This window comes from Triplophysa rosa, linkage group LG16 (assembly GCF_024868665.1).
Source record: "Triplophysa rosa linkage group LG16, Trosa_1v2, whole genome shotgun sequence".
NCBI classification, from domain to species: Eukaryota; Metazoa; Chordata; class Actinopteri; order Cypriniformes; family Nemacheilidae; genus Triplophysa; species Triplophysa rosa.
This window is the reverse complement of record NC_079905.1, coordinates 6,212,319-6,284,407: the sequence shown is the minus strand read 5'-3', so window position 1 is coordinate 6,284,407 and position 72,089 is coordinate 6,212,319. Positions and strand designations below refer to the sequence as shown.

General features: G+C 40.1%; 1 protein-coding gene across 1 annotated transcript; it reads left to right on the top strand.

Moving 5' to 3' along the window:
• Positions 1-35,662: 35,662 nt before the first annotated feature.
• tshz1 (teashirt zinc finger homeobox 1) lies at positions 35,663-69,310 on the top strand. The gene is made up of 3 exons (XM_057354456.1): positions 35,663-35,965; positions 37,767-38,327; positions 64,744-69,310. Exons 2-3 carry the CDS (start codon positions 38,288-38,290, stop codon positions 68,103-68,105), a joined length of 3,402 nt encoding a protein of 1,133 aa, XP_057210439.1. The 5' UTR covers positions 35,663-35,965; positions 37,767-38,287; the 3' UTR covers positions 68,106-69,310.
• Positions 69,311-72,089: the final 2,779 nt, after the last annotated feature.

Sequence of the window (72,089 nt, the reverse complement as noted above, 5' to 3'; positions counted from 1 at the left end):
TATATGATGCATGAAAACACACTGTCTTGTTTTAGAACTGTATGCAACCTCTGACCTTCCCAACACAGATACAATGTGACCCCTCAGTTGCCATCCATCTCTGTGGCTGAGCAGATTCTATGAATTTTTATTAACGCCTCGTCTCTTTTTTCCTTTTTTGCCGGCATCTCTTGACTCGTGACTTGAGCCTTTAAACAAATTGCTTGACTCTCCGAAAATGAAGCTACAGAAGTGGCCCAAGATAAGTATTTCTTTTTCTCGCTCTTGTACTTTCGTTTAAAACAACCACATTGTTTTAAAGTATGGAGACGATGCATACTTTGAGTATATCTTTAAGTTACAGCACATAACTAAACCGTTTGTGACACGCACGTTATAAATGAAGCCTAGTTACGGTTGATTTCATGCTCATGTCGATAATTTCTTTATGCAGCATTCCTGGGTAACATCCATGCCGAAACAAGTCAAAGCTGGAAAGCTTCACTTTTTCTTCCTTCTTTATTCACTTAAAACGAACCCCATGGTGCTTTGGAATTAGGGAACCCACGCTGTCTGTATGGCACATTTCCGCTTGTAGATTTAGATTAAAGACTTAAAATGGTGAGGCAGATATGCTGCCATCTTTAGAGCCACTGTCATCCCCCGTGTGCCGTAGCATCCCCAGGTCCCACACAGCGTTCTGAACGCATCAATTAGCACAATCAGCGGTCTCCACCCCCTCTACTTTACATACCATTTTAATATCTCATTGGGAAAGCTGCAAAGGGATACAATTAATTTTTGACACAAAAATGAAGGTGCTAATTCACTCGCGATAAGTTCTATTCTTACTACATGTTGATTAATTTTGTGTTTATTTATTTATTTTCCAGGACTTTTATCAAACTTTGGGCTGTCTGAAGCAGATTTGACAAAAAAAAGGGAATCAATTTGGGGAGTTTTTGCATGCTGTTTGTACGTTTTAGGGGTGGGGCTTCATTTTTCGAATAATTGTGCACTGTAAAACTTTGCTGTAGTTTTGCATCAGGTTTGTCAGTAACTTACTGAAGATTTAATTAACAATTTTGTTTTAAACAAAAACATACTTATTTCTTATATTTTCTTTCATGAAACAAGAAAATATCTTAGGTCACTTTTCTTGTTATGTAAATGTAATTTAAGAAGTTTTAAATATTTTTACTAGAAAACAAGACAAAAATGCTTAGGAAGAATGTCATTTTTGCAGTGTTGCTGCGCTGATGCCAGTAATGAGTATATACTCATTTTGTATCTTAAAAGTCAAAGTGTTTTCATTTTGGTTAAACATTACTCAAAGGAAAATAATTCAATCTAATCTAACATTAAATCTTTACAATGTACGGTTTTGTATAATTTACTTCATAAGAATGAACCACCTCATAAAATAGTTACGAATTCCAGTGAGAACGGGATGGTATGCACAGACAGAATAACGTATTTGTAAGTTCTTTTGGAAGCTTGTAAATAATGACTTACTTTTTCGTCTGCGCTTATGTTACCTGCGGACAGCAAGAAGCTTAATAACCAGTCTCTCGTTTGCTTAAAAAGAGTCTGAAATGGAGACGCTTGTCTTGAAAACCTGTCTTGAAAAAGTAGGACGTTCACATTTGATACGTCCCAGCATTCAAAGAGGAACCCGTGACCCACGACAGCACGGAGACCCTTCACTCCACGCCACACTACGCCAGTCACTCAACCACATATAGCCATCCGCTATTTAATTAGCCCAGTATTTATTTTCAAAATGTCATCACCTACTTCGACTTGAAATAAAGAAAAATGAAGATGGGAGAGCGAGCGGGTGGAGTGGCGTAAATCGGCGTGTTTTTTCTCTTCCGGGGCTTGGTAAAATGTTAATGCTTTGTAAATCAGCGGGAATTTACCATTGATATACCGCAGAGCAACAGGCTGGTTTTATCTCATTGTCTAATATGGTTCAAATATCTCAACATGTCAGTCAGCTGCGACCATCTCCGCTGCAAACATAGGGGAAAATGATATTAAATCACAGATGTGCGTTTGTGCTAATGACTGGGGTGCCACTGCATAATTCAGCACTAATTCATTAAGGCGGGGCCCAGGGACAGGGGGCCACTGGGAGATAGTCAGAGCCGAGCAAATCTCCAACGCCTGATTGAGGCTGTTATGGTTTATGGGAGCCATTTTTCAAAAACTGCCCGTGACAGCACTTGAGGTTATTAAAGTTGCTGGATCAAACGAAACACTGCAGAGCGATGGGGGAAAGAATAGAGGTTACGGAAGTTCAGGCGGCGAACGCCGACGTTCGGGGTGGCGGGGGCTTTGCAGCGTTGTAATTGAAGTGAGAGAACACGATTGTGTTGTGGGGCTGGATGGTCAGTGAACTTAGAACCGGGGACTTGATGTTATGTCACAGGCAATGCATCAGGTATGCCACATGCTATATACAGTATCTATAAAACCTAGTTCTAATTATAAATTCAGATCTATTCTATTCATTTCATTTTTACTCGTCTTTAAATAAATGAATTCTTAAAGTGATAGAATAAATAGAAAATTAATTCTTTATATTGAAGTTGATATGTTACTGTAAACAGCTTACAGTGAAGATAATACAAATATTATTTGGCAACAAATTCTTATTATTATTGTTGTTGTTAATACTAATAACAATGATAATCATGATCATCATAACTTGCCCATTATTATTATTATTATTGATCAAATTATTGACTTAATAAGTGATCAGTCACCAGTGCTGGGTAAGTTACTCTGAAAAAGTAATTAATTACTAGTTACTAATTACATATTCAATAGAGTAATGAGATTACTGTACAAGTTACTCTCTTCAAAAAGTATTTAATTACTTATTACTAATTACTTTCTATATCCTACATCAACCTTGATGAGTTAAGTGATTCAAGGATAGACATGAAACGGCTCTTTTAATTCATAAAAATAAATAATATAAAACTACATAAAGTATTATTATTAATTACAAATGTGAGAATTATACATTAAAGCACGGATTTTAAAGTTAGACTTTGAATTTTGATGTCAATTCCTCTTCTGCACTCACACATATTACACAAAGTATTTACTTTAATTACATCAGAAGTAACTGTAATTAAATTACAGAAAAAATAAGAGTAATCCCTTACTTTACTTTTTCAAGGGAAAAGTAATTAAATTACAGTAACTAATTACTTAGTAACTAGTTACACCCAACACTGTCAGTCACTCAAGACCAGTTCACTTCAAATCTAGGCAGTGATTTACTACTGTAAAAAGGCTTAAGAATACCTCTTGACCCCAAATCACTCTGACGCATATGCACTCTGTATTGCTTCTATAGTTTATGTATTAAATGCACAGAAAATAATTTACCCTGACAAACGGTTTAGCTCTACAAAAACACTTGCTTCAAGCAATCGCTTAAAAACATGACATATGACCGCAATACAAAATCATTTATCGAGCCTTTCAAATATTCCGCCTATTTACAATGTGATATGCATCCCTCATGTGTGTGTAAATGTGTGTGAGACAGCGAGGGAGATAGAGGCAGAGATATTGAGTGTGCCTGTGTGTTGCAGACGGTGAGGATTTTTTCTGGTGTTAGCTCTGATATCAGCTCAGGTGTGCCGAGTGGAGGAGAGCGAGGCCACATTTGACCGTTTTGACCTTGGCACACAAACCCGCAGATTACGCACACGCAAATGCGTACGCCAGTCAGAGAAACATACCACATACTCCCGAGCTTTGAACCACGCCCTTCCCCCACCAGAAAACTCTTTCATGTTCTCCAGCAAGGTTACAATCAACATATTTTACTTCACAGCGGTGTGTGTGAATAATTGGGTGGTGGAGAGCAGCTCTGTGTTCATATGTTCAGTATCATATGTAGACTGACAGGACACTCACTCAGAACTTCCTTCTCGCTGATTAAAGTAATCTTGAAAATGGCACGTTTGACTTTTCTGACATCGCCAATCCTCCCTCTCCAGCACACCAGATATGTGCAGATGTGTGCACACCAAGAAGAAATTGTATTTATTTATTTTAAAGGTTATATGTTGCTCTTTCTAAGCTCAGGTGACTTAATGGACTCAACTCTCGTCGGGTGGTCTATTAGAGATTTTCTTAAAATCTCTTTTAAGAAATGATAAAAGAAATAAGTGTGACAATTGGTTATGAGAGGACTAGTCTCACGTAGCTCAGGATCGCTCAAGATGTCGTCTGTCTGGCATGTAAAACAACTAATCACAGTTCGTTTTGTTGTGTTCATGGGTGACAATTTAAAGCCAACGTCCATACACCTCCCAGAAATCCTGTGGAATTTAACCATCAAATAACATCTTTGATACTTTGCAGTCTGTCAGCGTGACTTCGGATGCTAAAACTACACATACTACAAGAGAATCTGCGGAAAGTTGTGAAGATTTAAAACACTGTTCGTTTATTAATTATTTAGGCTGTATTAAATATTTGAATCATATTTACAATTATAAATTAAGTTTATTGTACATAGCTACTATTAAACACATTTTACAGTTGAAACATGAGAATTAAACAAAATCCTAACACAAAAGGGCCACAGATTTTTCCTAGCCTTATCAATCTATATAGAATATACATAAAATGTATTAATTTAATTTGGTATTTGGTGGAAATATTTAATGAGAAATGCATGATTTTTCTGATTTATATCTTTGCAAAATTTTTGAGATCTCTTCTAAAACGTTAGAAAAGACATGTAAGATTGCTAGCGTCTTTTTAGCGTCAGACTCTATTTGCCTAATGTAATGTCATTGCTAAGAAAAGCAGTTGAGATTTAAACGGGAACTCATTTCTGTTTTGCAGACGACGATTGCTTGCCAGTTCAGTTTCGTCTCATTTAAACGCTTCGTTCCTATGTACTGTATCAACATCGTGTGTGCACACCCTGGGACGCGCAGATGTTTGCGTGCATATGCACATAGGTGTCTAATAGCTCATACTCGTCGCTGAATCTGAGTGATCGTGCGTACGTTTGCAGCAACGTGGTACCGGCATCAGCCAAGGAGCTGTGTGTTCCCGCTTATTACTGTTCTCTCCCTGAGGAACGCATCACACATCGTCAGTGGCAGACTGGGAGAGGAAGTCCCCAGCGGGAGAGAAATATCATGGGAATCAGGATTCATTTAGCCTTTAAGAGCCTCTCCCCTGTCTATTGCGCACAAACACACGGCTGCAGATAGCGACTGATAACCATCGCGGGAGAATGTACTACCGTAGAGCTTCCCCGTGCACAAATTCCTCCCTCAGAAGGGCCACCCGCCCCTGACGCCGCGTTTGCTCGGTGGAGTGGATTACTGCTTTGAGATGAAAGCTGACAGTGAAGCCGCTCGTTCATTTTGAGCAGTGTAATGGTGGCTTGTAAGTCAAAATGGCAGACGAGTTCTTGCCGTGATGGACCGTGGCCTGTGTTCAGGGTGGAGTGCTTAAGTTCACCTTAACACAGAGAAGAAACGGGGTTCTGTTTGCCACTTGGTTTGGAGTGCATCAGACAGCCCATTCAAGGCATTTGCTGTGTGTGTGTGTGTGTGTGTTTGAATAGTGACGTCATAATTCTCCATTTACTTTTGGAGAAATAGCTTACTTAAAAATATTAATTCAGACTTTATCACGTGATGTCTGCATGGTCAGCTGAATTCATTTATTTTGATTGAGCCCGTGGGTATATGTGAGTGAACTTCGGCCACTCGGATGTGCGTCATTGTTGGCACTGCCTTCTTCTTTGGTGACGGCATCAGTCGTCGTCGTCGTCGTCGACGGCAGGTAGGGAAGTGCTGTTTGTAGCCCTGGATCTATGTATTAAGGATGGGTGTTAACTACATTTATTGCTAGCAGGGACTGTTTTGTGCCCCGTTGGCTGGGTCCTGGCTGCCTTTTTCCCTGTATGTGGCTTATTTTAAATTTATTTTCTTTATTCTAAATTTGTTTAGTGCCTTATGGTTCGTTATTGTTTTTAGTTGGGCTTATGTATCATGTTGCTGGCTGAGTGCCTGCCAGGAATGGCGTGAGCTGCGGCGTTTGGTATGCAAGATAATATAGTATATACTAATGCGTTTGTTTTTCTTAAATGTTGAATGATTTTTGTTTACGTCTGGTTACGTCTGGATAGAAGGGTTTCAATGGTCCTTTGGGGTCATACTGAATGCTGTGAAATTATTATTATTATTATTTCTGTGGGTGTGCGTGTGCGTGTGAGGAATTTGGTTTGAGTACTTTCTAGTTTTGTCATTGGTTAGCTAATCCCTGTAAAGATTGAAATGTAGGTTTTTCTCCACAGACAACTTTCTCCTTCTGTTTATAGCAGCATCAATATTTTAGTCAACCTTAAATATTGGTTTCCCCAGGACATCGTGAATTTTGAATATACCAGAATATCACCAGAACTATTTAAACATGCTCCATCTGAAAGAGAAACATAGCTCAAATGCTAAGTACTGTAGCATGTATGTTAAACACTAGACTGTTCCTGGCAGTAAAAATTAATTGTTTACTAAAAGAAATAAAAAACAAACAAATGGTGTTCTAATTCTTCTCTGTTTTGATGTTTTTATAAAGGTTTTCTAAAGGTTGGCCAATGGTCAAAAGGTCAGGCTAATGAAGCTTAACCAGCTAACCAATGTGAGATGTCTTTATATTAGCTGGTTTAGAGTTTCTAACCTCAGCTGGGTGGGTAAAATGTATTTACTGTAAATATAATTTATAACAGAATATACAGTACTGTTAACAAGTATTGAGAGTGTTTAGGTAAAATTATCATTTTATATTTTTGTCTCATTTTGTGAATGACTGAGCTCATGTCTCCCAAATTCCAAGTAAAAATATTTTTATTAGCTTTTTTGTGAAAAATAAATAAAACGATGCAGTGTTACCAGGCTTTCAATACTGCAGTAAGTAAACATCTTTTTTAAACAACACAATACTAATGTCTTTACATGTATTAAAGAAGTGTTAAGAAAAATTTGTATTTGACAGAAAAACCTTTTAATCGCAGCTTTCATGTCTTTTGGCATGCCACCACACTCAAAAATTGTTGTTATTTCCTATCTTATTTCAGGTTTCTGAATGCCTTATCTTTACAAACACCCCATATGATGCTCAGGCGAGCCTCCTCTGCATGGGAGGACTGAATAATTAAAGGTTGGTACATTTGTCACAGTTTGCTCCAAAAAGAATTTAAATAAATGGATGACATAGCTGGTGGTTTTAATCTGTGATGGCTGTGATTACGGCATGTAGATCTACATGATAACCCAGTACAGAGCTGAAAAATCTATCACCAGAATAATGAACAGATTAATAGATGTGTTCCCTTTTTGGTAACAGTTTCTTATTCAGATTATACAGCTTTTTATAGCACGTCAGTGTCTTTCTACAGTTGTTTGCGTGTGCGCTCGCTTAAGTTTGCAGCGATATGTGCAACTATATTGCGTCTGAGTGTCAGGTTTTGCCTTGCCTGAGCAAAACCACAGATGAAGGTCTATATGTCTATGCATATGCTTGTTTGTGTATGTGTGTGCAGAGAGAGAAGCCCAACAGATCATGTCCCGCCACACCACAGGAGTGATAAGAGGGAATAAGCTGTCAGTGGCACACTGGTCGGACCGTATTGTTCATATTTAGATGGGAGAACAATACAGCACTGTCAGGGTCCTATAGCTCATAATCTGCTGATGCTCATAAAGTGTCAGGTTGATCCATGAGCCACTGTCGGGATTGGCTGTGGCTCCCGCATCCCTAAGCAAAGCCCCTGCAGGAGTGTCAAGGGAAGTACAAATGGGGCTTGCATCTGCCGGACTATAGATAGATACATGCATAAAAGAGAGGGGTGGGGAGACAAAGAGAGAGAGAATGTTGGGAGGAGCCCAGAGAGGTCAAGTCGTCCAGCTGTGGAAACAAAAGGAAGAAATCATGAAAGACTAAAAAGGAGAAGATGATGAAAAAAGGGTATCTTTCAGAACATGATTTCACAGTCGACTTTGAATTAAGGTCTGATTCGGGTCTGTGTAGCAGGATGTTTTATGTCAGTGGTACATAAAAGATGTGCCAAAATGGGTCACGGCCACAAAAAGTATGCATAGAAAATAGAAATCACAAATAAGATTGTTTAATGATATTTTTTTTCAACTGTTTCTCCCTGACAGCAATGGCATTAAATAATGAGCAGATGTACACTTTTTTTTTTGTTTGTTTTAAAGTTACTTTTGGGATTCTTTTGGGAGCATGCTGCAGAGTGACAGGAAGCAGTGGGAGAGGAGGGATGGAAACAGGATTGGGAAGGGACATTAAGCCGGGAGTAAAAATCATGCTGCCCAGGGTGGTAACATACCATATGTCTAAGGTTACGCTTCTGACCAAATGTATACTTTTGCTCTCTCTTATTTTTGTCAAACCCTGAGAACTCTTAAAAGAGATCTTGTCCAGCTGTGCTCAGATACCAAACTCTGCAATAGAAAGTCAATATAAATGCAATGAAACATAATACATTTCTCATTAAGTTCCTTCAAGATCAATTCGTCAAAGCTACACGATTTTTATTAATGTTAGATCTTGATTCGGTTATTTTATGTCAACAATCGTCTAAACTGTCCATTTTTATTTTTCCTAAAGAGTTTTAGATGTGATGTCACTGTGTGTGTCAGATAAGTTTACACTTGAACAGCTATGGGAACTTAAAGTGGTAGTTCACCCAAAATGACAATTCTGTCATCATTTACTCGCCCTCTTGTCATTCTAAACTTGTATGAAGTTGTACTTGTATTTCTTCTGCAGTTATTTTGAAAAAGTTTGGTAACCGAACAACAGTGGTACTCATTGGCTTGCATTGGTTTTGTGTCCATAAAATAGAAGTGAATGGGCACCGTCGTTGTTCGGTTACCAACATTCTTCAAAATATCTAGAAGACTTTTCTAGAAAGAAAGTCTTATTGTACAGGTTTGAAAACACAAGAGGGTGAGTAAATGGTGACAATTTTATTTCTGGGTGAACTATCAATTTAATTCTTCCTTGTGTTTTATTTTAGTATCAACTTTGTCTCGGATGTTTACAAAACAAATAAAACATGAGATCTCATGTATAATGGAAATATGAGGAAAAAAAACATTTGATCATTTGAAATGTTTGAGTTTATATTGCAGAATCTGGTATTTGGGCAGTCTTGACACAGTGTTGAGATCTCTGAAATGGGAAGAAAGAGAGTAAAGTAGAAGTCTCCATTTGCTCTCCGTTAATCTCACTGCTTTCTAAGAGAAACAGATGAGATATTTAAGAGATCTCGTGTGATTTTTCTCTCCAGCGGGATTATCTTTCTGTCTGATTTCCCTAAAGGCCTCTGTTCCTGCTAAATGAATCAGCCAAGGCAAATCCTGGAGTTATTGACAGATGGCACAGAATCCTGAATCAGGCATGGAACTTTCTCAAACTGCTTTCAGAGCCCGGATACATTCATACATGATGCGTTGCAGATTTGAAGGAGGGACTATTGTTCAGGAAATTATGAGCCTTTTTGTTCTGTGAGCAGAAATGAGCTGTGATAGTCACGACTATGATAAAGAGGTTTGGGGTGGTCCATGTAGCCACTGGACTGGATTGGTCAGACGGAAAGAGAGGGGAGAAGATAAAGCGAGAGAGCAAGAGAGAGAGAGAGAAAGTAAGTTAGTGCTATATTGTTTTTTTAGTGGATAACATTGTTGCGTATGACCAGTAGTATTATTTTCATCCTAACCCTGACCAGCGAAGCCAATAGCATTGCCTATACGTTGGTCTCGAGCTCAAGAGAACATCTGGTCATTCCCCTGGTTGCTATTCCCCCTGATCTCCACCATAGCAGGCAGCCCACACAGATCAGAACTCACTCACTCTCCTTCCATCTGCAGAAATCATTAATCCTTCCAACAACACTGTAAGTCATAGAGACAGATTTCACTTTGAGCGATGCGAGTGATCAAAGCAGGCGCTTCGCACTATGACAGTGCTGCAGAAAGCACTGAGAACTCCTCTACTTAAGAACACGGTACACCTAATCATCCGCAATGTCTGTGACAATACAATTTACATATTTATATTTTCTTTGTCTCTGACAAGAGATGTGTGACAATGTTCTCCCTCTCCCACACTTCGTTCTCGTTCAGAAACGCGTACATAAATGCGAGCGCTCGGTGACGGTGGCCGGCGACGCGTGCGGGTTTGTTCGTAATGAATTCACGGTTCTGAGGACAGTGAGATGTTGCATTGTGTGTTTACAGGAAATGAGCTGTGCTGGAGGATGTTTGCTTCTCGGAAGGCATTATTACTGAGTACATGTGTGAGGAAAGGCAGGAAACCTCCTCAGCGTTCTGGTGCTATGGGCTCTATACAGTAAAAACAGAAAACGGCAGAATTCTGGTAATGAGTGCACTGTAAAGGTGAGGTACAATAGCGGCTTCCTGGAGCAGCACTTCCTGTTTGGGTTTTTAACTTTTTAAAGTGTTCTGTGAGCTGGCAATGATTTAATAAATGTGGTGTACGCAGGACCCTGTGTTGGAGTCTCGATTATCACCCAACAAACCAGATTTGACCAGTTGATGACCATAATTAATAGGCTTTAACCAACTAAAACTCATGTTAAAGTAGCCACCATCTGAAGGTAGCTGTGATTAATGGCATTAAGTGGCCACTGTTTTTGATTTTGTGCTAGCCATGTTGTTTTTGCGCTGGATAAGTTATATGATAGCAGTGTTCTGTATGTGCCTCTTGCCGTTTCTCAATATGCGTTCTCCCTCTACGTCATCAATAACCGTGAAAGTCCGGTTCCAGTACTCAAGAACACAAGAACAGAGAACGCATGGAAGTAACTGGATGTATTCTCGATATCAAGGATGCATCGTCCATCCAAGTTCGTTCTTCCGAGGCTGACTCGCAAGAACGGTCTCCACAAGAACACAAGTCCGTTCTTTGCGTTCTTGGAAATGAGAAACGGCCGTAGTTTTTCAAAAACAATTTCCTCATCCTTATAACATCCCAGAGGTTTATCGCTTTATATACATACAATATATAGGTCCCAAAATGTTGAAACTCCATATAGCACAGGCATCTATCCGCTTGTTAATTCGTGACATAAGGAATGCGGTTTCTGGGTCCAAGCCTCCATTCGTTTCAATTGAGGCTACTATTAATTTGTTATATCAAACATGAACGTGCAACTTATAAACTCACGGTCATGGAATCTCCGACATCAATGTTTTAATAAATTGTAAAAATGAACCGGACATCTGGGATTGCGTAATGGAGATGAAGGTTAGGATTGTGGTTTTTGGATAGTTTTACAGCAAACCATCAATGTATATCAGCGTTTTTGTTGTTTGCCCATGACATCTGATAGAACGCTTGGACTTGGAAACCTCTGGAAATGGTCAGTTAACAAGCGGATTCTAAAGGCAACCCAAATTACTCCATTTGGTTAATAAATGTTTTCTATGAGGAAAAATAAACGTGTGTGTGAGAAAAGAATTAATATTTTGAGTATATTTAGCTATAACCAACACACTAATAACTTTAAATATCACTGGTTTCGATGTGTCAGGTCACGACAACCAATAAGATCGCCCTATCAAAAAAATAAAAAACTTTGTGCTTAAAGGGGTCATATGACACTGTGAAAACGAATATTATCGATTGTTTTAGATGTAATGCAATGTGTATACACGATTTAAGGTTCAAAAACGCTGTATTTTCCACATAACGTGAATGTTTGTATCTCCTCTTTGCCCCGCCTCTCTGAAACGCGCAGATTTTTTACAAAGCTCATCGCTCTGAAAAGCGAGGTGTGCTATGATTGGCCAGTTAACCAGTGCGCGGTGATTGGTCGAATACTGCAAGCGTGTGGCGGAAATGTAACGCCTCTTACCGTATTTGGAACATCAGGTTCCAAAGCAATTGTACGCCCACCTTACTTGCGTATACTTTTGGGCGGTCTTAGTCAAATCATACCACGAACTGACGTAGATTTGTGGGGGTGTGGTTACACGAGGCGTTTCAGGCAGGTCTGGGTGAGCATTCGCTTTTAGATAGAATGCATCTTTTGTTCTGACACTTTATTTTTTTGCAATTTTATGTGTCTAATACATGCATGGGCAACTTATAACACCAAAGACACAGAAAAACATGCATTCGCGCCATATGACCCCTTTAAGTAATATTCATCTTGGCTGGCAAGAGGACGATTAAGTTATGAGAGAATTTTCATTTTTTTTGGTGACGTAATCCTTTAAAATGAAAAAAAAAAACCTTGTCCACCAAATCGTGCTGTCAATGTGCTGTTGAGGTAAATGTGTTCTAGTCAGTTTCTGTCTCCCTCTAAGCTAATTATTTCTGTCCTTGAGAGGTATTTGAGTACCCCCCACCTTCACATGGTTAGTCTCTAATCAAGCCATTTTTGCCATTTCTTTGAGCTCCTGTTTGTCCCTTTTCTATTCTGAGAAACAGGTGAAGGAGGGACGATTGAGAGGAAGCCGGAGAGGTGCTGTTTGTTCTTTAGGGACCTCCAGAAGGGCTCTATACTACTGCACTTACTTCCTAGCCATGAATGGCAGTGTCTGCAAGGAAGCGGCTCTCGCTAGCGATGAGGCCATAACAACCTAATTACAGCCAGATTCTTTTCTTTGTGTAATTACACCGCAAGCTCAGTTTTCATTGTTGACTAAAGGGGTTGTTTTGGCGTGAAAAAGCGCTTTCTTCTCTTCCCCACCCCTCGTTAGCCTGCTTTCTCTGTTTCTGCCTCTTTCATTCCACACAATTTATTACGCCAGCCAACAGATTCGACGGAACCCTCCCAGTATAGGCCAATCTGTCATCTCAACATTATCAGCAAGGCACACCGCCTTCCATATTGTGCTACAAGAGCTTCAGCAAATTGCTATTTTTATGAGACATGATAAAAGAAATGCTACCTTATGTTCGCATTTTTTACAGTATGATGTCAGTGGGCGAAAACGGTTGCGATTTGCCAGCAAAAGCATCGCGTTGGAGAGAGAGAGAGATTTAGATTCAAAGATGTATTTTTACTGCCATGCATCACAGCCACGCTCTTTTTGGCATTGCGACGTTTTAATTTTTAGATTTGAAGGAATAAATAGTTGAGTGGGAAACGTGGAGAGTTTGATTCAAAAAAGGTTGTAGCGTAACACTTTTGGCTGCATATGCGCAAAAATCTCCCGGATCATACGGAAGGACAGATAGAGAAAACCTGGTCGCGTTCTTAGCGTAGTCTGCATCTCTCCCTCCTTCCCTCAATCTGCCTCTCCAGCCTTGTGTCTGCTTGACAGCCTGGGCAGCACCAAACTGACAGGCCCTCAAACCCAAGCCCAGAAAGCAAGCATTAATTAAGTCATTGCCGGACTGTAATTTCCTTGAGAAGTAAAAAATTCTCACACAAGAAAAGGTTACAGAGACCTTTTCTGTGTCAAAATTACCATGCGTCATGAATATTAATGTCCTTAATGAAGACAACCTTTGCTTCATCAAGAATGTACCAGAGCAGGTGCCATGCTGATAAACTCACTCGTCTGATACACGCTCTCTCTCTCTCTCTCTCTCTCTCTCTATCTCTCCCTCTCTTTGCATCTGCTGAAAATAGACAAGCCAAGATTTACTTGTTTAAATCAGCATCTCCCTTCGGATTTGACTTGTTTTTTCCACTTCTCCCTTGTTTCTCTTTCATTTACTTTTGACTAGCTTGTCCTCTTTGGCTTTCACCTCTTTTGGATATGCTGACTTTTAAAGGGGAAGTTGTTTGGTTGGTTCGACTGTCAAGGATGTTTATTAATACATTTTTAATGTCATACTATTAAAATAATATTACTACATTGTCATGTCCGCAGCGCTAGCGATATTGCTAAATTAATTGTTTTCAATGTTTTTAAACAGAGTTCCCATATCAGTCTTCCCATTGGTTGAACAAACCTACAGTCGTGCTCAAACTGACGCTATTGGTTGAGGTAGTCGGAATGCACCAACATCCCGGTATTGGTTTAATAGTGCAACACTTTATACAGTTGTCTTTCAAAATACTAGAATATGGAAAAAATATACAGTTTGCTTTCAAAGGTTTTGGAGATATTAGAGCCTGAAGCACACGGCATCTGAGGTAAAAGCGACTGAAAACTCCAACTAGAGCAAAGTGACTTCAGAAAGTACCAGTCGAACAATTAACGGACACAAACATGCTAAAAAAAATAAACACAATCTCTGCAACCAAAAGCCAGCTTCAATCCCTGTCATCTCCTCCCTCCATCTTCTCTCTTCCATTATAACAAACGAATCCTGGCACAAACAAAGGTAAAGATCTGTTAACAAACTACGACTTTGGTCCGACTGCGACTTCGGTGGGAGGCGGCTTTTATTCTCCAGCTCACCGGCGATCCCCGGCCGTGCCTTTCATTTGACTCTCAGTGTGTGTCACATGTTAATTAGATAAACGTACACATGCGACTCGCCCATTATTCCACACGCCGACAACCAGAACAAAGTGGAGACTGGTGGGAGCACGGCTGATGAGAGAGAAGAAAAAAATAAAACGCCATTGCGAGGGATGACAACAATTACCAGTGGCTTTGAAGTTTTATTTATGAACTTCTCATAGTTCCCTCCTGTGGCTACATGTTAATGTATGATTCCGTGAACGTTTTTGGACCTTTCCACCTTGTTTTTAATACATACTGAATAGTGTTTTGTCTTTCTTGTTTTGCTTTAATATTTGCCGGGAAGTAAATTAGGAGTGTTTTTTTCTGAGCTGTGTGGGGATGTTGTACTTTGTCTTTCTGCTCAGGGTCTATAGACCTTGGTCAAACTTGATGCCTTTTTTAATGTGACATGAACTGAAATAATTTCTGTTTGATACAGTATATCATAAGGTCGTGTCTGGTTTGTATGGAATATAAAATGCATTGTATTTGTGTTGCTTACAACCAGGTTTTTCATCAAATAATTGGGCTGGATACCATGTTAACCAGCAAACACCAGCTTGGACCAACATGAAAATTCTAAATAGGGTGACATATCTGATATTTTTGAGTGTTTCAGTTCAAATAATGCTAAAGAGTTTCAATGCTAATGCAATGTTTGGGTCAAATATTAATTGGGGTTACAACTTAAAGGTTAATTTAAGGTTTGTCCATATTTGACCCAACCATGGATTAAAACAACCCAAAATGTTTCGGAGTGTAGCTTTGAGTAACATGTTTAACCTCATCAATTTGTTGTTGTAAAAAATGGATGCACTTTTTGATGCCATCTGTGTTATGAATACTCATAAAATGGCAAATCACATCCCTAAAAACGAACCTTTCCTGAAAGAGCCGTGGCATACAGGAGCAGAGATGAGCTCTGATCGAGGTCTGTCCCTCAAACGGATGGAAGAGGCCTCAGTTGTGTTTACTGTTCTGGCCTGATGAGCACACGAGCGCTGTCCTCAGCTTCAAGCTCTGAGGGGGAAAAAGTGACATTTGAGGGGCACTTTACAAAACTCGCTCTGCGAAAGATCTTCTGTATCACCTAAAGAGCCTTTGTCAGTCATTGGAAAGCTGTCACCTGGCAGGGAGATACAGGCAGGCGACCGGATGACAGGTTGGAATTAATGAGAAGAGTATGACAGCAGCTGAAGCAGAGATGGGGGGTAAAAGAGAGAGAGAGAGAGAAAGGGGTTGAACGGAAGAGAAAAGCATGGAGGTCTTTGTTTCTTATGAAGAAATGAGCTGGAGGTATCGTGGACATGCCTCACCTGTGACACGGGATCGAGGGATGAGAAAGACGGAGGCGAGAGGCTAAAAAAAGAGCGGCAGAGGGTTAGCAATAGATATTGATAATGGGTGACAGAGTTTCTAGTACAATATCAGTGTGCCGTATTCCTCTCGGGAGAAGGAATCAATGACACTTAAGTCAAAGTCAGATTTTCCAAAGTCACTTCCAGTCATACGTTTTCTCATATGAATGATTCTAAGCCCATAAGCATCAGTTTTTCTTCAGGTCTGAGATGGCAATAATTGAAATTCTGCATTAGCTGCAACGTCGTGCTGCGGGGCCGTGTTCACGGTGCCCGTCAGTCTAAAAACCAGCGCAAGCTTCTCACAAAGCCTGACAGTCTTTAAATCTAATCAATCTCAAATCATGTCTCAGCATCCACATAAATGCCTCAAACAGGTTCTCTGCTTAAAAAGCAATCAGTGGATCAGGCAGAAAGAGTGCGGCCTTCTTTTGCATGTGTGTGCGCCAGCGCGCTAGTGTGTTTGTAGCGTTGTAACAATTTGTGTTATGCAGAAGGGAACACACCTCTCCAAAACAGTAAATGAGTTCTGTCAATGTTTGCGCATCTCAATTAATCAGGGGGAACAATGGCCGGTGGGGCTGGGGGCTGTCAGGGACGGTTTGTTGGCGACACGTCAAAAAGAGTCTGCAGGCTGAGAGACGTCTCCACTCACACTGGCACACAAATTCCTCAAGTAGTTAGTTTTGTCTTTATTTGTGGTTGTTTAAAGTCAATTTGAAATTATAATGGGTCCAGTTTATTTTTATAAAGTTATAAGTTATTTGTATTCGTAAAGAAAATGGTCTCTATAGTCATTCATCAAAGTATAGAAACTTGCTTTGGTTCTGAAATGACATCACCTAGACCAAGGGTCCGTGGTGGTATTGTTGGTGGTCCTACAATTATTGTTTTAAGAGCAAAATAATTTGATATAAAAAAACTATTGAGTGGACTTTAAACAGAAATGCAATACTAAAAAATGAAAAAGAAATATATGTAAATGGAAGCGCATCAAGGTTCGATTATGCAAAGAATGATCATATCAATATCATCATAACTTGTTTTATTATTTTTACATTTTATACATAGTACAAGTTAAATCCATTTATATATTTAATATAATTCTGTGTGTATATGCGCATTATTTTTTTTTAAATTGTAAAAAATTTTGTTAACCAATACCTAAATAGCTAGGCATTATTTAAAGCAAAATTGTTGTGATTTGATGTCTTTGGATATAAATAACTGCAACAATTACAAATACAGAAACCAAAATGTCATACGGTTGACATTGTGACATCACAGAGCACCAAACAAACATGCGTCCCCTAATCTGCCAAACACAAAAACAGTGAGCATTTCTTTTAGAACCCCACTGCTCGGCGACACACAAAGGAAATTGTCAGGTGTGTAACAAGCTATCAAGACTAAACACTTTTTGTTTTCATCACATCTTGAGATTTGTCAAATCGGATCTTGTTACACTAATTAAAATACCTAGGGGATGGAGACTTAACCATGTCAGCGAGACAGGGAGGAGAAAAAAAGCGAAGAGGAGATAAAGATAAATGGCGCATCAGAAACCAATTATCACAGGAAGCAGATTAAAATGGTTTTGCATTTTCACACACAAAAGAGAATGCGAGTCACTTTTTTACTGATTACACCTTCCGTCTCTCATTCGTTAACATGTTTGTTAAATCACCTCTTGTGTTCGTTAGCTTGTTCGTTAAGTTACATCGTCTGCATTTTTCCTCTCAAGCGATGTTTGTCCAACAAGATCCGACTGGTGTAGCGGTATAAAGATAGAGAGATCCTGTTAGCAGTTGTTCGTTGCGGCTGTTGGCTTCAGCAGAGATCACACATTGGGTGACACTAGTGAAACCGATAAAGTTATCTGTCACTGGAACCTAAAAGAACCAGATTTAGCAAGTACTTACGACATGTTAAAATATTGTCATGAATAACAATTATATGCCATAATAAAACTCTCTCCCTCCCATCAACGACTTCTTTTTTCCCTGCTGGAGTAGATATCACAATTTGCACATTCTTGTGAAGTTAATAAACAATGGACCAAATGTTATGCTTCTTTATGTTATTTTAGGACACTACAGTTTGAAGTTTGGAATTACCAAATGGTGTGAGCTGGATTCTATCCTGCATCAGCCAGAGGTAAGCTAACCACAAAGCCAAGGTTCTGACGTAATAAATGTTTTTAAAAGGAATAGTTCATCTTTGAAATGAAAATCCTGTCATTATTTACATACCTTCTTGCAAAACACAAAAGAAGATATTTTGAAAAAGTTTGGTAACCAATAACTGTTGGTCCCCATTGACTTCTATTGCATGGATGCAAAACCAATGCAAGTCAATGGGGACCAACGGTTTTCTGTTACCAACATTTTTCAAAATATCTTGTTTTGCAGGAGGAAGTCATACAGATTTAAAATGACAACAGGTCAATGATGACAGAATTGTCATTTTGAAGGTGAACTATTCCTTTAAGAACCCTTCACTGGAGAATACACTGCTGTTCAAATTATTGGACACTTGACTAAATGTATGTTTCTCCTGATCTGTCTTTTGATTTATATACACAAATATAATATATTCCTACAGTCATAGATGTATGTACAAATCTATTGTTTTCAAATGTAAACAATCTTGACTGACAGTTTAAATAAAACAGAATTCTATTCCTCATGGTATTATTTGTAATTATACAAATAACCAACATGATAATGATCATTGAATACTTTAATTGAGGTTTCAATCAAATTCCCCCTAAAATCTAAATTCTGTCATGATTTACTCGTCCCTTTTATCATTTCAAACCCGTATGACTTTCTTTCTTCGTCAGAACACAAAAGAAGATATTTTGAAGAACGTTGGTAACCGAACAGCACTGGCCCCCATTCACTTCTATTGTATGGAAGTGAATGGGGTCCAGTTACCAACATTCTTCAAAATATCTTCTTTTGTGTTCTGCAGAAGAATGACAATCATACAGGTTTGAAATGACAAGAGGGTAAGTAAATTATGAAAGAATGTTTATTTTTGGGTGAACTATCCCTTAATTCCATCCCTAAAATTCATACAAACTGTGGATGTATTGAGTGTTTGAAGGCTAGCAGCATGTTCAGTTAATGCAGTCTTTAGTGTCCCCTCTGAAGCTCAGCTATACCTAGAAACATCCCAGATTAACCCCAGACTCTTTCTGGGGTGCTCACCTGAGTGGCCTGACGTTGAAGTCCTCAGCTGCTGCCGGTGTGGGGCTTTCTTTCTTTCTGTGACAGATTGACTCTATTTTCAGCTGGGATGAACTGTGAGAGAGAGAGAGTGATCAAGAAAGAGACTTTCTTATAATACATACAATATCTGTGCCTTTACGCATTGTTCTGTATCTGTTTGATTATTTTTAAAGGGATAGTTCACCCAAAAATGAAAAAATACTGTGATAAATTACTCACTCTCAAGTTGTTCTAAATCTGTATCCAAATCTTTATTTTTTGGTTGCGATCATAGAGAAATTACAGTATTTGGATGAATGCTTATAACTAAACAGTTCTTGGACCCCAATGACTACCATAGTAGGAAGAATTACAATGGTAGTTAAAAGTGCCCCAGAACTGTTTGCTGTCCTACATTCTTAAAAATATTTTCTTTCGTGTTCAACAGAACAAAAAAATATAAAGTAATTTTTCCCAGTATGGTAGTCAATGGGGTCCAAGAACTGTTTGGTTATATGCATTTTTCCAAATATCTTTCTCTGTGTTCATCAGAACAAAGAAATTTATAAATTTGGAACAACCAAAAGGTGAGTAAATGAAGACAGAATTTTCATTTTTGGGTGAACTGTCCCTTTAAGTATAATGGATGATTTTTGTGTTAAAAGAAAATCCTGCATGTCTGAACATGCCATTCTGAGCAGCTTATCACCTGTCTTCATATTTTTCTTAATTTGTTTTTTTGTTGATATCATCTCAATCTCTGGTTGTCTTTAAATCAGATGGGATGTTTGAACCACCAACTGTTGGCCTATAAGGTCTAATGAAGGTGCACCATGCAGCACAAACAAAATTATGGCATGCAACGAATGTCAAAAAATATGGGGAATCTGTTAAAAAACTGAATAGCACAATCAAAGACATTCTTTTCTGAGTGGGACTGGACTTCTCAGAGTTAGTCAAAAACAATAGATTATTGAGTTGTACAAGAAAAGGAAGATTTCATCCCTCCATTCTACATGGAAGCACGAATGGCCAAGAATAGTCAAGAATACCAGACACCTGTTAGAAATGACATAAAGTGATGGAAAAAGGGATAAAAATTAGGAAGGGTCCACCTCTTGTTCCCTTGGCCTTTCTCTGACCTGTGGATGACCTCTCATTACACTCTCACTTGTGTCCACTTCCTATCTCTCTTCACACGTTACCATGGGAAACAGGGTTTACCTCATACCACACTTACATCGCTTTCTTTCATTCTCCTTTTTTTTTTTGCTATATACAGGGGGTCCATAAAAGAAACCTCGCCTTGGGCTCCTATTGGTAAAAAATCGACCTGATCTCACGCTGTTGTGCGGTCCACAGCCTTTGATCATCCTGCTGTTTCTCGTTTCTGCTCCGTGTAGGCAAATGATTAGATACAGCTGCTCAGCTGAACTACATGGGGAGCACGAACAGTAAATGTGTTTGTTTAAGGCTGTGTTTAGCATATTGTGTGTGGAAGATATTGTTTAATGACTGAAAGAGGGTGGATCTTCTTAGAAGTCTAAAACATCTTTACAGGCGAACATGAAACTGGGCTGGGAATAATGAAACTAGTCAATTTGATTATTTGTTATTTAGCGAATGCTTTTTATCCATACTGCCAACGTTTTTTAAAAGGTATGGTCCTTAGGGTACAGTAATATACTGTATATAGTGATTTGTATACCTGTAAAGGTACTGTGGTGGCTGACACAAGATTAATATGTCTTCATGTTTTCATTTCTTTATCAAATGAGATAATGTATTTACGAAACGCACACTGTGGGGCAGTTTGTCCGTTTAGGGCATTGCGAACGGCATGCAAGAGGACCCACGGTGTATGAAGATAGAAATAGCTCATTCTAATGTAATAAACACATAACGCATAAGGTCTTTATACACCTATGAAGACAGTTATGATCTGTATATTATATTGCGTTTCCGTCAATAGATCCTCCAAAAAATGACACACTGGACCTTTATGGGTATCACCCCAGTGACAGAAACTTGGTGTCTACTAAAAACATTGTAACAATTGGCTTACATTTAAAAAACTTTTGTCTTCATGGAATAGCTAAGTAACACGTATAATGAGTGATACTCAGACTAATCTAAAAAAAGATATTTTTAAAGGTTGTGCTAAAAAGAGTGCATATAAAAAGCTAAAATATGTGGTCAGTAGTTCACACTAAGCAGAAATTAATTACATAACCTATTGAAGAGTGCTTCAAAAGTTCAGTGTGCATGAAAAAATTAATGCGTGCTACCTGCACCTTTATGGGATCGTAAAAATTATACTGTTGTACTTAAATTTTTTAATAAAGTGACAGAACATTTATTAAGACTGGCATATGTTGATAATCTAAGGAACGGGCATCGTCCTGAAATCCATTTGGAGGCTGGTCCAGTGTCACATCTCAATAAGGTCAATAATATTTTTATAATACACCTTTAATGGGTTCTCTACTCTTTAGAGACTTCCTCAGGATGCAAAGTAGTGCACAGAAATGAAAAGCAAAATCGTAAAACGAGTGTCCGAAGGAAGATACTAGTGTCCAACATCACCTAGATATAATATAGTAGGGTTTGGAGTACAGAGGGAGAGAATCTACGTAATGTACAGGTTTTATCTAACTTTTCTGAGCACAATTTTTTAAAATTCCTTTACAAAAGTAAAACATTAAAAGCCATTTTGGGACTGGAATGCAGTGAGTGGTCCTCACTGTAAAAAGGAAGTCTCGTAAATTGGCCAAATTATGTTTTGCTTTAAATCTAATGTTATTCACATTTTTGTGAGGGTTAGGTTTGACATATTCAGTATTATTAGACTGGTGTGTGTTTGTGATGATGACCAACAAAAGAATAAAGGTCTGTACTGTAGACTGATCAGAAGAGGTTCTGGGTAGATCACAGCTTGGTCTATCTCCTATGGGAGTGAAGGGTCCTGTTGCTTCTGAGGAATGAGTACAAACTACACTTGTTGTTGGGTGACTCAATAAGATGCAAGATTTAGAAATCCTGTGTACGCCATATGAGATCACAGCATCTGAATCTGTTCATTCTTTTATATTAATACAAATTGTTCCTTGGCACAACACTAGTTTTTGCAACTCTAAAAAGTGAAATAGCAGTTGTTACGCTAGGTTTTTTTTTTTAAATTAAAACTGACAATTCTTTCACCAAGTATTATTGGTAATTTTTTTGTCTTCATAACTTTATTAGAGCGGAGAGATGACAGGAAATAATAATATTGGGGAACAGGAGTCATATTGTGTAATATGTTTAAATAGACAGTTTCATCGGATGCTGACCTGAAGGTAAATAATTCCGCTCTGTATTTGGTTATAATTTATTTTATATTTAATTTATATTAATATTTTATTGAATATTTAAAAATATATATGAAATATTATTATATATCAAATTAAATTAAAACTACTCAACAGTTATTGATTCTTTGCGGAGGTCTTCCGGAAGTTAAGTTTGGGCCACATAACGTTTGTTTATGTTGTTGCAGTTGAAACCATCTATAGAGATCAACTGATGAGGGGTGTATCAGAAGTGGGTTTCAAAAAATATGATTTATTTTGACATCTTAACTTGTCTTCATATTAAGCACAGTATTTAATTTGCCAGACAATCATATCCAAAGGAAAATATACTTTTGTTTATTTTACATTTTTATACAAAGCCATTGACTCCCTGGGAATCGAACCCAAGACTTTGGTGTTGCTAGCTACGAGATAAAACACCAGAAAGTGGCCAAAATAATTAAATATACATGAAATTCTATGAGACTCACTGAATGCGTTTGAGACAATTTGATCACAGTGCTCAGAAATATTTAATAACACGGTTGGGCTGTGATTAGATTGTTATTTGTGCATGAGCCATGGCGTGTTTAGCGCTAAGCAGTTTAGATGCAGTAAAGCGCCTACAGCTGAATGAAGCCCTGCATCCACAGACATGCCTGAGTCTCCCATCAGGCCTTTTGCCTGCCTCTGACAACACTGCAGGCTGTTAAGGTCAAGACCAACAGAGTGCCAGCAAGAATGATGGTGATGTATTTTTTGACTCCCTTGTTTTTTTCTCCTGTCTACTCGACTTTATACTTTCTCCTTGTGCCAGTGTCAGAGGTCCATCTGCCCGCTGCCGACTCAAACCGTAGCGCCGGCCGAAAGGCACGGAGATCCGTCTGAACCGTGAACCCCGCACACCCCCCTCCTCCTGCTCCACCCGCCTGCCGTCAACACCCCCCAAAGCCGAGATTGCATTTACGTGTGAACACGAAAACACACAAACACACACACATATGCCACCGAACTCATGTCAGGTAAGCCACAACAATTACAATCTCACAGTCATAATGAATCAGTGACAAAATTATACCCTCCGATCCCCAGAGAGTCACGAGATTTTAATATCTGACATTTTTGCACATTGACACACGTGCGGCAGCATCTGCTGCCTGGCTGTGAAATTTGCTTGTCTACGGTTTCGGTCTGGGGGGTGTGTGTGTGCTTGTTTCGGTAAATAGAAATGTGGATTTGTGTGAATGTGGGTTGTGGCATATGTGCATATGGTCGATACAGTTGCTGTGCGTCAATACGTTTTAACAGCGTTTAAAGCATCTTTCGTTCCGAAAGATAGGCAACTTATAATATATTCAGTTTTGGGCAAATTCTAAAGCAGCAACGTGTATTTGAGAAATCCCAGAATGCATTGCAAGAAAGAAAACTACACATTTCATTCAATATTAAAGTTTTGAAAGTAAACTAGTTCAGTGTAATTAAAATGTACATTATTTTACTCAATAATCTTGTGTGCTATGTATTTAGGCCCGATTGAGTGTTTCATTTACTTGCGTTGTTGTCTACAAAGATCATTGCAAATCAATCACTTGTGAGGTTGCATGATAGTTTATACGCTGCCTATGTAGTCTATGTAGGCATCGAGGCAGCTCACCAGGTTTTGAAACAGAGCTAGCATGTGTGGGTAACATGTTTGTCTATTTGTGGTTATGTGGGTGTGAGTGCCACATATAGTATATCAGTGTGTCTACAGATAATTAGACCTCACCGACCGAACCGGCAGCCAGACTGCCAATCGCTGGGATTGAATGAGCGAGACACTGGGTTGAGCGGTGGAGTTTTATAAACACCTCTGGGTTTGAGTCTAAGTGTTTGAGACTGCTGCCTTAGGGTGACATGAGCGCGTGTGATTCTGAGTGGGAGCCCGGAGCTAAAGGCTGAGGGCGGCATGAAAGATACGCTGGCGTCTCGCTCCGCCACAGGCTGCACACTTTCCCAGTTCTCCTCACAGAGGAGCATCGCTCTTCCCCTTCGATGTTGTCAGTGCCATTTTAGGGATGTTGATCGCCTTTGTTCCAGTCAGACGAAGACGAAACAGATGAGAAGATAGACGAGATAGACTGGGGGCTCGAGAAGACGTGTCGACCGCTGTTTGGTCGTCTGCGGTTTGAAGCGTGTGGTTTCTGGTGGCGCAGAGGAAGTGCTAAATTCAATCTGCACTCCGTGTAGTGTGAAAGTGACGTATCTCATCGTCTTTACTTGACACCCCCTCTAAAACTCGACACGTCAAATATCGCCTCACCTCTTATGTTATGTAACTATATACAGCGCTGGATGAGGAAGGGCCCTATATTAACACACATTCGGAAAAGTTGATGTGGCGCACATTGGATTTCTGAGCCAAGTGCATTTTTAATGCAAAACATATATTTGTGTCATTGATCATTTAATCACATTATAATTGTAGGTAAAAGGTGTTCGTCCAAAAGACTGGAATACATTTGACACTGAAATTTACAGTGACTACAAATTTGGCCCTTGAACACAATGCATAAAAATGAGTGATGCTCACTGCTTATCCCCTAAACTATTAGAAAAATAACAGTTAGTTGTTAAAGGAACAGTTCACCCAAAAATGAAAATTCTGCCTTCATTTATACTCACACTCAAGTTGTTCCAAATCTGTGTACTCTTTGTTCTGATGAACACAGAGAAATATATTTGGAAGAATGCTTGTAACCAAACAGTTCTTGGTCACCGTTGACTACCATAGTAGAAAAACTGCTTGATAAATTTCTTTGTTCTGTTGAACACAAAAGAAGATATTTTGAAGAATGTAGGAAAGCAAACAGTTACGTACTTTTGACAACCATTGTACTTTTTCCTACTATGGTAGTCAATGGTGGCCAAGAACTGTTTGGATAGCATTCTTCCAAATATCTTTCTCTGTGTTCATCAGAACAAAGAAGTTTATTCAGATTTGGAACAACTTGAGGGTGAGTAAATGAAGACAGAATTTTATTTTTTGGGTGAACTGTTCCTTTAAAAAGTGCTTACCTGGGGCAGCAAGTAAGAGATTTACATTTTTGCTTTAGGCAGACACTTTTATTCGAAGCAGCAGTGCATCCTAAAGTTTTTTGTTGCTATAGCACCATGCTCCACCAGTTGAGGGACCGGAATATGCAGAGACAGGACTCTGTAACTGGCATACTATTACAACAAAATACTGAGATGCAACATATTTCTCTCTCTCTCTCTCTCTCTCTGAGGCATGTACGTTCTCTCTTTCCGACACGCGTGTGCATGCAAGAATGAGTCAAAATGACTTATCCAGCGGGGGATGTATTATCACTTCATATCCATAGACTGAAACCTGCAGCATGTCATGTTGAGCACATCAGTCAGACTGGAGCACCAACACAAAATATTCCAATTTCAGGACAACAATGGCTTGGAATGACCTAAAGACTATTAGAACTGCTTCATAGACTGTGTGTAGTTGTGTTTGGAATGACTTCCTTGACAGCATGTGCAACATTTCAAACGTTATACTGAATGGAAAGATTGACATTGTGTATTTTGTCTTTGCTTTGCTTTCCTTTTACATAATTTTATCACATATGGCAACGTTTTAATAAAGGTGTAGCCAAGTATTCCAAAATTGACCATGGTAACCATATATGATGTCAAAATTCCATGTCACTACAAAAAAACCACACTGTAAAATCGAATTAGTTAACTTTACTTAAAAAAGCATGCAAACTTTCCGTTGAAGTAAAGTGAAATAGTAATAGTTGTTGTACTAAAAAAGAAATAAAAGTTGAGCTAACTAATTCTTATTGGGGTGGTTTCCCACACAGGGATTAAGCCTAGTCCCAGACTAACTTCAATATTAGAGGTGTTTTAATCAAAAACAACTTGCACTGACATATCTTAAAATATATCAGTGTGATTGTTTTGTCTCGAGTTGTCCACCAATAATGTTTTTTGTAAAGTATGTTTTTAAAAACAACTTAAATATCCTAATTTAACCAAGGCCTAGTCCTGGTTTAAAATAATCCCTGTCTGGGAAACCACCCCATTAAGTATAATGAAATTAAGATAGACTTCAGGTAACTAAAAAAATTGTATTGAGGACTTGATCATTTCAATTGAATTATACTGTGTATGTTAAATAACAAGATCCATTTTTTACAATTGTTCAGTCATACAGTAACTGTAGAAACAGTGGAATCTTGGTTATAGATTAAAAATTAGAAAGTATGGTACAGTTTCTTGAGTGGATGGTGAAGTCTCTATAAGGCAGGTGATTGGAGAAAAGGGGCTGAATAATAAAAGGGCTTGGTGATGTCAGCCGAAAAAAAATCTTTTCAGAGCACAAGTTATTACATATTGATGAAATATTACAAAGTCAGTACTGACTTTGTTAATTTTTCTACAGTAATGTATACCCAAGTGATTGATCATGATAATATAGCGTTGCATTTTGAAATGTACCATTATTTTAAACCTCTTTTAATGGACTTTATGTCTGCACACTATTCAGTTTTATTGCTGCCACAATGTCTTCCCCAGCCAATAACATCTTTTCAAGCATTACCCATAATCAAAACCCTCATGCAGTCATGATTCTTCATAATCAAGCGGAATACTCTGACGTGCCGTTCGCTCTCCCAAATTTCTCTCTCTATCTCGCCATGAGCTCGGTGCAAACATCTCGGGAGTGTTTTCCACTGCTTCTGCTATTGAGGCTAAACAATTTCACTGCACTAATTGGCCAATGTCAGGCGTGACACTAGGATAAACAAACGCTGCTCAGGAAAACTGAGACAAATGTTGGCTAATTAAACTGATGGGGGAGAGAAAAAAGCTGACAAAAAATTAGAAAAGACGAAGAAAAAATCCCACCATGTGAGGCAGACTTCCTATTTCGAAACGTCTCCACTCCTCTAATTAGTCTTTATTTGGCGAACGGGAAAAAAATAAATAAATATATGCCATGGTAAATAAATAAAAGCGCTTGAGCATCAAAAGTCAAAGCGATTTTGTAGTGTTTTTCGGCGGGACCTTTGAAAGAGGACAAAACGGGCTTATTTTGTTGTTTTAGCGATGGCCTTAGATCTTCTGTGTGATCACCGCCCTTGTTTTCCCATCATCTCATTTTCCATTTAATCATTTCTGTCAATTTGTTAGTCTGTGTCTCATTTGCTGCTGAGTTCTGTTACGAACGGTCGTGGCATCGTGACAGAACTCAACCTTGTTTGTGTTGGCATGCACAAATGTATTTCTGTTACCTTCTCTCCAGTTTCTAAATCATTTCTGTCTCTCCTTCCATAATCTTTCATGCTGTCTCTCTCCCTGTCTCAATTCCTGGTTTTAACACCCCCGCCGCACCACCTCCAACTCCGAAGCGTGTGTCACTGGATGTTTATAGGCTGTTGTTTTCAACGCTGATGACCATTGTCACACAGTGTTTCTATTACCCATCTGCCCTGATGGATGGCCCCTCTCTGCGCTCATGCTGATAGGAGTGTCCTTGATCAGAGAGAGAGAGAGCGAGGGAGAGAGAGAGAGGGGGAGAGGGATGGGTGGGGGGCTGGGTGAGGTTGGGTTGGCACTACCTGTCCATCCACGGTCTCGGCAGACCACAAACTTCAGCTGTGACACGTGTAGATCAGCCCACTTACAGACGCACGGTGACACACGGGTTGTAAATTGGTCCGTTGCCAGCTGAGGTGTGTGCGGACACTGGGTTCCTTTCACTGGTTAATTGGCAACCAGCAGTCTGCTGGGGAGAGCGTCATCTTTGCCATGCAGCTGTGTTGAAGCCGTCCGTGGGACAATGGAGATATGACGGGTCGAAGGCTTAATTAAAGACATTAGTGGGGTGTCGCTATTGCGCTTCTATATTTGTGAGCACCTGCAGAGATTGTTTTTGTTTACAAAACAAATGTAGAGCGATCAAAACTATTTACTCCACGATAACAGTAAAATTGTATTAATGCTGTAATAAATTGTTAAAATGTTGTGTAGTAAAAAGTGGTAATATTAAAGTATTTAAGTAAATATTGTAATCAATTTTGTAAAAAAAAACTTTCTTATTTACTTATGTTAAGCCCATAATAAAGTGACAAGTTACAGAACTACTTCAGTTTCGATATCCGGTACGATACTGATCATAACGAAAAGCACTCATGCGGATGCTTACCGTTGCTATGGTGACCTCTTAAGTTCAACTTTTGTTCGCTAGCATCTATTAAGCGGCAGATGAAGCGATGCACTAACCTGTGGTCTAACTTTTGTGGTTAATTAAACCTTTCTTAAGATGTTTCCTATATAAAATGTAGAATTAAAACGGCTAGCATTTGAACTTTTCAAGATCCCCAACCTTTTGTTTTGACTTTTTTGTGGGAATTCAAGCCCTAGATCAGGGGTCCAGAATTCATGAATTCCCCCTCCCCCAAAATTCTTACCCTGCAATTAAGTACGCATATCAAATATTAAAAGAGAAAGTTCAAGAAAAAATCTATAGAAGCAGTTGGGTTGGGTTGAGGTCACTTAAAAAAATGAATTGTGCGCCATTTGCGGATTCGTTCTGGGTGTGTTGAGCCGTTTTATCTCTGATAAGAGTCATATTAATGATATTCTGTGTGGAAACAATGATAGCAGCCATTTGCCTCCGCATTGTCATTTACTGATTGATTATCTCGTGATTTATGTTTTAATATAAAGGGCGGTCCGCGCCAGAGAGCATAATACAATATCCACAGTTAAAACAACTTAACAAGCTGGAGGGAAAGAAAAAATATGAAATCTGTAATGGATAGAACAGCTTATCAGTTATGACCCCTCTCTGCTTTACGTGCGTATGGACGTGTACGTGTATAAGAGACAGACAAAGCCAGAGATAGAGACACCGAGTGTGTTTCCACTGTAGACAGTTGGCTGATGATGAATTTTTAAACAGATCATACTGATAATTGTATTTCATATCTGTCAGTGATGAGAAAACCGGCCACTGAGATGCTATTTATGTCAGCGCACCTCGCTCAGTACAGCCCTCAATAAAACCTCAAATCACGAGGGAGATTGTTAAGTCTTCCACAAGAATTAATAAATCGAAGCAAAATTTATGGATGGCACTTTATAACAATTAATCAGGCGATGTTGATTAATAAAGTTATTCTCCACCTCTTCGGTTACCGCCGAGCCGTCGTCACAGGTTTTGTCATTCTCCTGATTTATGCGGGCGAGGGAGACAACTCTTTTTTTTTTTTTTTTTGTGAAGCCACACCTGACTGAAGTGCTCTCGGCTTAAAGCGGCTCGTGGCCGAACGTTTTCTACCTGTTAACCTTGAGAAAATATTGCAATGAGTGACGTGAGAGATCATGTGGGACTGATTGAAAAAAAGGAAAATTAAAATGGATCTCTTGGAGAATGTCACCCAGCCAACCTTGTCGCTATGATTAGGCTACTGTGATTAATTAGTTTAGTAAGATTGAGCAATTAGGTCACAAGCGTGTGTAAGTAGCAGTGGATAGAACCAAAAATGTGTTATAGCAGGCTGATTGAAAAAACCTGTGTAGTATTTAAGAAACACAACCCCTCTCATTGAGAATAAAGTGGTACGTGTGAGAGTTTCCAGGATGGTTCGAGGTGGAGCACGTCCTTGGACGTCTGATTCGCTGATATAGCCTTGGGGCTGGCGTCATCGGTTGCTCACGGGGCCCTGGAAGCCACAGCAGTCGAGGTGTCAGAAGACCGAGGCATGTGCCAGGGTGTGGAGGGATAACGCAGGGCTGGAAAACCTGGCCTGGTTCAACAGCGAGATCAAAGTCTGTGCGAGCTGTATAGAGCCGTTTGTTTGAATCAACCTATTTCTGGCTGAGAGAATGAAGGGACATTCAGTGTGGTGCGTACGGAGCCTCCTCTGTGGTACATAAACCAAAACCCCTATATAAACACACCTTGACTACCAAATTGTGTCCTGTGGGGCGATCGTATATTCTAAAATAAACATATGGCAGGTTTGGCTAGTTAGTTTGATGTGACCGGTGGCAGCTATAGTCGAGAATCGGTTCTATATCTGTAATGATAATAATAAACTGGGGTGTAAGGTTTTAGTTAAAACTGCGTCCATTAGACAAACAAATTATGGTAACAGGTTGGTGTCATTGCAGAATATTTTTAGTTGGTCAAGGGAGGAAAGAGGAAAACCTTTTTTGTTGTTCTTATTAACGCCTTTAGATCTTTTATAAAAAACAAACACATTTCCACAGAGCGTTAGAAGCGGAGCACTCGGAGCAGCTTTAGGGGGCTTTTTTCCTCTTTGTTGCATCAGTAGAGAGCAGAGATCTTTCCTTAGCTGAAACCCTCAGGCTATGAGCTTGACTGAAGCGGAAAAAACATCCTATTTTGTTTCTTTTAAAAACCATACATTATCAAAGCCACTTCATGCATAACTTTGATCTAAAATAGTTGCATCTTAAAAATTATGGTTTGGAACTGTGAAAAAGCAGAGTGTTTCTTTTTACATTCTCGTACTGTTGGAATTTTTCACCATCTTTGCCTTTTACTGTGTAAAAATAGGACCTGGGGAGCAAACAAACGCACAAATAAATATATAAAAACTGACAGAGCCGCGCTGCTATATTATTTAATGACAACACGCGTAAAGGGGGAAAACATCCTTTTTAAAAAGCGAATATAAAACACTGGGTGTAGCTTTCGTGTCTGATCTCGATCTTTGTGCTGTATCTTTCACTTTTTATAACAATTCATCCAGTCAGTAAAGCACTGAGAGAGACGTTCCAATAATCCTATATGCTTAAATATGACTCCAGGAGTTTAAGCATGCTGTCTGGCCACTCTCTTTCCAGCTTCTGCGGAAAATGATGTTTTTACAGAACATTTCCCTCTGCAACCAATCAAAGAGGTGCAGTCAGTGGTAATGAAACAGGAAAACATTTCAGCACTCCTATCTTCCTCTTTAATGGCTGAAAAATGCTAATTGGAAGGAGACCGCATGTGTCAAAGAAAACAAAAGAGGTGGTATGGCAGGCAGCGGGACTCACATTGGAGGAGGGTATTTTGAAATGTGAAATGTGTCACTTAACTTCTGCTGAAATGCGCAGGGTTTGGAGGGGAGGATCGGGGAGCGGGAGCCCCTCCTGAACGTGGAGGTGCAGTGGAGCAGGAAGAGACGTTTATGAGGTAATAACCAGATTCAGATACACACAGACGAAATCTGGATGATGGAACCTGGATGGTCTTGATAGGCATCTACATAGTGACTCAATGGTTCCTTTGCTCATTCTATCCTAATGTCTCGGTCACTGATTTTAATTAGCAGAAGAAAAAAGAGGCAGAGAAACAGTACTTAGGTTGCTAATATTGATACCATGACTTGTTGCATAGTAAAAATACTAGTATTTAGGATTATTTTAACTTATTATGCACCTAATTAAATATAAAAACAGTACAAAACAATTCATGTTGATCATAAAAATGAACAGCATTTGAACTGGAGCGTTTAAAAATATATTCAACTGCATAACAGTGTGACTTTCAGTCTGTCATGGATTACAGAATATTTCAAGCAACAACAACAATCACATGTAAGATTTACTGATAATTAATATTTCATATTGTGTAAAAAAACACCTTTCACACAAAAATAATCTTTAACTCTAATAATAAAAAGGCAAAGAAAAAAAATTCAACCTCAAGTCATCAAGTTTTTGTGATCAGCATTTAGTGAAAGAACAAAAGTAACGAGTTATGTAAAGCTGTGATAGGCCTCCTTCCTCCAGAGAAATATGACATTTTAATTATCCTTCCTTATCTGATGGATTTCAAGATATTCCTCCCAGTAAAAGGCTTCACTTTATTATTTTTTTGTATTATATATTCTTAGTTTTCGCCTGTCAATGACTGTACAAAATTCATTTGACCCAGCCACTGATTGAAGGTAGAAGTTCTTATTTGATGAAATAGGTTTTTATCAAGAGCTTCAAATCTTTACAGTGTGAGAAGTGTCTCCTGCTTTCATGAAAAAACCTCCTTGAAGGAATAATTGTGATAAAAAAAGATTTCAAACTTGCTCACTCTTTTTGGAGCGTTCTAGCTTGCAGGTTTTTTTTCTCATTTTTATTTTAACACAATTATATTAACATTTTTTACACATTCATTTTTAACATTCAAAATGACTGGCAAAGACACCTTTGTGAACTCTCCTTTTATTATATTAGCTCATCAACAAATGATTTTTTAATGTCATAATTCTTTAATACATTAAAACGGTTATACAGTTGATACATACTAAAAACATATTTATGCATGCATAAGAATAATACAATTAAAAATCATAATAGGTATTGCCATACAGGCTCATGAATCAGTAATATCAATAACAGTATATCCAGCGACTAATAAGATAAATCTAGCAGTGGAATAAGGTTTACACCGCAGAATCAATCTGCAGTAATATTAATTATTTGGGTTGCTGTGTTTTAACTTAATGATTATAATTTTAGCAGTAATGACATGAATATCTGTGATTATCAGTTGCAATATATTTATGACTTCATGTGCAATTGTAAGAATTAAATAAATAAATAAACCTTTTAACCAAAATTTGCATTTTTTTCATTCAAATAAAACTCTTTATAATTATTTGCTGACCTCTGACCTTGGGGCTGTAATACTGTCCGTTTTAGTGAATGGCATCTTGACCTATAAAACAGGAAGAACATTTGAAAAACATAATCAATAAATCTGAATCACATGGTTAAATTACTTTTTCACACAACTTGCATGAGAAAAACTGTAACACCATGGGAGATCTATTCTGCTGAGAAAAACCTGCACTGCTGAATCTGTTACATGCTCATGATCATTAAAAATATTACATGATACACATGAGCAATAAGAGGGGTCAGTACATTGAATTTTTACGAGAATGCTATGATTCCTCGTAAATGTTTACTCCACAGAACATTTACATGAGCGACCAAATCCACAGTCCAGAATTAGTAAGCGTATGTACTTCCACCCCACACGAAAGCTGTTTGACTATGTCCCGTTGCCTATATAAATACACAGAATGTTTTTCTGTCTAAAAAAATATTGTCATTGTGACAGTCTGCAGAGTTACTCCACTCAAAAACAGCAATGACAACATGCTATGTTATTGTTTATAAACCTTCAGATCTTGCCATACGTGTCCGTGGACACATATGACGGCATCCCGCCTCGTGTAGCACGCGAGCAATTTGGATCATAATTTGTTGATACAATGTGACATGCGGCACATGAAAACAACCACTTCAAAGACTATCACCTCAAATCTTTCTCAGTTTTTCAGTTTCAGACGTGTAACGTACATCTGCAACCCTTTAAGCAGACAGAATAATACGAGGACATAATAAAAATTCTAAAACACACAATGTGCATTATAACATACCATGGTATTTTAATGCAAATATAGACTATTTTAATGCAGTAAAGAGTAGATCAGACTGAATTGCATATAAGTCTCAGGTTGTTTGTCATAACATGTGAAAAACCAGCCAAACATTTCTGAAGCCAGTCAAAACAACGTACCAACACAGCAAAAAATAAATACAAAGTCTATTTAAAATGCAAACACAATAACACTATAAAACATAAAATCTACAGTAAAATCTCATAGTTTGAAGTTAATGTTTTTAAATAAATTGAGTCAACACTTTAAAGGCCTAAATACACCGTTACTATTTTTTATCTATATAGTGGGTGAGGACATTAAGTGCTACTATATTTACTTGTCATAAGAAACACTTGCGTTACTCACTGATCCTTAAAACACTCACGTTTTCCAATCATCTCCAGTCATTAAGTTAATAAGACAGAACTGAAGAACTTGCAGGGAAGACAAACATAAATGTATGTCCTATTGTAGGAGCTTTAACCCGCAGTGTAAGACTAAAAATGGCACAGTTCAGACTGCACACAAACCTTTCAAAGCGCGTTGGCATTGCGTCTTAAGCTTTGCGCTTGTGTTTGCATGGCATACCTCCAGGCATGGCCTTTATAACAAAAGAATGAGACGTCCTACACACGATAAGATGATATACAGAAACATTTATACATTTTTTACAAATAACCTTCCAGACATATAAATGTACAAACGTGTAATCGTACACACAAGCATACAGAGACCAGTCAACATGTTTTAATGCTTGACCACAAAATTAGTGTCACGAATTTTGCAGGCAAATGTGTGGAATAATACCACAAAGTCTATAACAAGTGTTTCTTTTATATTTCATTTACCCTAAACTGGATGGTAAAATGATCATTAGTATTCACTAACATAGAAAATAAAGCTGAAAATTTCTTCTTTAAAATTATTGACGCAGACTTCATTTTAAAGTAACAGTTCAGTATATAATTAACACAGCTGTATAACACACCATGCCAGGGCACACGATCTGATTTAGGTTTAGAGACACAGACGAACAGCATGGAGGTTTTTAAGATTCATTGCTTTTTCGGTCGCACTGTATGTTTCATATTACATGTTGCACAGCAGATCCTGATCAATACTAATACACAACATCAATTTAAACACTGCTACTATATCTGCTTGTGATTATTTTAATATACGTGATCAATGTAAATTGTTATTCTTTATAGTGCATACTGACACACTGGAGGGGAACGATGCTAAAAACAAACATTATTTCTGAGGAGAACTTGTACTGCGTTTTCTGAGTGCCGCAAGATCTGCTCCAATCTATCATCCGATGAAGATGTAGAGGAGCACTTTAAAATGTATTAGAATAGGCTAAATGCTTTGTGATGTGACAAAACAACAAAAAGCGTTCATTTCGGTGGAATGCAAATTATTTTTTAGCGGGACAGCTACACAGTTTGGAGTCGAACTACTGTTGCGCAGTTTTAACGAGCGTACAGTAGCCTATTCTCAAACAACATAGCCTAGTATAAAGCTAAGAAAAATAAAATAAACCATTCGGATACATATCATATTTAGATATGTCTTTGAAGGCAATACTATAAAAAAATGCTGTTGTAGCCTATACATTTTTATTAAAATGTAGCAAAGGTTACCAGTAAGTAGACTATTAAGAAAAAATGCATTAATGCCACATAAAGGGATCAACTTTTATTTGGATTTTACAGCATCTCTCTAAAGTAACGTTACGTTCATTTGAAAAAGACAAACTACTTATCATCGAAGAACGGAGACGGAGAGAGATTTGCTGTTAACACACACACAAATCACGGGAAATCGTGGTATTTAAAATGCAGCAATACTGCTGCCCTACAGCGGGAGAAATCTCGGATTCTTTGAGCTCGATGAGTTTCTGATGGGAGATTGGTGACGTAAGTGCCATCAACAGCGACAGCCTGATCGAGGTAGTCGCGAGGATGGATAGATGGACAGATGCTGGGGCGGAACTTGGACATATTTCCACATTATTAGCCCCTACCGACAGGCGTACAGCATAAATGATCAGTTAGATTGCAACTGGCAATAGCTCAAGGATGCGCAGCGCCGTCAAAGGTAAGAAAACGATTTAAACGTTGCGTCCGATTACCATTTGTTTAGCAACATCAACGCTTTGGTAGTGATGTGTAGTGATTGGGTCTGCTTGATTTACACATTCAGTGTGTGTCCGTATACTAACAAATATGTGCACTCACCGGTATGCGATATGCAGGAGGCAGAGGCGAGAACCTTTCACGTCGGTCCAGAAGGCTGAATTATCCGCTGAAATCATAGCAGCATCCCCGCGTTTGCGCACTGAACTGACGCGCGCCGAACCGCCAAGCGAGGAAGAACCTTACAATCCGCTAGAAATACCAGGCGAGCAGAGCGAGTCAGGGCCACCCTAAAAAATCCCTCGGATTGCTCCTGTTCCCCTTCCGAGCACTTAAAAAGCACACCCACCCACTCGCCAACTTAAAGAAAGAGTGGACATTGCGTCAACGCTGGTATGAAGACAAACAAAGTTCAGATTTAAGTCAGATTTCGGGTATTGCCGGGTAAACCGGTGTCAACAAAGTAGCCCGCGAGCAGATATGCGGTGGATTTATTACGGTTCTTAAACTATAGGGTTTGAAATGTCTAACACCATGGACTCGTTATTTAATTTGTGGATGTTTTGCAATTGATGAATAAGTAATGTGTAAGCGTGGTAGAGAGGCTTGTTACGGTCATACTCAACTTGTTCCAGGAGTCCCTCCCCTTCCCGTGCAAAGTGTTCACTTCCTAGTAAGGTGTAACGAATCAATCTGTAACTTCCAACTGTCCTGTTTTCGGAGATGGAAAAAGGTCGCAAATAATTTCCTCGCAGCACACGCACGCCTGAAAGGGGTTCGATTTAGCCTACTTATTGTTTTGTTTTGTGTACGAAACAATGCTAAAGAATGCGAGAAAAAGAAATCGTTTTATGTGCATGAAACGTGCTGCATTTGAAATACTTTAGAAAATTAAAGAAAAATGATCAGGAACGTGGGTGTATGCAGTCCAAATAGTTTATAGTGTGGTTCCCCTTCTTTTATGCGTTTGACTGTTTGTGCGTGACGTCCCCAAGAGTGGGCAACTTGTTTTATTATGACGATGACGCTTAGAAAGTCATTTCCTAAAGCAATAGACTATCCGTGCATGACTGGGACAACACTAATACAATGGTTGTTTCATTTTGCACATCAGCGCAATGTTTTTTTCTTATAAAATCATATGGAAAATATTTATTTTCAATGTACAGCGCAAAAACAAGTGATGTCTTCTCCGAAAAGGCTGTTCCTTGTCTTTCAAACGCTCCTGTTTTGCGGGGAGGGAAAAAAACAGAACAATTAAAAAGATTGACAGGTGGGTTTTCACTGTCAGAGTGACGCTCCGGAGGGGTGGAGTAAAGAGAGAGAGGCAGGAAAGGCAACTCGATGTGTCTGTCTATCAGTTGAGACTGTCTGAACCGCTCACGCATCCTGAACGCGCGATACATGTTTCAGCGAAGAGCCGCGACCCCCGTTTCGCTCCCTGGAGTTTTTGTTTTCTATAGTGTAATCAGTGCACGTTGGTTTTATAACGACAGAGCGCGGTTTTTGTTTATGTATCGCTCTGTAGTAAACGCGTCACGCTTGCCTAGATCAACTGTCCACATGTTTCCCTGAGCATGGACGGACAGTGTGTTTGGTGAATATCGGGAGGAGCGCGAACAGCGAGAGACTCCGCTGCGTGCGTGTGGAATTTAGTCCGCTAAAAATGCGCACTGAACGCGAGCCGCTTCCGAGCTGTTTGTGACTGACATTAACTGTCTCCCGTCTGCCTGTCTCTTCCCTTCGTTTTGTCCCGTTTTTAGGGTTTCCACCGAGCAGGGGAGCGAGAGGACGGAAATACAGTTGGACGGGCTCTCCATAACTGTGGAAGTTTCTTCCGTTTTGTACTGTGCGTTGATGAACATCTGCTACAAACTATTGCCATAAACTGGATGGCGACAAGGGCAAGCTAAGGAAGCGGTTTTCTGTGTGTTTCTGCGCCGTAAGACTGGACGGGGAGTTATATCTCAGCTCTTGGCAATCATGCTATGACTTCTTATTAGACGTGTCGGCCAGATACACCTACACTCTACATTTTATCTTACAGGCTTTTTGGTCTGTAGAAAAATCCTCTTCCAAGACCTGCTGACCCCTCAAAGACTTTGCACTTCGGCTTTTAGAGACTTTATGTTTTAAAGAGGTGGAATAAAATAAGACTGGTTGCTTACGAAGAGAACACACCGTTACATGCTTTGCAGTACAGCTTTTACATTTATTCTTGTTTCTCCGTCACTGGCATTTTAATTCTGTATGAGAAGTAAAGAGGAGAGAGTGGGACGACAGCATGCCGCGGAGAAAGCAGCAAGCGCCGAGGCGATCTTCAGGTAAGCGGAGTATGCGTGCGATCTAGTGTTCTGTGTACAATAATCGTGATAATGTATTTTGCATGCAAAATACACATTGAAAACTTACACTTCTTTATAAGTTGTATAACTTTAAATGGTTATTCTAAATGAAGCAATCGTTGTACTGCTATGTATTTTACTTTGTTTGTTTTTTTAAGAAAAAGTGTACAAGCGAATAAATAATTTTATTTTTATGATTTTTTTTAGTAAGCACTAAATATAGTTTTAAAAGATGCGGAGAAACTTTTTTTAACTAGTGCCAAATTAAACTTCCACATTCCACAGTGGCCTGTATATATCCGGCAGAAAATGTAGTTTCAAAGTGCTCTAGTTCTTCTAGTTAGACGTGGATTGCCATCCTTGATTTGATGCTTGATTGATCGCCTGTCATGTGGCCGCCTTTGATCTATTCATTCCTGATAAACATCAGTAAATCATTCACCATGGAAACACGCATGCGCCGTGTGGCCGCAGCCACTCAAAGGACAACTTTTGCACCCGTCGTGCGGGAAAATAGAGAAGGAAAGAGAGAAGTTTTCGGCAGGGCTATAAAGTACTTTTTCGTCATTCAGATAGAGAGGGAGAGAAAGGGGACAAGGGATTGCTGGGGCGTGTCGAGAGCACAAACTGTAGCAAAGAGAACATCTCTTCCCTGATAGATGTCACCGAGGAAGGCCTCTGCTAAGACATGTATCTGTGTTGTTTGATGTTAAGAGAGAATTGATTTCTTTTTATTAATGGAAGTGAAGAGGCTTTGATTTGTGATCAACACTGTTTGGATTTTTTTAATGGCGTTACTGCACAAAAAAACAAACACTTTTGTAATAAGGGAGTTATACTTTATCCTACACTTTTTCCTCTTCCTTTTTTCCCTTCGTTCCTTTTTTTCTTTTAATCTCTGTGACTAACAGGTCCATTCTTTTCCGAATGAAGGCTCTCTTTCAAGTTCAAGCATCAGGAGAGTTTGACTAAATACCGATCTTTAGAATTGGGCCCAGATATTTGAATGATGAGAGAAAACGGGCATTCCAGACACACTGTTGTAACCAAGGTCGATTTTCCAGTTTTCACACCAAAAAGGCTAGCAAGAATAGTCTTTAGTTCAGCTTTGTTTTATTTTCATGTATTATTTATTTATATGTACGATTACTTTTCCGTTAAATGTGTGGAGTTGTATTTTTGGAGATTATTTTGTCTTTTAAACTTCCATGGAGTGACTGACATGAGGAGTTCGAAAGCTCACAGAGGTGAGATGGCGCTTGGTAATCTGACCTGGCAGCTCCTCCACAAAAACAAGTCATCAGCCCCCTCCACCTCAGCTGAATATTGATTTAATTTTCTCTATTCTGACAGGCATGTTCATCATTTGCTTTAATGGTCATTCAAACGTTGGCAAGCACGTTGTTTCCGTTCTCCTGCAGCCTGACACTTTTCTATCTCTATCAAAACAAAAGTGCTCTTTGCACACATCACAAGAATTTTTTTTAAGAAAAGCCTAATGCAATGATGTGATTCTCCCTTTTTTTAAAAAAAAAATGAATATTCCTACTTTTAATTAAAATAAAATCATACCTTTGAGAACTGATTAAAAAAAATAATTTGCGCTTTATATGAGTGTGTGCAAACAACACTTTCGACCTCGGCTTCAACGCTCCTCTCCGTTATGCTCCACCTCTTTTTAACGGACGAGTTTGCCTCGATTTGGTTGTCATCATTGCCATTGTTTGCTAAGAGTGATTTACATGCATTGGCGGTGAGCTCGGCCCATCGGTTCGGGACGTTTTGGTGCAGTGGGATCGGAGTGTCCCTCTCTCTATGTTGGGCTGCTGCAGTCATTTGTATTTATTTGCTGGCTTTTCTCTGAAACAGACACGGGCCTCCCACGTAGAGCACAGACTGTGTCTGTGAGCTTGAGCTCTAGCACGGAGTAGAAGAGCCAGGGGAGGACTCAGCGATGAATACGGTATCTCTCCGTTGCTCCAGGTTTCATTTGGTTTTATGTTTTCACAACCTCCCACGCATATAGAGACACGCTCGGTTTGCGACCATTCAACGCAACCCCGTCCCTTGAATAGCTGGGGCATGTGCGAGTTGCGTTACGATCATTTGCTTTCGTTTTATTTATTCTTTTCAGTTTTCAATATGAGATATTAAATAATCATGTTTTTACTCTTTGCTAAAATGAAGTATGGGGCTTTATTTTTTATTTCAGATTCACATTTGAGGATAGAGTCAGATTGGAAAAACACACACACAATTACACTCGACAGTAGAAAAATAAAGGGAGGAACCAGCACGGGGAGTCATTAAAATGTGTTGTGTCCTCGGCACCAGAGGCTTCTTAATTATCAGACATAAAGGTAAAGGTTTCTCTGCTGGCTTCATTAGGGAGGAACCCTAATTATCTGAGCTCCTGATGGATTTGTGACAGGCTCCAACGATTAAAGCTGACAAATTCAGCGAAGTGTCAGGTCTGCAGCTGCCTTGATGTAATCAAGTTGATATTATACAGTCCCTTTAGCCTGTAGTGCTGAATTAACTCAATTTTCTGGTGCAGGTGACAAATGGACTTTGCTACCTGACTAATCACGTCACCGTGGCAATGCTGCCTAATGACCTCAGTAATCCAGGCTCTTAACCGCACCGCTGGGCCCAGAAAGCATTTGAGGCAGCCAATCAGAACAACCCTGCGTCAGCCAATCAGATCTGTCGCTCGGCAAACACACCATCGTTCCGTCTCCATGTTGATGGACATACCACTGTTCTGTGTCATTGGTCGCACCAGAGTTCGAGCTCTCAGTGTACCGACTCTCTGCGCTCCTTCTGACAATAAACGCGCCAGCACGCTCTTGAATTCTGAAAATGCTTGAGCAGTGTTGAGAACCTTGCTTTGCTTAAGTCTCTCAGCGCTGCGTTACATGCAGAGTGAGCCTGTGTGTGAGCTTTGCATTTATAGTTTGTGTGCAGTGATGTAGTTAATTTATGATTTATATATATTTTGTAGCACGGGTCAATTTCTTGTTAAAGATGTAGAGGTTTTGTTGCACACATGTACATTCTTTGTAATCATTTGTGCACCTGCTGAGAAATGTGAAATATTTAGATTCATCAGTTGTCCAGTTGGGACATGAACTATTTTGAATAGTTGTTTGTCAGTTTGGGATGAATTAATAGAGATGGGAGGAGACCGTCACCATTTGCTGTGTATATACAAAACAAATTATGGACATAAATCACGACACATGCATATGAAAGCTGGATACATTTAGGTTTTGTATTTTAGGTTTGTCTGTGCCTTTAATACTTTTAGCAGTCAAAATAAACTTTCACTCTTGTTGAAAGACAATAACAGCAACATGCAAATGCAGCACGACGGCAACGCTCACCTTGCGCTGCCTTTACTGGAGGGTAGTCTCATCCACTTTCATGTCATTAACAGGTGACATTGACCCATTTAGTCAATATTCATGTTGAGACCCACCACTTACAACTAATAGTTTAATTTGCATTTGGGGATCAAGCCAGTGGCCTATAGGAAATCAAAGAGTATCCAGTTATTCTGAATCCTGGCCTCGCTGTTCCCCTTGTCCAAGAACGTGGAGGTTGAGTTTGAGTAATGAAGATCGATGACAGGTTTTATGGGAAGAGTGGATCAAAATGAAAATATGTTGGGACTTCGCACGAGCCAAGTGTGTGACGTTGCACGGCCCAGAGCCCTCTATGGTAAACACCGCTCTGTGGTTTAATGAGCTTACGCACGTTTAAGAGATATCTTGTTTTTACAAGTTTTGTTAAGTCTAAGAATACTTCCAGACTTATTTTATTACATGTCTGAATGTCCGTGTGTAAAGCAGCGAGTGTGGTTGCTGATATTTTCTTTAAGCCTCAGCTGAAAAACGAGTGCACGCAAGACCGAAAAGAGGCTAGCGTTTGGATTAGAGGTACTGTAGCATTATGGGAACTCAAAAGTATCTAAAGGGCCAGCTGTGTTTTTTCTGACTCTCTCTCTCGCCGTCTTGTTCTGTCTTTCTCGTCCTGCCTGTTTTGATCCCCCTTGTTTCATTTCTCAGCTAATTTAGTCCACAGTGAGTCAGAAAGATGAGAAGGAGGGGGGGGGAGACAAAAGAGAGAAAAGCTAGAGTCATGACCTAGCAACGGGAGTCTCCAAGCTTGAGGAGTACACAGAGGTCAACTCGTACCCAGGGGAGCTCACGTCTGCCTCCTCTCTTTCTTGCCCTACACTCATCTGTTGCTGCTTTCCTTTGCTTTTTTCCTGGTTCTGAGGAAGGATGGGGTGTTTCAGGCTCGCCGGAGCTTTCTCATCCCAGTATGGCGTTTTCCTCACGGTGCGTCTTATATATCCTCATCAGATAAAACACAAACGGCACAGGCAACAGATCCGCGCCAGTGTTTATAATGGGCCAGCAGGAGATTGAGCTTTGATGTTTGTGCTGTAGGATCTGAGGAGCATGTGGCGTCGTGAACAGGATGATGCTTTGCGAGCGTTTATGGCATTGTTTGGTGCACTGATTAGTGGCGCGTATTTATTTATTTATTTTGCATTTCAATTAGCCTAACTTTAAATGACAGATATTATTTTATCTGAGATTTCAGGGTGTATTAGAGATGCCAAGCCTCACGATCATGTGTTCATATTTAGCAACATTAATTTTGACAGATGGGCATGAGACGAACGGAAGCTCTTTGATGATGTTAAGTAAACAAGCATGAAGCTCAAACTCAGGGAAGGCACGTCCTGGGACTCGCCACTCCTCCTCCCCTCAACCGCTGTATTCTCTCAGAATATCCTGCCTGCACAAAAGACGAATGATGAAAGACAGAAAAAAGCACTTTGTTGTTTTGTCCGTCAGCCCCCTCGTCTTATTTCCTTAAATGTCGTAAGGCGCATTGAGGTGTGTAATCTCTTTCCTGTTAGCAAATTAAATCTCCCTCATCTAACATTGATCAGTCAAATTGACCATTTTAAAAAGCATCCAAGTGGTGACGTATTTTGCTGGGAAATTTAACCTACACGTGTCTTAAAATGATTTTGCATTTCAAACTGCCTTAATAAAAATTGTATTTTATATCTTCAGCTCGTTTCCCACAGGATGGACCATGGCAACCTGACTTCAGAAAATAGGAAGGGGTTAGTGAGGATGCGGTGATGGACAGAGATGCACAATGCGAGAATAAAGCAGGAAGTGCGAAAAAAATGAAAGGGAGAGAAAGAAAGGAGTGGTGCTCAGAAAGGTATTAGAGCTGACAGATGAACGGGAGTGGGGAGAAATTCTCCCGCAGCAGCTGGGACTGCAGTCATTACCCTGACAGGTGTCAATTAAGAATTACTGCCTGCCTCAGTCCTCTGCGCAGCCCAGCTGTCTGCGCAGCAGAGAAATAACACTTTACCCTTGTCATTTTGTTAGTTCGTAGCTATAGCCTCCGAAAATGAGTTGCCCCAACACTAATCGATAACCAGTGTATTAGCAATTATTTTGCACATTGATTTACGAGGGCCAACGACTTCTTCTGTGCTGTTATTAGCCCTTGATTAGATCTGCCCGCACACGTGAACGCGCGCGCGCACGCACGCACACACATTCATAGCATGCTGCCCTGTTGCCAGGTGGATATATGTTTCCTCCGAGGCCCCGAGGTCTAGAACAATCTTAGTGCACAGTCTTAGTGGCCCTGTTGGGCCCTCCATCACCCGTGGCCATTGCAGAGACAGGCCCCTCTTAGGTCCTCTCTCACTCACACACAAACACGTACCACACCTCTGTGGGGGTTTGAAATACAGCCCCATTTCAGGCCGGCCGTGGTTGAACGCTGATAGGGTGTGAGTGTGTGTATGTGAGAGGCTTGTAAAAGGTGAGAGTATTAGCGAGGTGTCGTGGTCTGTTTCAGCTAAATGAATGGGCCTCTGGTGTAGAAAGTGGTCCTGGTTACCGAGAGTTATGGCTGACCAGATAGGAGGCTTCTGGGTAATGTCTGCGTAAGGGAACACCAAACCTTCGCTACATTTATTTTCAGGCCTGCGGTTATTTAATACTCAACTTTTGTCAAGAGGTTTGTACGCGTCTTAATACCACCGCAACAAGTGTGACGGCACAAGATTGAATACGCATTGAGTTCAGCTGTGAAGTATTTCCGGACGTATTTGTTGTGAAAGAATAGTTCCCGCAACAGCAAAAATTCTGTCATCATTTGCTCACTCTCATGAAGTGCCAAACCTGTATGACTTTCTTTTTTCCATGGAATACAAAGGGAGAAATTTTGAGGAAATCGAAGTTTTCCGTGATCCTCTTTTTCTTTCTTCATGGAATTACAATAATAGATGACTAAACGATTTAAGCTTCAAATCGGCAAAATGAGTGTACATTTCAGTCTGTTCCCCACACAAAGCTGCTGTATTGCTTTGCATGTTTTTGGAGTATAATAATGAGATTTATGGACCTTTTTATGCCATTTTGCTTTTTAAATCATTAACTGTTCCTATTCGTTGTAGTTGCATGCTACAACGAATGTCGTTGTAACAGCATCCAGCGCAATTTTTAGAATTTCTCCCTTTGTGCCCCACAGAGGTGCACATGATGGTGAGTGAATGATTTCATTTTTGGGTGAACTGTCTCTTTAAAAACTGTGCAGTCGCACTGCAGTCATATTTTGCCGTTTGGGAACTGGGTTATTGCGTCACCTGTGTAAACAAACCTTGCGTTTGAGCTGGGGTCAAGTGACTACAACAAACTCCCTACTGAAATCGCCTCCCACCCGTACATGCTGGCGGATCATGTACTTTATGTTTGAGAGGAAGCCGTGTTTGCTCGAGTGTGACCTTTGACCTAGTGCTACTAAAATAAGAACCAAATCCCTGAGTTCCCCTGATGTGGGGACGTAAGGGCAGAGGTACCTATCGCTTCACTCTTGATCAGAGGCGTTGCGACTCTTCTCTATGAGCACTAAGCCACTGGACACACAAAGAGTGGATAAAGATAAGCCTCCAGCTTGTGTTGACACTCTCATTGAGCCCCATAATGCACTGCTCCGCATCGCTCTCATGAAGACCCGGCTTCTTATTTTTACGAGCCGCCTTTGAACAGTCGCACAAAATGGCTTGCTTTTCGGTGTTTTTACCCTGACACTTTCATTGCTCGTTTTTTTGTAAAGTGTTTAAGACCACATTTGCAGTCCATCACCCCTAAAGCTAGGTAAAGAGCGCGGTGTCACTCCGTTCCTCTGCTGAGGGTCACTTTTATTAGCGTCATTGATAAAAGCCCGCCTGCACACATAGACAGTGGCTGGTAGGTCTTCAAAGTGGCTGTATATTTTTTTTGTTCGGTTGGTGAAGTGTTTTATTTAACCGTTAGGGAGGTGGAAAGTAATGAATATCATTTTTCTTTTTTTTTGGTTCCTAGTTTTATGGTGCTGATAAGGCATCTGGGGGACTTATACAGCAAAGCGCTATCATTTCTTTTTCAGATGGACAGCAGGCGGGTCAACCCGTTGTTTTATTTTCTCTTTCTCTGTCTTGCTGTATATCATCACTGTATATACCTTCCAGCCTTTGACTTGTATATTTAATATTGCTTTAAAATAGTTTCCTAAAATACCAGTTCCTGACATTTTATATTAGTTTTAAAATAATTAATGTGACCGTAAAATAGTGCCTATTTAAAAAAAAAATTAAATCCATGTCATACTGAAATTTTTTTGATAATACATAAAATATGGTTTACTATTTATTTGTTACAACTACTTTTTGTCTCAAGTGTTTCAAGCCAAGAAAATAAATTTTAACACATTAAAACACTTTTTCCCTTCAATAATCATGTAACTTAATGACAATTGAGTTTTTGGAATTTACATACTGCACTTTGCCAGACCTTTTGACTATAAGAGTAGTCGTCATATTTCTATAATATTTTCCAACATCTGTTTTTTATTTCATTCGCATACAGAAGCCCTGAGGGATGTGAACTGTATTAGAATCCTCATATCCGTTAATAGACGAGTGAACATGTCGTGACTTGTCTCCCAGACTCAACTTTATAGGTATTTATAGTGATTTGGGCGCAATCACATTCAAATGCCACATGTTCGGAGAGGCCTAAAGCTTGTTTGGAGACAGACTCGCCCAGACAGTGTCAATCAAAGCACTAAGCCTTGCTCTGAATCTTCTGTCTGAGAACTCAGTGGGGGGGGTGTCCCCTTCAGATCTTCCTCGCCTCCCCTTCCCTTGCTGTTTTTGCCGTTCTCTGCTGGCCACCACTTTCGTGAAGCCATATGCTTCCTCGTAAGACTTCCACGCAGACACCCGTAAACGCACACAAATGTGTGGCACACATGAGGATCAGCTATTAACTTGTCCAGCTGACTGAAAGCCATACGGTTGGTGGAACTTTAACCAAGAAACGCATCATTGATCATTGACCTGTTCTGCTCGGCCCCAAAGTCTGTGAGCTTGGTAACGAAGACGTAGAAAGATGAACAGATGTGCGGTAAGGGCTAAGTCAGGTGACTCCAAAAGAGGAACACAAATATTTACTCTTCCATCAGATCTAAGAACCCCTTCAAAGCAAATTATCAAGTTAAAGTGATAGTTCATCCAAAAATGAAAAATTCTGTCAGTATTTTAACATGTATGGCTCTTAAAAGAATATATTTTAAAGAATGCTGGTAACCGAACAATGGTGGTACCCATTCACTTCTATTATATAATAAATAAAGACACAAAACCAATGCAAGTCGATGCGTACCACCATTGTTCCGTTACCAACATTCTTTAAAATATCTTCTTTTGTGTTCTGCAGATGAAAGAAAGTCATACAGGTTTGAAATGACAAGAGGGTGAGTAAATAATGACAGAATTTTTTGGGTGACATATTAGATCTTAGAGCAGATCCAAACTCTTTAATGTTATGACATGTCTGTCAACATGCAAGTTCAATGTCTCAGTTATGCCCAAACCGGTTCTAGACCAAAACATAAACATGTACATTTTGTCATAAAAAAATCACATTTTGCAAAAACATGGAATGTGCCAGTGAATTCTTCATTTAGCAACAATAGAAAATATCCAGTTTTAGTGTTCAGCATTGAAGTATGTGTGTGTTGCTGCGGTTTTGTGCGTGTACACGTGTGTATCCATTCCTCTACCCCACCGTCTCCATGTTAAATTGGTTATGGCAGTGCAATCCAGCCCTACTTAGAAGCGTCAGAGCAGCCGCTGCGTGACGAGACTCAGCGAGGACGTGTCATAAATACTCAGGTGTCGTTTCTTTCATGTAAATATACCTCTGTTTCAAGTATTGTCCGTCAATACTGCACATGGGGTGAGATATCTAGCTGCCGCGGGAAGTGTGCACATGAGAAAACTGCAACTGCTCGTATTAGGCCTAGTTTGTCAAGGAGTTTTTTGTTTTTTGCACATTCAACACTTTGTGGCATGTTTTTCCACTCCACTTGTTTCTCATGGGCTGTTGCACCAAAAGTCACAAATTTGGTTTTGAATTACGACTTTTTGGCCCTGTTTCTGATCCCAGAATTAAAGTAAAAAATGTGCTCACAAGCCATTTTTCCTTTGTGGCACATTTGTGAATTAAATAATTCTCTGAAAAAAAAATTGAAGACTTTGAAGGGATTTGAATGGCTTATGAATAGTGGTTTTACTTGACATTTAGTTCGAGGGGAGGAGTTAAAAAATAAGTGTCGGTTGCGAATAAAAGTCATTATAGCTTAGTTTTATTGTTACAGATAGGAAATTAGGAGAGAGGTTTGAACTATAAACGTTAGAGAGCATTCGACATAGCACATAAAACTGTCCCTCAATGTTATGTCCCCTTTGAGTTACTGTACGTTGAAATCATTTTTTGCTATTCGTTTGTGAAGGAATCATAGCTTCTTTGTAGTGAACATTAAACACATTTCGAGCAATTTGCACTCAAAATGGCGTTGTTTTCGTGTTTCGGGTTGGGAGATGTGAATAGGCTCTCAGGCAGGGTGTTAGGACACTCTTTTGGGACAGACAGTGGAGGATGAACAGAAGGGGGAGGGTCTACCACTGTCCTAAACTCATCACTCATTGGTTAATGATACTCTCCTCTCGTTTAGCCACACCATTCTCTCATTCCCTCCTTCTCCGAACCCATCACAAATCAAACTCGGGGTCATCCACAGTTCACGACCCCCAGGTGGTCAGTAAAGCGCTACCACGCCTTCCAGGGGCTGTTTGACAGTGTACGACTTTTTGCATGCGTTTTATCCTAAAATGTTGTCCGTGTGCAGATTTTTGTACAAGTTTATCAGCGTCGCTCTGTTTTTCGTCTCACCGCCTGTTTGCATGGTGTCAGTCTCGCAGAGTTTGCTCACGCCAGGTTTTTTTTGAGCCCGGTGGCAGATTTATTGCCTCTGCGCTGTTATTGTGGTGGAAGACCTGAAATGTGTCTGTCTGTTCCTGTCACTAAAATATGTCAGTTGTTTTTTTAAAAGGTGTGTTGATTTTAACTTACTGGCTGTACAAAGTTCAGGAGTCACAGATGTCCGTGTTTAGTTGTTTGTGATAGGCGGACTGAATATGCATATATATATCTTTATCAAAGTTTCATGAGTGCTCTTCATTTTTTTGTTTTTATATTTTAACTAATTTGATCATGTCCTTAGTTTTCAATGAGAAGTGTAACTATTTATGTGTAAATCACACAAACTGTCATCAAACTTACAACTGCTAAATGAATGAATGTATCTCTCTCTCTTTTCTCACACTAAATTCAGGTCACAGCTGTAAAGACAATGTGGCTGATTTGAGTATTTCTGTAGTAGCCTACTTCCTATGATCTCTGGTTTTAATTCAGCGAGGACATGAATAGACATTTACGTTTGATGTTTTTACAAGAACGTGCATCGTTCCACGAGGATGGCGCAGTTTGGCGGTTATTTAAGAGCGTTATTGTGTGTATGTTTTCTCTCTCAGGTGAAAAGAAAGCCCTGAGCTGTAGAATTAAAGCCTTTTACCCATAATCCATCTGACCTGCATTTGCTGTTCCCTCACCGCAAACCTTAAATCAATCTACAAATTCAGCTGCATGTCTCTGCTCATAAAAGGCTCTCCTCTCTCATTCAAAAAAAAGAGGAGGAGAAAAGAAATGAAAGAAAAAAGAAAAAGCCGTGTAGGAAAGCAGGGACCTTATATAAAGGGCATGGTCTGCGTCCATGCCAGAAAAGCCTGATTTCCTTTAGCAGTGTGGCCATACATCAGAGGCCCTCCCAGCTGGGCTGTCACACTCTGACAGAATGACATGTGTCATTTATCAAAGAGGCCAGAGCTTGGGAAAACTCATATGACAAAGCCTGGGAGAGTTCATTCCCCCTTATCCACCATACACACACACACACATATATAATCCATCTCTCTCATTCTCTCACACACAGCTCCCTCCCACCTTTTCGCTGCTCGCCTGTTGCCAAAAAATGGGCCTGTAATATTTCTGTCAACTACACACCAACTTGCTGTTCTTTTCCGCCCTATCTCCCTCTTAACTTTTTATTGTACTATTTAAGGAGCTGTAGTTAGCTGCAGTAATGGCACATCGAAATAATTCATGAATTAAAGAATTCAAAGCGATAAAACCATGTAGAGATAAAGATCTCTGATTTAGCATAAGCTTTGCTCTGTTCTGATCTGATCCATTCATCAGCATTTTTAACAAACTAAGTCTACATGCTCCAGCTGAGAGAGAAGGAAGGCAGGAAAGAGGTCAAATATAGTTCACACTGCTGTGTACTACTCGACAGGGCACATTCACTCCATCACTCAAAATGTGCTTTCTGTCTCCTACACTGAGGGCCGGTAGTTGATGAATTCCACAGACTTCTGAACACTGGGTTTCTGAGCTCTGCGCCTGACCTCCGACCCCCTCATACAAGCTCTGAATATGTGGTGTGTAATGATCCTCGCGCTGTAAACATTTAATGACGCAAAGAGTATCATGGGACTCTCCACTCTGCACGTTCCCCCACCCGAAGGGAACGTCCCGTTTTGTTGTTGAACGACCGCCTGAAATATGAATATTTGTTGAATCTGAGTGCAGAATCTTTGTTTCCTAGAAAAGTTTTGCTAAATTGTCGGTACAAAGTCAATATTAAATTAAAAACAAGCAAATGTTAATATTTATATCTACATAAATCTTTCTGAAGTATTAAACAGTACAAAGTAACTTCAATGAAAGACACCAAATTCATATACATGATCTTGCCAAGATTGGCATTTTGACAAAATTTTGATAGAAATCCGGGCTGTCACACGTTTAATCGAGATTGTTTACATAATATATGTCTGTGTACTGTGCATATTAATTTTGTATTTATATACACATACATGTATACATATTAAGGAAATATTTATGTGTTTATTTATATTTACCAATAATTTAAATTATATATAAATGTATATTCATTTGTATATATTTTTTTTTAAATATATGCGTGTATGTTTTTATAGATACATTTACATTTATTCATTTGGTAGACGCTTTTATCCAAAGCGACTTACAAGTAGGAGAGCATATAAACATTTTGTCAACACGCTAAACAGATACAAAATTAATATGCACAGTACACAGACATATATTATGTAAACACAAACTTTATTATTCTGGGTGTGATTGATGTTATGTTTTATTCTCTGGCCATCAAAAAAGTAATTTGACATGAACCTGATTTAGGTCTAAAAAGAAAAAACTGGCATTTCCAATCAGTATTAATGTGTTATATAAAAAATAGTGGTAGAAACGGTTTAGTAATTTTGTGTAATGTTTGTTTAATTCTTTGTTTTTTGTTCTATTGCTTGTTATTTTTTTCTCTAGAAATAAAAGTAGATGGCCTCTTGGCATTGTATGGTATTAGTATTAGTATTAGTATTAGTGACTGATATTAAGAATCACAAAATTTTACTTGCGTTGATTTTATTGAATGTTAAAATCTAGTTCAAGTGTGACTTTTCATTCAAAACATTCTTTAATAAAACAAATAAAACCTAAACGGCAAAAAGGTGCTTTTTTTGCTTTGTTGTTTACAGGTTGTTTTGTAGCTTTGATAACATGAATCAAAGTTTGAATGATAAGAACACACTAGGAAAAAATATTTTATATGTTGCACATCTTGCAACATCTTGCCTACAGGAGAAATCCTCTCTCAGCTGGTTGCTGATCTTTATTTCTTTAATTCTTCCCCCCACATTCCCCTCCCTCTCTTTTTCTTTTCTCTCTCACTTGCTCATTGTCCCTCCCTCTCTCTCTCTCTCTCTCTCTCACTCGCTCGCTCACTCCCTTTCCCTCTCTCAGTGGCAGAGCAGGCCTTTTCATTTGTCTTCATAAGCCTAATTTATTTTTGCAGCCAGATGTGGCCTGACAGGCATCAGTCAGTGGGGCTGCTGCCCCCCCCATCATTCTCAGGTCAGCAAAGCAGTCACGTCTCTCCATTTGACTGAGTCCCCCATCAACATTACACAAGATGGATGTGTCTTTAAAGGCCAGATTGATTGTGGATATCGGAGTTATGGCATCATTTATCATGGTGAATATTATTTAGGTGCAAGGAAAGAACAAGAGAGAAGATGTGGGGGACGGCGTATTGTTAGAGGGCAATTGCAAGGCTGTGAAAGTTTAATTGTGTGTGTGCAGGAGAGAGAGAGGTCGTTTGTTTCTGGAAGGTTTTGCGAGTTTTGCTATGCTTTCGCTTCTACCCTGGAATATCATGAATTGAGGGATGAGCTTTGCACTTTTTCTCTCTCTCTCTCTCTCTCTCTCTCTCTCTCTCTCTGTCTCTCTCTCTCTGTCTGTGTCTCTGATGTGTTGTTATTGATTGTGTGTGATGTGGGCCTCTGTGTGATTTAGTGCTCCTCTCCGGACCCTCCATACACTCTGCTCCCCTCTCAGCACACTTTCACGCCCGGCACAGAGGCACCTGGAAAAAAGAAAGAGGCTGCTGCTCTTTGTGTGGCTGCGTCCAGGGTCACAGGAATGTGTCTGTTCGGGACTCTTACCAGCGAATTTATCATTTTCTGTCCTTCAGCCTCTGTTTTTCAATGTGTCCAAGCGGAGGTGAGGTTTTTTTTTGATAAAGCAACATCTCAACACAGAAGTAGAGTAAAAAGTAGAGTCTTGAGGAGGGTGAGATGTTCTATAAGACACATAACTTTATTATTATGACCTTGTAGTTTGCACATGTGCTTTGATGCTGAGCCTTGGTGACGTGGATGACCATGGTTTAGATCTAGCTTGCAACATTGCTTAATCATTCATTATTAAAATGATCAAAACGTTAAAAAAAGTTTTTATGTTACTATTATAAGCATGTCGTTTTAGTATTTATAATTATTTATTCCAAACCATTTTACTACATTGGGTGTTATAATTATTGACCCCATTGACTACCATAGTAGGAAAAATTACTTTTTTTTTCTGTTTTGAAGAATGTAAGACAGCAAACCGTTCTGGGGCATTTTTTGACTACCGATGTAATTTTTCCCTACTATGGTAGTCAATGGGGTCCAAGATCTGTTTGGTTACAAGCGTTGCTCCAAATATCTTTCTCTATGTTCAACCAAACAAAGAAATGTATACAGGTTTGGAACAACTAGAGAGTGAATAATTTTTGGGTGAACTATCCTTTTAATTCTGGCAAGGCTGTTGTATTATGTATCTGACAACCTGTCCTAGTTTGTGTTTCAACACACAATAAATGCAGTGACAACATTACCCTCCCTAGCTGATGTCATCAAGCAGAACCCAACAGTTGCCCCTGAGCATATCAAGGTTAAACACCTCTCAACACCAACAGTCCCCTCTCAGACAGAGGCGTGAATCGAACAGATGACATCAGACACTTTATTTTGTAGTAGTTTTTGCAGACCAGATGCACACAGAGGGTAGACAGTAGAGAGACAAGCAGAGGCCTCTGTTTTATGGGACGACGTGTAGGGTTATTTATGACGCCCCAGTGTGGAGATGCTCTTTGGAGCGCAACCTGACACCCAGTTGTAACGGTCTGGTCTTCGGGGAGCTGCTAAAGTTTACAGCTGACCCCATCCCCTCCCCAAACCTTTACCGTCATCACAGATCATATTAAACAGGAAGTAAGGTATGATGTTTTTAATTCAGCGCTCCTACAGCATTACAGAATGTTGAAAGGATATGTGCAAGTGAAGGGGGGTCTGCCCTCATTTGACTGTATCCTTTAGGATTCCACAGTTTCAGCTTATGAATAAACAAATAAATGGATCTCCACCGCATGCCTGCTGCCCATATTTGTCTTTTGCATATGCAGGGCTTCCCGGTCAGGGAAGGGTCAGGATCTGGGACTGTGTGTGTTAGCTGAGGGGTGGGATGACGGCACTGGCACGTTTGATTGATGGTTAATTGTGCAACCAGACTCAGCTAGACTGAACTGGTGAGGTCACGGCCCAGAAGAGGAGGTGCTTTTTGTCCTCCTGCTCTCTTGTTTTTTCCTGTCGCTCTCAGTGACATGCACATCTCTGCCATTCTCTCTTTCGTTTTATTACTTACCTGCACCTTTCTTTAGATTTACTTTCTTTTCTTAGGTCACACACATTTGCTTCTTTCTTTCTTTCTTTCTTTCTTTCTTTCTTTCTTTCTTTCTTTCTTTCTTTCTTTCTTTCTTTCTTTCTTTCTTTCTTTCTTTCTTTCTTTCTTTCTTTCTTTCTTTCTTTCTTTCTTTCTTTCTTTCTTTCTTTCTTTCTTTCTTTGTTGTCTCGCTTCATTGAATTCTTCCTGTAGATTTTTTCGTGACTTATTTTCTGTTGTCGCATGTTGGTTGTGGCCATTCGTCACAAGCGTCCTCTTTCAAGAAACTTTTCGACAAAGCGCTCTCATCGCAATCACTTTTGTTATGCTTTAGACCTTAATCTACGATCTGCTATCAAGCCCTGTTTGTACTTTGCCGCATTCATATTTATCCTTCAGCGTTTGGAACTTATCACACTGAGCTATTGCGGGACGCTCTCGCTGCGCTCGCGGCCCACTTCGTAGCTGTTTTTCCTCAGATTCACTCCAGATTACATCACTAACAGCCCACCTCTCCCCAAACAGCTGCTTTTCAGTCAGAGATGTGATGGGAAGTCTTTGGCTCCTGATAAATACAACAACAAACACGGGTATCACATTCCTGCTAATAAAATAAAAATAATAATAAATAGTGCCACAAAATATTGTTAAATTTCACTAGCCAGATTCAAGACCACATCCAAAATAAGACGGAATGTGGCACTAAGCCATGTCACCCACTTAAAGTGTGTGTTTTTAATGTGTTTGGTGTTGACGTGCGAGGCCTTTGAGAAGTAAAGTTTTGTTTTGCATCCAAAGCAGACAGGTGTGGGGGGGAGTATGATGAAGACAACGTCATGTCGATGACGGTTGCCTGGCGTTAGTGCTGCAGGCTCTACTGTTTTTCATCGCTTCTCATTCAGAACCGTCTGATTTATGGTAATTATCCATCTTTTAGGATCATCTATCAACTGGTAGTTGCTAGGCAATGGAAGCAGCTGCTGTGTGTGTGTTTGGTGCGTTTTTTTGTCAGGTACTCGGCTCAGGTGATGGCCTAGTGGAAAGACTGTGTTCTGGGATTTCAAGAGACAAAAAAACAATTCCTTTCCTCATCCTCGTTCTCCAGCTCTCCGATTTCTTCGTATTTCCCTCCACATGGGGGTTCTCTGTCTGTTTTGACATTGTTGTGTCTCTTAGCTCAGAGCTGGATGGTGTGTTATCTGTATCTCGGTCAGGGAAGGCATAGATGACGCTGTGGAAGCGTGTTTGGGCTCCGGGTTTACCTCGGGATTAAGAAGCGCCGCGATTGACTGAACGAGCACTTTTTCACCCCGCCACCCAACAGCTGAAACAGCGGTTCCCCCGTAAAGGGCCAGATGGGAAAGAGACTGCAGTGCTTAGGATATATAATGGCCATTGTCTCACGGCTGGGCTGCTCCTCTATGGCAACGGCGAAAGGTGATTTATTGACTGCGCCTGACGACATGACGGCCCGCCAACCGCTTCGACCAAACCTGGATGGAGCGAGCGTGCGATAGAGAGAAAATAGCGTAAAGAAAAAGAAAAATAATGCAATGCTGGAGCTAGCTGTGGGAGATAGAAGATAAACAAACAGTATGAAATATTTGTGTTTATTTTACAACCGAGGAGATTATTAAAGACAGCTGCGGGGATGGCTTGAAAAGGACTTATTGAAGTCTGTATCGATCGCAACGCACATTCTCTTTACCTCTCGTCAGACACCAGGATACAACAGAACTGTTTTCTGAACTGTTGATTCCTATCGCAGCTCTCAATATGTCCTGCTTATCAAAACCATGACGAAGCATGACAATAAATTGGCAATAAACGTCTGTTTACAAACATGTATTTAATTGACCTTAAAATGTAATTAATTTCCAAGCCATTCAAATATTTGATTTGATATCTTCAGCGCATTGCGACTAATGGGCGAGCATTTCAGATGCGTGCCGCACGCAAACACTCTATCAACAACGCTAATTACAAGAAGGTAATTATTTGTGGAAGTATTCAGGTGAAGATTGAGGCACCTTCAATTACTCAGCAATCACGAGTGCTGTTTAATTAGCTAACATGCACTCGTTTAGCCTTTCCTTGTTTACCCGGCTCGCTGTGATTCGCCGTGTGGAAGCTCTCGCAATAACAACATGCTGCACAGCTGCTTCAGTCAGCCTGGAAACACTTTATTGCTTTACTTCCTGACAAATGTCCAGTAATACAGGCTCTTTTGTTTCGACTGAAGATTTTTCATTTGATTCGCATATTTTGTAGTTTAGAAATGGGTGGTTGACAGGAATGCTTGTGGGAAGTTGACTTTTTGTGTGGTGTGTCATGCTAGACTCCATCTAGAACTATTTTGAACAGCATTTTGTCAATATTATGCATACTTGGTTTGTGACCTTATAGTAATTGAGAAGCATGCCGTATTTGTACCTTTAAAATCTTTTACACTACACACTGAATTAGTGACAAAAAGATTATTTTTTTATCATATTATAATATTAATATTTAAGTTTTTAGTATAAAATTGCATAAGAGAGATTTATCTTCATTATTTTCTTTGTATATATTTTTGCTCTCACCGTAGGGCAAATTTACAACGTATTTATAAACTACCCATTTATATATCTGTGTGTGTGTGTGTGTATTTGTGTGTCTGTGTGAATATATATTTTTTCTTTCTTTTTTCTTATTTTTTTTCCATCTACTGTTTAAATCCATGCTATATTTAGACAGCTAAGCGACAATTGCAACGCAGTTATGCTTCCGCTCCTTAAAATACATCCAACCTCACCATACTCTTTGAAAGTGGATTATCTAAGTAAAGTAAATTGCTGTTAATAATCCGTTAATTGAGCCCGTTCATTATTCAGCAAGCATTTCGATACCGTGTTCTGCAGTCTTGGGGGACGATGGGAGACGAACGTCTTGTTGTGGTTTCACACGGGCACGAGACCTACATTTACTGGCTGCTCTAGATGAGGACGTAACGACGGGTAAAGGAGACAGACGCCGTCTCTCTCCTCCGGTGTTGCTGTCACCTCTGCTTTGCTCTTCCCTCCCTATTGTTTGAAGCTAATGTAAAACGCACTGTCTATATGACCCATTTTAGCAGCCCATTAGCATAATTTGGCTGTCGCATGGCCACCGAGTTAATGTACTTGCAAATGACAGGGAAAGTGTGTTATACGACCTTAGGGTTTTTAAAAATTAAATGACAAAGTAGGCCGCACTTTGCATAAGTATGGACTTGACATTGGAGTGTGTGTGTGTTTTTGAGTGAGTGATATTGCAGTGTGTTAGTGTAAGGTGAGATAAAAGCATTGACACTAGTGCATTTTCGTTCTTTCATCTACTTGGTCATTACTGATTTTTAACGTTTTTGAAAGAGATACAGCAAGCATTCGTCAAATTTGGTTATATGATATTTTATATGGCTTATGAACCTGGGGAAAGATGCACATAAATACGCCCGATATATTATTATATTTATATTCTTTTAAAATATAAGAAATGAATTTTTCTGTTTAATTAATCACCAGGGAGTCTCTAATTCAGGGATGAATCTAATTCATGATTGATAACTTGAGTTTTTATTATAAGTCCGCATTATATCATTCACTGTCCAATAACTATTTGTTCTTCTCTCCGACTGTCTTTTTGATGTAAATCTCTAGATTTTATGCAGCGGTCCTAGTTACACACCTCCATCTATACTCGTCCGGAAGTATCTAAAGCGAAAAGATGAATTTGGAGTGAAGAATGGAATGCCACACCAGTTCTTTAGGGGCCTGGAGCTATTCTGCCATATGGTGGCCTATTCCACACGGAGGATGGTGGGGAGGGGAAGCTGGGCCAGCTTTTTACAAGAGATGCTTAAAGAGGCAAAGCAGATATTAATTCAGAGAGTCTACTCCAGAGTGTCCGCAGGAGCACCCATCACTGTCAGCGGATACGGCGAGGTGGGCAGGGTCCGTGTAAAACGCCCGTCTGCACTTCAAAGCCTTCTTTTGTTTAGTCTGTAATAAAGTTAGATGTGTCTCGCAGAGAAAGGGATGAAAAAAGCCTGGAGACGGAGCACAAAGAAAGTCCTCAGAGAGGACGATTGTGTGCGAGATGGTGAAAAATGTGACTTTCTCTTCTCGTAGGTTCACATTGGGCCAGAGAGAGAGAGCGAGGGAGAGGGGTCAGATTTACAAGCCGAACCCCCCTTACAAATCTGTCCATCTCCGCAGTGGCCTCATTACTTTGAACAGCAGCCATCAATCAGTGTGCGTCCACAGAATGGAAACGGCGATCATTATTCGGCGCTCAAAATAAATACGATGACACAAGAAAGCGTAAAAAGAAAAACGTTACAAACAGGTTATGAGAAAAACTCACCCGGGAAACAGTCACACATCGCTATACCTACACAACATGTTTGTTCCAAAATCTTGCGAGCTTCCTACAGAAACAGCTTTGTAGGTGCAATTCTGGTTTGGTGGCTGTTCCTTAAAGGTGGGCAACTTAATTATCGTGGCTCTCCTTCCGAAACATCAGATGTCCAAATTCACTGTTTTTCAGGAAATCAAAAAACACCTTACTTTTTAAACGATGTGTCATTGGTGTTTTATTGGCTAGATATTTACAAAACCCAGTGACTACCAAAGGATGGCTAATAATAAAAGTGGCAAAAAAATACAAATCACGAAATATGGAGATATTGACATTTCAGAAGGACAGCAGCCTTATGCTGCCTTTAAAGTTACCTTGTCATGTTCTAGCCAAATTCCAAATCTTTATTAAATGTATCCTTAATTTAAAAAAAAATGTGTAAACATTTTCGTTTGTAAAAGTGTTTATTAAAATAGTTAATTGTTATAAAATATTTTGCCCATAGTGTTTATCCATAGCGTACTAAATCACACAAGGTTCACGGTCCCTTATGAGGTTCCATGACAATGTTCCAGGCAGCTCACTAGGTTTGGAACAGAGACGCTGTCTGTGTCGGTTTACTTTGGTAAACTGTTTTTTACGCCAAGTAGTTGTAATATGTTGTATGTAATACACACTATACAGTCATTTCTGGAAGCAGCCCATTTCACCGTGGCACATTCGCCATTGGCAGTTCCGCAGACAGTCCTGGCAGATTGCAGCAGGCCATAAGTGGACCGGGGCAGACAGCATCGTGCTACCAAAGCCTTGTTTTAACTGCCCTGGAAGAGAGAGGGGGAGAGAGAGAGATTGCTGCATTCTCACTGACATGCAGAGCATTACCATAATTGGCTTTTCTACATGATAGGACAGAGGAAATAATAATGTCATTTTATTTACAGCCTTCAGTGTCCTACCTCCCCCCTCTCCCCTTCTCTCTCCATCTCCCTTCCTGTCTGCCTTCAGCGTGCTTGCGTAGGTCAAAAGACATGGTTTGATCAGCCCTGTCCAAAGGCATCAAAGTTGAGTGGCATGTAATGGAGACCCAGTGACAAACCACATCGGCCGGCCAAATAAGACTTGCCAGTTTTCCCATTAAAATGTCGGGTAAACGGCACGGCTTTCCCCTGCACACTCCAAAACCACTCTGACCGGCTAAATCAGCAGGCTGAGGGAAGGCAGAATTGGACATTAGTAGTGCAAATGACTGTAGTGATTGCCCGCTCTCCTCTTCAATAAAATAAATAAATAAAAGGAAGGAGGCGGGGGAGAGGAGCAATGACAGTCGAGGCAGGAGAGGCCGTCGGCATCTGCGATCTGTCCGTGAGCATTCTCTTCTCGTTCCTCTTTGAGTTTGGACACTTAGGCCTGACGTTTCTCAAACGGACCAGATGCACCGATCAGACGGACCTGGTTTTGTCCAGGGGATCTTTTGGGAAGGTTGGGAATGTGTGTGAATGTGGTTGACGGGATATTCCTTTCTTTATTATTTGGGTTATATGCATTTTTTTGTTAGACTTATATTTTAAGTATATAGACCATTTAGCAAGACATGAACAACACTGTTTCAGTTTTAAATACTTCACAGGTGTAAAAACAAAATGGAACTAATAGAACCTTTAGAATTGAATAGAACTGTTAAAAATGTCTTTAAGACAAAATTTTATTTGTGGGGAAAACAAAAATAAATGAAACGGGAAGTGCACGGCCAGTGTTGTTTATTAATAATAACACTAAAAATATATTCTGGAAGATCTATTTTTACAGGGATCAACGATCATACAATGATACAAACATAGTGGTCATGGAATTAGTATAAATGTATTTCTCTTTCTAGCTTTCTCTGCTCTAAAACATTATATTGTTTATCTGCATATTTTATTTTTTATTGTTTAGCTTGAATAAAGTTAAGCGTACAAGCCACAGTGATGTGTGACAGATTCATTTGAATCATTTGAAGTTCACAAATCGGTCTGCGTGATTCTTTTGCCAATCTGAATTTGAATATTTTTTAACTCTTATCAATAACAATGATTTCCAAGGTCATAAATAAATGATTACATTTTAGATTGCATTACAAGTCAAAAACTGTAGGAACCCTTCTTTGAGAAACCAGACTATAGAGTCAAGCCTAGGTAATTCTAGCCTATGCTGTTTGTTGGGCAACCGTATGCGAATATCAACGCTCGAGTGCTCGTATGTGGGCGGTGTTTCTAAGTGTTGGCACCGGCTATGTTTGTGTGTGTGGTGTCATGAGTCCATAGCAAGAAGGTCCACTCTGCGGCTGATCTTTGTTGGCTGAGACTGTGAGCTCTTCTCGTGTGTGTATGTGTGTGTCCGGCTCATGTCCCGTTGCTGTGTCACCTGTCTAAACTCGGTGAGATCTCCGCAGCCACAGTGACAGCTCCACTCTGGACACAGATGGCCACGCTCACCCGCGCAACACACACACAGACACTGACACACACCTCTCACATCTCGCACGCTGCATACATGCACACAACCACAAGGCCTCTGTGCTCTGCCTGATCGCTTTAGATGTTGCCGGGCGCTCGGGAACATACACACCTTTGTTCCATCTGTCCGTGCTGGTGTGTTTAAAAGAACACCCATAAACACACACACACACTTTGTTCTCTTACTAACAAACTTTATTTTTAACTTTGAAACCAGACCTAACCGGTTTGGGTTATGATAGTTGCCAATTTTTTAATATTATGTTTCATTGTGTTTTAGCTCATAAGATCAACTGGTCATCCTGTTTGTGTTTGTGTTTTTGTTGTTCTTGTAGGCATACCAGGTTCAGAATTGCCCAAGTGCATCTTGATACTTCTGCCTTATGTTCCATTCGGTTGCACTCTGTCCAGCTGTTTTTGAATGCAAGAATGTATATTTTATAAAAGCCCGTCCCCAGTTGACTAGTTGTATGGCACCCCGCAGATTTAGTTTTTTTTATATGTAGTCTTGCATGTCCCCAGTTCCCAACGCTTCACAAACATCCCCACTCTGTGAATCAAGCTCCTCGTGCCTTTCTCGTCCCTCGCTGTAAAAAGATGCTTTTGATGCAGCTATTGATTCTCTTAATTGTGCGCATTCTTAACAACTTATCTTTGCACTTTTCTCCCGACAATACAATGCAGTCTTATTTTTGACTGACAAACACAACAAGCCCCTCCCCCCCTCCAATCTCCTCTTAATCCGGCTCTCATTGTTCGGCGTGATGTTAAAAGCAGGCCTCCGATAAGAGATGTCAGCAGTCAAACTTCTGATTGGGTTATTAAGTGTGAGCTGTCGTTGCCGTCGTCTGGCGCCGCTTTCTTTTTTCTTTCTTTTTTGACGCAGATGGCAAAAAATTGCCAAGTCTGGTTTGACGTCTTGATGCGAGGACAGTGACATGCCAACGCGCATGCCTGTCAGATGCCACGCGGTGTCAGGGCCTGAGGAGACGCGCTCGATTTAGTGTCAGGTTCTGCCCATCTCTTTGCAGAAAAAGCCCTCTTTTGCTCTCTTCCACCCCCCCCCCCATTTCACTTTTTCGTCTCTCTCTCTCTCTCTTTGGCCATCCATCCACTTCTCTATCACTCTCTGTAATTATAGCAGAGATGAAAAACTTCTCTCTTTGTTTTAACGTGATAAGATGTCTTAAATGCCGCAGTGACTTGAGGGAATTATCAGGGCTTCAATCCACTGAACCGTGTTGCGGCTTGAATTTCTTTTAAAGCGATATTTGGATAAGTGATTTATTTGACAGTTTGTAATGTTTATTTCACCAAATCCTTTTCGCTTTATACCGCCTACTTGATTTCTCCGAGGAATTGACGGATTGAAATCCGTCTCGGAGCTCAAGGCTCGGATCCTTTTAAGAATATCCAAGCGCGCATGCAAATAACGCGAACGTCGCAGCTGTTCGCGCCCCTACGGCTTCCTCCGTGCGGCAGTAAATGGCACCTTACAAACATCAGGTACGGAGTCCGTTCCGATTACGTGTGCTCAGCTGCACGCCATTTGAAGCTGACAGCACATCTGCTTCAACCACTGAGACGGATCCTGGCATCTCGGACAGACATCTCCTGGTGGCTCGCTGAGATAAAGGAACGACTCTTCAAGCGCTCGACTGTTTCTCTAGTCTCCGCTCCCTCCGTCTCCACATCTTCTCCTTTTTTTTTCCTGCTCTGTCTCTTTCTATTGCCTTCAAAGTAGTGCTGGCTCATGTTGTTGGCTTTTCTTTTTGTGTTCTCCTCAAAATGGCTGATGGTAACAATGCCGTTCGCGCAAAGCGAACATGAGGCTTTTTTATTGCCGGACATGCTGTGAAAACGCACGTAGGCACACAAGCGCACTAAAAAGAGGTACTTTGATGTCGTTCGATGACGGGGAGCTCATTTCTGTTTATCTCCCGCTGTAGATCGAAAGCAGCTTGATGAAACAGGAATTTAATCCTACCGTTCCTCATTAAGCACTTGGTCTTATGGACCTTTATTCTCTATTCATTAAGCGAATTAAACGAGAAGCATTCTCTCTCTCTCTCTCTCTCTCTCTCTCTCTCTCTCTCTCTCTCTCTCTCTCTCTCTCTCTCTCTCTCTCTCTCTCTCTCTTTCTCTCTCCCCTCTTCTCTCCCTCTCTCTCTCTCTCTCTTCTCTCTCTCCCTCTCTCTCCCTCTCTCCCTTTTTGTCTCGCAGCTGCGGGTGCAGACAGTGGGCTATCACTCGGTTTCTGTCATAGCTCTGTCGAAACACAATAGAGTGAAGGAGCTTTTTGTGGTGGAAACATGAAACCTTACATTTGTGAACATCATTGCTCTGTTCCTTTTCCCTCATGTAATACATCTGACAGTACATCTTATTACCGCACATTTAGAAGAGGAAAATAAGCATTTTCTGGTGCGTGGCATAGGCAACATTTCAGTATCCTCTCTTTACCCCGAGAAATAATGTGCACTTAGCAGTAATGCGCAGCAGTGCCAGCTTTATTTGCACAAATAAGCACGAATGTGTGTTGCTGTGGTGAGAAGGTGGCCTTGATGCTGTTTTTGCTAAAGAAAATCAATGCGTTAACTGGTTCTTACGAACCTTATGCTCGAGACTTTTTTGGTTAAAATATAGACAGGGAAGGAAGACATTGATGGCAATATTTAGAGAGCAGATATTATTGTACTGAGATTTATATAAAGCATTTTAAAGTCAACATGACATTTTTGGCACATTATGTATGATTCATCAGTGAATGTAATTATATTATTCAAATTTGCATCAACAAATTTGTATGTAGATTTGAAGAATGGCACACAAGCCATTTCTAGTATTCAGACAAACAGGCACGGCTAATAGGCTGTCAATATTCTTAGTGACCGGATAACTGGAAGGGTTTCCATATTTCTGTTTATATATCCCCTTGTCTTTATTTTTGATCTTCCCTATCCATCTTTCCCTGTGACTGTGCGCGCTCTTGACTCTCGGAGAGTTAGTACAGCATGGACCATGACAACATGACATGCCATTTCCACTTGCATTTTAGCATCGCTCGCTGCGAGAACTTCCATCGCTTCTGCCAACAGCATTGAGGCAAGCTGCACCCCGCGCTGCATCCCTGGCAATAACTCAGAAGCAATCTCACACTCAGAGGAGTCTAGCTTGGCTAGTGAAAGGGAGAGCTGGATCAATGTCACACACAGCCTGTGCCCTCTAACTACAGTGAAAAGGAGGACGAGAAAGAGAGTAGTCAATATGGTGCTCGTAGTTGGAGTTCATGTTTTGTGAGCGACTGTGCTGTTGAGAAATAACAGTGGATTTGTACTGGGATGGGTGGTTTTTTAATTAATTTAGGTGTATGAAGTGTAGCATTATCGGTATATTTTCTTTTATTTATTTTTGATACATTTTTTGAACTGATGCTTTTTGCGATCATTATATCTGTAATTTTGCATGACACTTTTGATGGCAATTTATTTACAGTTCCACTCTCCTATTCCCATATTTTAAATAGCATTACTCGTTTCTTTTCTGTGCGTCCTTAAAGTTCACCTGTTTTTTGTGCTTTAGAGGACTGGTTTTCAAAGGACTCTGCTGTGCCCTTTTTACCCTTGCTGAGCTGTTACACTGAATAGCTTTGTTAGTCTCAGCACTGAAGGGTGCTATCTATCATAGTCAAGATATGGATGTTTGCCACTTTATAATTGCAAACCTGCGTCCTCTGCCAGGACTATTGACAAAAATCTCTTTAGAATCATTATGTACGCATGCACACACACACATGCACTGATGCTTTTCCCCCCACACCTAATGCTTTTAAAGTAACGTCACAATGTAGAAGTGCCTTTACATATTCAACAATTCATGTTAAAGTTGCACATTTTGAGATGGTTTTGTCTCATCATATCTTTTCCTTCTGCTTTGTTTTTTCAGCCTACGTGCCAGAGGACGAGCTTAAGGCAGCTAAGATCGATGAGGAGCATCTGCAGGACGACGGCCTCTCCTTAGATGGTCAGGATGCAGAGTACCTGTGCAATGAAGACGACGACGGACACGAACAGCTGAGCTACCAGAATTCGCCGCTCAGCAATGGCACCAACCCAGACGCCGGGTATGGCTCGCCCCTCAGCGACACCAGCGATCACCTGGCTGACTTCAAAAGCACGTCCTCCAAAGAGGGCCAGGATAAAGAGGAGGTCGAAGACATGGAGACAGATGCAGGACTGTCACTGCAGGACAGCCTGGCACAGATGAAAGCCGTCTATGCAAACCTGATTTCTGATGCTTCCTGGTCAAGTATCACGAGAGACATTTTGAAAAGCAAGCAGGTTAGTGCTAGCAGTACCAACAGTACCGCGAGCAGCCACAAGGGGAACAACAGCGTTGTGAGCAGCCACATGAGCAACATTGCAAGCAGCGGGGCTAGCAGCAGCAGCAATGCTAGCGCCAGCACCAAGACAAATGCAGCACCAAGCAGCAATTCTACTAAAGCCGCCAACAATGCTAACCACGGAAACATCAATGGTGCTAATAGTGGGGGCGTTGCATATGACTGGCACCAAGCAGCACTTGCGAAAACCTTGCAGCATACTCCTTACCACCTAATGCCTGAACCAAGTCTCTTTAGCACAGTGCAGCTGTACCGGCAAAACAATAAGCTGTATGGGCCTGTATTCACAGGTGCCAGCAAGTTCAGATGTAAGGACTGTAGTGCAGCCTACGACACACTAGTAGGTCTCACGGTTCACATGAATGAAACAGGTCATTACCGTGATGACAACAAGGACAAAGAGGATGACAAGGGCAAAAAATGGTCCAAGCCAAGGAAGCGATCCTTAATGGAGATGGAGGGCAAAGAAGATGCTCAGAAAGTTCTGAAATGCATGTATTGTGGCCACTCGTTTGAATCACTGCAGGACTTGAGTGTCCACATGATCAAAACTAAACACTACCAGAAAGTGCCTCTCAAAGAACCAATGCCAGCTCTTGCCTCCAAGCTGGTGCCCTCCACCAAAAAGCGAGCGTTCCAAGACCTGATGTCTCCATGTTCACCTGAGTCCATCTCCAGCACCCCTGGTATTCCATTGGCAGAGTCCGCATCCACCAAAGATCAGAAGATTTCCAACCCATATGTCACCGCTAACAACCGCTACGGTTACCAAAATGGTGCGAGTTATACCTGGCAGTTCGAGGCACGAAAAGCTCAAATTCTCAAGTGTATGGAGTGTGGGAGTTCCCATGACACCTTGCAGCAGTTAACAGCCCATATGATGGTGACCGGTCATTTTCTCAAAGTCACAAATTCTGCCTCTAAAAAGGGAAAGCAATTAGTGTTTGACCCTGTGGTGGAAGAAAAATTTCAATCCATTCCTCTTCCACCCACAACAACACGTCTGCCACCCCCCACTATTAAATCGCAACCAGAATCACCAATACACCCTTCTGTCATGGATGAAAGGAAGGAGGTAGAAGAAGAAAGAATGGAGGAAAGTGAAGAGAAGAAAATAAAGCAAGAGAAAGAAGATCCTTCTGAGAGGGCGGAAAAGACAGGGAAAACTAGCCATTACAAATATCTAAGAGAGGAAGACCTTGAGGAGACTCCTAAAGGTGGTCTAGATATTCTCAAGTCATTAGAAAATACTGTTTCAAGTGCAATCAGTAAGGCTCAGACAGGTACACCCACTTGGGGTGGATATCCCAGCATTCATGCTGCTTACCAGCTTCAAGGGTCACTAAAAACATCTCTACCTGCTGTTCAGAGTGTTCAGATGCAACCAACATTCAATGCCAGCAACTTGAAATCTTTCACCTCGGACTCCAATGCTCTGATCCATTCTCCAAGCAGCCCATCTCCACCTCCAAACCATAAAAGCAATGTGCTAGCCATGGAAGAGTTGGTAGAGAAAGTGACAGGCAAAATAACTTCCAAGAAAGACAGGGATGAAAAGTCTACAGAACGTGGTTCCAAACATATGCCTGCTGAATCACCTTCCCCTGTCCTTAAAGACAAAAAGGACTTGCCGAGACCAGATGATCTTAGCAAGCCAACAAAGAATGGCACAGTGGATAAAGAGTTGGAGCATGTTCCTCATCGGGAAGGGGAATACAAGGAAAGACATGCAGATAATCCTGTTAAGAATGGAACGGAAGTCAGCAATGGTTGTGGGAATTTTGGAATTATCACTGACCACTCACCAGATCAGCCTTTAGTCAACCCCCTCAGTGCATTGCAGTCCATTATGAACACTCATTTGGGAAAGGCCTCTAAAACTGTCAGTCCACTTCTAGACCCTTTAGCAATGCTTTACAAGATCAGCAACAACATGATGGAAAAACCCATGTACAATCCAGCTCAGGTCAAGCAAAGTGAGCCTATCAACAGATATTACGACAATGACGACGACCAGCCAATGGACTTGACAAAGTCCAAAAGTTCCAACGGGCCCACAAATAATTGCTCTTCTACCGTTATCAACAACAGCAGCAGCATCACAAACAGTTCCCGACCCATCTTATCCACTTTGTCCGAATCAGTCTCATCTCCTCTTCGAGAGAATGCGTTAATGGACATCTCAGACATGGTGAAGAACCTCACAGGTCGTCTGACGCCAAAGTCATCGACACCCTCCTCCATATCTGAAAAGTCGGATGGGGATGGTTGTGCTTTTGAGGATGGCTTTGAGGATCTTTCTCCTGTTCAGAAGAGGAAAGGCAGGCAGTCAAACTGGAACCCTCAGCATCTGTTGATCCTTCAGGCTCAGTTTGCATCCAGTCTTCGAGAAACCCCTGACGGAAAGTATATCATAACAGACCTTGGTCCTCAGGAGCGTGTACATATTTGTAAGTTTACAGGTCTCTCCATGACCACCATCTCCCACTGGTTGGCAAACGTCAAGTACCAACTCAGGCGGACAGGTGGAACCAAGTTTCTGAAGAACATAGACTCGGGCCAGCCACTGTTCCTGTGTGGTGATTGTGCCTCCCAGTTTAGAACTCCCTCCTCGTACATAAACCACTTAGAAAGCCACTTGGGCTTCAGCTTGAAGGACCTCTCCAAGTTATCAATAGACCTCATAAGAGACCAGCAGGCCGTCACGAAAATGATCACAGACAAGACTTTCAGTGCCCTCGGCTTGACTGAGGATGACTCAAATTCCATTTTTCAGTGTAAACTGTGCAATAGGACTTTTGTCAGCAAGCATGCAGTGAAACTGCACCTCAGCAAAACGCATGGAAAGTCACCGGAGGACCACCTGATCTTTGTTACCGAGCTGGAAAAGTTGGAAAAAGCTTAAGAAAAGCAGGCTGGTGGCAGTGAAGTGACTGGATCGAGAATCATTGCACTACATCACTGTACTGCACTGCGCCTGAACTGAGCCTCAGTCCAACTTGCGTTGTACAACTGCCTGAATGGACCATGATCTGTTTCGATTTTTTTCCTCGTTGTTTTTCAGTCTCATGATTTCTATCTCTTGCTTTGTATTGTATTTATCTGATATGTGTCGGTTATGTGCATGTTTTTTTTCCTTTCATCTTTTCAGTGACTTCATATTCAAACAGAATTTACAGTTTGTACTCTGTTGAATTGGGAATGAAACAAACATGGTATCCATGGGCATGGTCTAAAACGAAATGGCAAAAGAACTTCTGAATAGAATGAATTGCGTTGAACACTTAATATACCTTAAAAAAATTAATTAAAGCACTCTGTAGTGTTGAATGTTATAAGAATATGTATAAAAAAGATGGGCCTATTTCGTTCATTGAACTCAGAATTTCACATATTGGCTTGACATAAATCAAACTCTGCAACCCTTTTGAAGTGAAAACAATGCATCAGATTTTGTTGAGTCTTCTAAACCTTGAAGGATAATGAAGATTTTGACTGGCTGCCTATGATTACACACTCTTTGGTTTTTCAAAGGCATTTCTTTGTTTTTAATTATCATTGTTTTTTTGTTGTTGTTGTTGAGTATCATTTTATACAGTAGCAATTTGAAACGTATGCTTTGGTACCACTGTTTCTCTTTCTATGGTTTCACTTTCAACCTGTAAAGACTTAATTGAAATCTTATATACAGCACATAAATTTAAATGATCAGCTAAGATGTGTAAATTTCCATCATCATATCTTGACAATTGCCGCAGCTCTACATTGTTTGTATGGTGTGCATTCTTTTATATTGTCATTTTATATATAGTAAACAAAAAGGAAATAATATGTACAGAGATGTATATGCAGTATATGTGCTGTAGAACCACAATTCATCCTTTAGTTTCCAACGAACTAAGTTCTCTGATGTGGTGAATACGAACTGACTGAAGGAAGTTGCATCTATGTCGATGCATGTCGTGCGAGATGGAACCAAGCAATGCAAAACATGAAATACTGTACATTTCAATGTTTTATCATGCCATTGTGAAAAGTCCCATTAATTCCCTAATTAAAAAAGGAAAAAATGTTTTTGTCCCTTAATTGTAAAATAAAACCTAAAGCATTTCTTGATTTATGTTGTTCTCCGCTTGTTTCTTTAATGTGCATTCTCTTTAATCAATTGTTGAAAAAATATTTTTCAGAATTTTGCACTTGCATTGAACACAGTTTAAATTACTCAAAAATGATTTTAGCTTCACAAAACATCTGAATTAAATTATTCTGATGCGCATTTTAACTCTACCATTTGTACAGTTGTTAGTTCACACTTGTCTCAAAAAAAAGTCCAAACTCCAACCATTGTTGGGGCAAAGTGAAGATGACATCCACAACCCAACTTTAGTATGTTTGAAATGTTGCTGTTTGTTGTGGCAGTGGGAACCAGCCTTTAGACTTTCACTGCAGCTTTACCTTTTCACTGTTGTATGTAAATGAGAGAATACGTTTCCAGACACAAAACCTGCTGGTAAACAGGGAGCGCTCACTTGCGGTAGCCAAAACCGAATAAGAACTTGTGGATTTAACGCTTTTCCATAAAGCCTGTATATCTGGCTTCTCAGGACCGATTCGGTAGCATTGAGCCAGCCCTTCCCCTTTTCCAGAGGATCTTAGCGCGGTCCCTGTACGCATTCTATGTAAATTACAGCAATCATGACAACTGCGACATTGTGAGTACCTGCAGCACAGAGTGAAACATCCGCAGATAGACACAGTTTAAGCAGATTTGCATATTTTTCCCCTGTTCGCACAAGTGCTCTCCAAGCGATTCACAGGGGTTTGAGACTTTGAAATAAATGCCCAATTTCACGTGGGAATCAAAGATTTACTCTTTTCAGCTCAATTACTGAGTGATTATATGTGTGGACACAGGGGGCTTGAGGGGAAAGGAAACAAGGAGCAGCAAGGGCTGAAATATGCAATGTTTGCACAATAATCTCAATCTCCATTCGAAGCTGCTTTGGGGAGTTGCGGTATCAAACCCCTTGTTAGTTAGCCTATTTGAGAGTATCCTCTCACTCAAATTGGCATGTTTTGATTTCCCAGTGGTCCCATACTGAATATTCTGAGCCTCCATCTGGTAGTTTTGCTTTTCACAATTACGGCAATTCTTTTTCATTCAAATGGCACTGTGGCGGAATATCTGTGCAAAATAAATTAAGATGTATAAATCCGGAAGTCCTTGAACTGTTTATGGTTCAATAGTCGAGTATTGTTTTGCACAGTAAAGAAACAGGTTTAGGCTTAAAGTTTGTTTTGTTGTAGATTTAAAACTATTAATTTATTCAAGTCGCGTAACTTTTCCACGTTGGAACATCCTCAATATAATAACATGAAAGGAACATTGTTATTGAAATCAAACCGTTCGAGTACAGAGCCGATTCAGGTGTATTTTAAAATTAAGCCCTACATTTTCTTGCATCTGGGGTCCTGACGCTCACAGAGATAAGAGGCCATGCCAGGGCTTTCTTACAGAAATGACTTTCTGTCTCACCGTAGATATCCGAGAAACAAAAGGTTGTCAAAGCATTTCACAGCGTGAAAAATGTGTGTCTTAAAGCTTGAGTTAAATGCAAGCGCAAACACAAAGATTTAGGTGAGACAATGCTGAAGACAGAGATGGTAAACTCTCAGATTCTGGGTGACATGCCTTGCATAAGAAGTAGTACATAGTCAACAAGCAACATCTTATACTTACGTTACCGCCAAGTGCATTGCTTGTATTAACATTAATCGGCAGAGGTACAATTCACTTTGTGTTTGTGTGTGAGTACATTTGAAATTTAAAAGACAGAGTTGGTTTGTCACAAACATGTTTATTGATCTGCTTTTCTAATTTATTATTTTTCATATTTCCACACCAAACTATATAAAGATTGTGAGAAATAAATGATTGATTAAAAAAATGTTGTTTAGATGACAAGATGAATTTCCACTTTCATGTCCTCTTGCTGTCCTAACATACTCAGACATCTCATACTGAGACAGGATGTGGGGCCAGAGAAAGACATTTTTGAATAACAAATCTTTGCCAAACATGTCAGACATCAATGTCATTACTGATACAACTCGTCATCAGCTCGGCCTTGTGTCTCATGTTTTGCTATTTTACTTAAAGCAAACAAGAAATAAATCATCCTGGTCTATTTCTTTGGTGTTCGACCTCACAGACAGACACGCTGGCATAAATAAGATGACACACAAAAGAATTTATTGCTAGTGGCTCTATGATGAATTTTAACTGACAATTTGCTGTTCTAACATGAGCATCAATGTAATTGAAATGTTTACAATCAAAATTACACACTTTTTCTGAAAGGAATCGGTTGACAGATTGAAAATAATGCAATCTGGAAAATGACACGCCGTGGTCCGTGAATGACAGGATTTTTGAATATAAAGCAGAAAATAAAGAAAATCTCGAATGCCTTGAGCAAGCAAGTAGAATTTACAGTATATCCTCAATTGTAATGGATAGTTTGTTTGGTCAAAAATAAATCACTGAGCAAGTTCACTTAATTTAACAAGAAATGTATTTAAAATCAATTTGAAGTACACTCTGTAAACACATACAAGTTGATAAGACACCTTTAAGTGTTCTGCCTTTAAAACGAAAATGTTTTAAGCCATTAAAATACCATTTACCACCCGCTGTGCTGTCTATTTTTAAACCGAATCTGTTATTCTACAGTTGTCCGCATTTGGGCCTGTGTTTCTGTCAAACGACAGCTGTCAAACTACAGACGAATGTGTAAAATTGAATCACAGTTGAACGCTACGAAAAACAAAGGCCTGTCAGATAAATGCGTGCGGCAAAATAAATTGTGAGCTTGTTTGATTGGCAGGT

Excerpts from the sequence above, each read along its gene's own strand:
- tshz1 (XM_057354456.1), top strand. The coding sequence starts at position 38,288 with ATGCCGCGGAGAAAGCAGCAAGCGCCGAGGCGATCTTCAG. Across the intron at positions 38,328-64,743 it reads AGCGCCGAGGCGATCTTCAG|CCTACGTGCCAGAGGACGAG; the intron begins GTAAGCGGAGTA and ends TTGTTTTTTCAG.